General features: G+C 41.0%; 2 protein-coding genes across 2 annotated transcripts; one reads left to right on the top strand and one right to left on the bottom strand.

Annotated features, from left to right (window-relative positions):
• Nucleotides 1-4,793: 4,793 nt before the first annotated feature.
• LOC142760498 (protein FAM200C-like) lies at nucleotides 4,794-18,905 on the bottom strand. The gene is made up of 3 exons (XM_075863696.1): nucleotides 18,180-18,905; nucleotides 17,138-18,072; nucleotides 4,794-4,899 (listed from the first exon to the last, which is right to left on the bottom strand). Exons 1-3 carry the CDS (start codon nucleotides 18,903-18,905, stop codon nucleotides 4,794-4,796), a joined length of 1,767 nt encoding a protein of 588 aa, XP_075719811.1.
• A 19,619-nt stretch (nucleotides 18,906-38,524) lies between these two features.
• Nucleotides 38,525-40,444, top strand: LOC142761046 (uncharacterized). The gene is made up of 3 exons (XM_075864233.1): nucleotides 38,525-38,999; nucleotides 39,250-39,403; nucleotides 39,527-40,444. Exons 1-3 carry the CDS (start codon nucleotides 38,816-38,818, stop codon nucleotides 40,263-40,265), a joined length of 1,077 nt encoding a protein of 358 aa, XP_075720348.1. The 5' UTR covers nucleotides 38,525-38,815; the 3' UTR covers nucleotides 40,266-40,444.
• Nucleotides 40,445-72,089: the final 31,645 nt, after the last annotated feature.

Below are 72,089 nucleotides of genomic sequence, written 5' to 3'. Positions count from 1 at the left end.
ACAAAATCACTAAAATCAAACAAAGACATCATCATCCAACCAGCTGATAAAAGAGGGGCTGCAGTAAGTCTGAATACATCTGACTACATCCAGGAGGCACATAGACAACTCTCAGACAAAAAATACTACACCCTGCTTAATGAAGACCCCACCAAACAATACACATTAGAACTTTTCCATATCATCAATAGCTTCAACTCTGTTTCAGACAGTTTAATGGACCTTATACCAGACAATGCCAGAATGGGAACATTCTACACGTTACCTAAAATACATAAAGAAGGCAATACAGGGAGACCAATAATTTCAGGCGTTGGGACTTTAATGAAGAATATTTCTGGCTGGGTGGAAAAGCTTCTAAAGCCCTTGGTGAGGTGCACACCCAGTTATGTCCAGGACACAACAGACGTTGTAACGTCTATGGCCACGACCCGTCGTTCTGACTTACCCCTCGACGGCTGAGGCCATGGACATGTGAGTTCCCTGCAGCGTCGTCCCCCTGTGAGGCGCCGCCACTCACTTCCTGCTATCGAGACTGTCTCTGGAGGGCGCGCATGCCCGCGCGTGCATGGTCTTAAAGGGCCACTGCGCACATAATTGCAGGAAGCCTGCATCAAGCCCAGAATGCTAGTGGACTATTAAAAGGGCTCTGCCCTCTTGTTCTTTGCCTGAGCGTTGTTCGTTACCCAAAGTTTGTCTTGCAAATGGTCTCCTAGTGTCTTCTAGTTCCCAACTGTATCCTTTATCCTGTATCCCGTGCTGTCCTGGTCAAGTGCCGTGCTGAAGCTGTTGTCATGTTCTGCTACTCCATGCCTGATGTCTACCTGCTGCCTGGTCCCAGCCGAGCTTGCCTTGCTCCTGTCCGAGTTGCCACAGGTACCCTTTCTGGACTATAGACTCTGTACTATACCTGTTTGGCCAGCTGCCATCCCACTATGCGGTACGGCCCAGTGGGTCCACACCCCGCATCGTGACAGATGTCCTCTGCCAACTCTCAGCCTTAGGTCCACTACCAGAGGGAACAATATTGGCAACTATGGATGTGGAGTCTCTGTATTCTAACATCCCCCATGAGCATGGCATAGCCGCATGCCAACACTTTCTTCAAAAGAACAATCTAGCGACAGAGCCAGCCCTACAACTCATCAGGTTCGTACTCCATCACAATTATTTTTTATTTGACAAAGATATATATCTGCAATGTATGGGAAGCGCTATGGGTAGGAAAATGTCACCACAGTATGCTTACCTGTTCATGGCTAAACTAGAGGAAGAGTTTTTATCAACCTGCACAACTAAACCTCGAGCATATTTCCGGTACATTGATGACCTGTTGATAATCTGGACAGGCTCTGAACAGAAACTGCTTTCTTTCCATAAAAACTTCAACAAGTTCCATCCTACCATCAAACTCACTCTCAACTACTAAACATCTCAAATACATTTCCTGGACATGACCATATACATGAGAAGCAATGCCATACAAACAACTATCTACCATAAACCTACAGGCCGTCCAGCATATCTGAGATGGAAGAGCTTCCATCCGAGACACATAAAGAAATCCATCATCTACAGCCAGACTCTGCGGTACATACGGATCTGTTCCGACAGTGAAAACAGAAAACAACACCTGCTATCACTGAGGTATACATTCCTACAACAGGGATACCATCCAAGGATTATAGATGATCAGATCTATAGAGCAACAAGAATTCCAAGGAGCAATCTTCTGGTGTACAAAAAGAAGGAAGACAACAGCAGGGTGCCCCTAGTGGTCATATCCAACCGACAACCTATATTTAACAAAGACAATAAACTGAAGGAAATATTCCCGGATTTACCTCTCCTTGCATACAAGCAGCCACCAAACCTAAGGAATCTCCTGGTCAGAAGTGCCCTCTCATCACCATCAGAGACTGGCACTTTTCCTTGCAACAGTAGAAAATGCAAGACCTGTACCAACATCTTGTCATCAAACACCATCCACATACCAAACACGCAGCAGGACTATAAAATCACTGGCACGTTCTCCTGTACATTCTCCAATGTAGTTTACATGATCCTGTGTACAAGGTGCATCAAAAAAAGGAATCTACATTGGGGAAGCCATACCAAAACTACAAACCGGGATGAATCTTCACAGACATACAATAAAACAGGAGGTGGATACACCCGTGGGAAAACACTTCTCTGGACCAGATCACAGTTTGGCAGATTTAAAGGTCCTAATTCTGAAGGGTCATTTTAAAAACAACAGAGAAAGAAAAATTTGGCAATTCAAGATGATGATAAAATTCCAGTCATTGACACAAGGCCTCAATCTAACACCTGGATTTATACACGTCACATCCCCCCTCAGACTGACTCCAGATGCCTTAACTCCTAAGTCATCACCCATATCACCTCAGTTTTATTGCCCCGGCTTATCTTAATGATGTATCACCCCATGTACTAATTGTCTTTGTGGAACAACTTAAATGTTGTGTTTTTTTTTCTCAGTCATTCATTTGTAAACTTGCCTGAAGAAGGAGCCTCTGCGCTCTGAAAGCTTGCATATATAACTTTTATGGTTAGCCAATAAAGGTATCATACCTACTATACTTTTGTCTTTTTTGACACAAATGTATTTAACATTGCATATTGTTTCTGGCTAACACGGTACTACACTATTTTTTTACTGTACTACATCAAAAATGGAAAATTTGACCTGAACATAACCCTTGGTTATGAAAGGGTTAATCTGATACTCACAATAGCTTAAACACATATATAGTAACGTCTGCAGGATAGAAGAGTGGATTAAACTGCAAGAACAAACATAATTCAAAGAGAAAGTTTTTTCATTCTACCGTTTCCACTGTGCACGCTCACGATTGCTTCTGCGCAGGTGTGTAATCCAAGAGCGTCCTTACTGCCCAGAATTTGAATCACCACGTCAGCAACTATGACACCGGAGTGTTTCATAGGAGCGCCCGGTATTCAAGAAAGTGTGCAGAAGGGCATGTTTAAGCAAACTAACATCTTTCAAAGGTTATTTTTAGTAAATTCAGCAAAAATGTATGAAGAAACATCGCAACATAAATCAAAAGGCTTTTACATTTAGCTTTTAGGGTAAAAAATGGCAGCAGGCAACTAACAGAGTATTTTGAATAAATCTTGGGTATTTAACCCTATAAACAAATATAGATAATACTGATCTATACCTATATGCCCCATTATGGGTAAATATTGAAAAAAGCACTCTATTTATCTAACACAATAAATGCACAATGTCAACACTAAAAAACATATATGTATGTATACCTCTATAAGGTGATGCTATCCAAACCCTTGTAAATAAAGAATATATTTCCATAATGACAGCATTACGGTACCCCTCATGTCCCGGTACAGTAAAAAAAAGCTCCACATGTGCATTTATAGTCCATGTCTGGTCATCCCTATATCAGAGACAGACCTGCCATAAGACAAGGTTACTTGCAACATTGGCATACAGGAGACTGGTTGCTTTATAGGATGTCAACTGTGCCATTAGTTCATATTAGTCTAAACACATGAACGTTACCATATACATCCAGGGTGCACATATATCATGTACTGCCAACCTTGATTCGTTGAACAGCAACTGCTGATATATACATTTTGTGGGTATTCGATCAGCCATGATAATTACGAAGGAAATTTACCAGTACAGTTAACAATCTCCACATAGCGCGTCTGAGGAGAGGCACACAGAAAAGGAGGAATGGAATTCCAACTTCTAAGTTCACTGAAACAGGATCCTCAGATGAACCGACTAGCAGTTATTTTTTAGGTCAAAGACCTCCACCCAGGAAACCCACAGACGTAGAAGAAGAAGAGGAAGGAAACACCACAGTTGGAAAAAACATCAGATTAACACACTCCATGAAACCACCATTGGGAGAGCCAAGGAAAGAACTGAGCCTCAATAGGGACATTTAGTGGTAAATATCTCATCCATTGCTCTATCAGAAACTGAAATTAATCTGTTCATTGTCATTTTGTCCAGGGTCTAGATTTGACTGGTTTAAATGTAAAATGGATTTACATGCCTTATTTAGGAGAAATTAGATTGAAAGTAATTTTTCTACTGAGATTGATTGGGTTACAAAGGGAGCTATGGTTAGAACCAGTTGAATTTACAGGATTATAGGCTATATATGAGAAGTAACTTTCAACCTACTGCCACCAACAATGCTGTTGAAGCCTATATTTCTCTTGTAAACTAAATATTGCCAGGTTTCAAAAGAAGTACACCTGAAAATGGCTACAAACTTAATTTAGCCAAAGAGGAAATTGATGCCCTTATATGCTGTGTAATAACCATGCTTTTACTGTGAAACCGGCTAATAAAGGAGGAGCCACAGTTATTAGCGATACACATAAATTTGAGGTTGAAAGACCCAAACTTTAATATTATGAAACAAACTAGATTCACAGTTGATAATACATATGCAAAATATCTGATTGTCAGTAATTTATATGAGTATCTGATTGAAATAAACTCAGTGACACCCTTATTGTATATTTTACCCAAAATACATAAGTGCATGATAACCAATAGCATCAGGAATAGGCTCAATATTTACAGGTTGACTGAAGATCATAAATAGTTCTTACTGACTCTATTGGAACAAGTATTGGGTTATAATTACCTTACATTCAAGAACAAATTCTATATGCAATGGAGGGGTATCACAATGGGATCCAATGTAGCCCCTAAATATGGTAATATATACATAGATGCATTTGAATGTGACTTTGTATACTCATCCAGCCTCATCCAATATGTGAGAGGCTGGATGAGATACAATGATGAAGATTTTTCTGTTATGGACCAGTACTAGGGAATCCTTAAAGGGGTGGTTACATTCTCTGAACATGATATACAATGAGTTACAATTTATGTTAGTTTATCCAAGGGAGAGCATTAAATTCCACAATTGGAATTGACACAATGGTATATGTCAAAGATGACTTGTTGATGACAGACATATATATATATAAAATCAAGAGGAAAAAAACAATATATTGAGAAATGATAGTGAACACCCTAAAGTCATTCCCTTTAGCCAGATGTTGAGGGTAAGATGGATTGTGAGAGACAATGCCTAATGGGAACATAGACAAGTAGATATGGGTGGATGCTTCATCAAACGTGGGTGTCCAAAAAAATGTAGTGACCAGACACAAAGATCAGGTCCAGACACTATTTTGCAATGACATATTGCAGGATAGGAATATAGGGTGTGACAAGAATACCTTTTGTGTCTACATATAGACATTTGAGTTATCAAAAAGCAAACATTTTGAGAACTATCAGCTCCACTTTGGGACAGAGATACCCCAAAAAACACGAGTTCAAGGTTCCACCCCTGATCTTGTATCTTAGGAATAACAATTTGAGGGACCACTTACTGAGGACAGAGTCCTAAACATCTAAAAATAAGATAGTCTGGGATACTTCCCATGCTTTCGGTGTAGTAACTGCAACAACATACAGAGGGGCAATTCTTTTGTGTATCCTTTACAGGTTAACGGTATAAATTCAAACAACATTTTACCTGTAGGCCTGAGTACGTTGCCTATTTGTTAGAGTGCCCTTGTGAACTTATATATGCAAGATATACTACTCAGGAGTGTAGGAATAGAATCAATCAACATAAATACAACATTCGCAAAAAACATCAGATTTGCCGGTCTTGTAACACTTTGTGAAGTGTCGCCATAATGTCTCTCAATTGAGACTTAAAATCATTGATGGGATATCTACTTTTAAATGGGGATGTGAAAGAGTTCTTATGGCTGATCTGTCTCTGATATAGGGATGACCAAACATGGACACGTGACCATAAATGCGTATGTGGAGCTTTTTTTTTTACTTTACTGGTACATGAGGGGGCTACAGTAATCCTTCCATTATGGAAATACATTCTTTCTTTATATGGGTTTGAAAAGCATCACCTTGTAGAGGTATACATACATATATATTTTTTATGGTTGACATATTAATAAATGTGACATTTTATTTATATCATTAAATGTTTACCCCTTTAGATCTGGTCTGTGAACTAGTACACAATTTCATGATGGCATATTTTCATTTTACTGTCTAAGTGAAATCATATTTAAATAACTATACATTGCCAGGTCTTTTCAGATTCATTATCTCAGTAATTTGTTGTTTACGCTAATATCTTTATTCACTAAAACGTTTAAGTTTTCAGGTATATTACCTATTTGTATACTGGGAACCATATTTTAGGTGTCAAGGAGTATCTACTGTGCACAGAATTAGCTTTTTTATATATGTCCAAGTTATAAACAAGGCCTCTAAGGGTATGTTCACACGCACAATTACAAAACGTCTGAAAATTACATGGATGTTTTCAAGGAAATACAGCCTCTGATTTTCAGCCGTTTTTGAAGCATAAAACATTTTTTTAGGCTTTATTTTTTTAGATGTCTTTGGAGCTGTTTTTCAGTTGACCCTATGAAAAACAGCTCCAAAAACGGCTCAAGAAGTGACATGCTCCTTCCTTTTAATGTGGCATCTTTTTACACACCGTTTTTTAAAACAGCGGCGCAAAAAAAATTCCCCATCTGAACAAAACACATTTTTTCCCATTGATTATAGTGCAAAGCTGTTTATTGGCGTTTCACTAGTGTTTTTTAAGGTGTTTTTCGAGGCGTTTATGCCCTGAAATATGCCTGAAAACACTGTGTGTGAATATAGCCTTAAGGGTACGCTTAGCAATAAACGTCTGAAAATACGGAGCTTTTTTCAAGCGAAAACAGCTCCTGATTTTCAGACGTTTTTGTAGCAACTCGCGTTTTTCGCTGCGTATTTTACGGCCGTTATTGGAGCTGTTTTTCAATGGAGTCAATGAAAAACGCCTCCAAAAACGACCCAAGAAGTGACATGCACTTCTTTTTCACGGGCGTCTTTTTACGCGACGTATTTTGACAGCGACGCGTAAAATTAAGCCTCGTGGGAACAGAACACCGTAAATCCCATTGCAAGCAATAGGCAGATGTTTGGAGGCGTAACGGTGCCGTTTTTTCAGGCGTAATTCGAGGCGTAAACGGCCCGAAATACGTCTGAAACCACTGCGTGTGAACATACCCTAAGGATGCTCATATTTCGTGAACAGGCCCAAAGTATAGTTAGTTTGAGCGACATAAACAAAAATTTTCCTGTGCCATACAACAATGTGTTTATTGTATCATTAGAAGAAATCAGTAATGAGGAGACACCTAGAAAGTTGCCGCAGAACAGCAGAATAAAAGAAATAATAATTGCTTTCAGGAGTGTAGTCAGGCATGGGATGCATGCACGATATCATTTCTAAGAAACCAGCAAGGATAATAGTAGAGGTGATCAGGTCCAAGCGCTAAGGCTAGGTTCACATTAATTACTGCTATATTTTACTGTTACCTTTTTATTTGTAACAAAAATACAGTGGGCAGATGCAGCATGCTTTTTTTTGGGTGTTTTTTCTCCACATTGACTTTACATATTTTGCTACGGTATATCACAAAGAAATGTCTAAACAAGTACGTTTGCTTCCTTTTCTTGAGCAATTGCAGAGTAGTTTCAAACTTACTATTACCCATACATTAACCCAGCCTATTATTGTATGTCAGTGATAAAAACTAAATAACCTTAGGTGTCCCTGTCATAAAGGAATAATGTAAGTAGAATATAATTTTTTTTCTATATACAACTTTACGAGAGTATTTACAAATTGCCCTTGGGCAAAAAGGGTGCCTATTTTGCACCTCTCTTTAGAAATTGTAAGATATAACTTTTATTTTTTGCCTTTAAAACTCAAAATTAATCTACACCATAAAACAAATTAAAGTCTCTAACTGTCCTATATTATTTATAAATCTCTGGGTTTCGTAAATAATAAATTCCATCGTCCTCAACGTTACATTTGTTACATTTGTTATATAAGGGAAATTGGCACTGTGGTTGCATGTCTGCGGTACACACCATCACTGGGGGTTTCACCCTCTATCAGAACGGTGGGAACAGTATTTAAAATCACATCTGACAAAGCCCCCGGACATGTTTTGCCATATCTCAGCACCCTCAGTGAGGGCTTGACGACCGCTGTTACGAGCAAGTTACTAGAAAATAGTGAATAGGGAAAAACAGCCGCTTGTACCCTTCACAAGCACTTAAGCTATTGAAGCCACTGTATTGCGACCTACACCTAGTAACCTCACAGACCCTGGTCCCAGACTATAAATTGCTGTGTGTGACCTGTTATTTACATGCACCGCTTGTGTAAATGGTGAATGACTAATGTAAGATCATTTTTTATCCAGCAATAACTATTAAAAGTTACATTTTAAATTATCCTACCCTTTCGATTCTGCAGGCATTCTTGTGACAATAGTTTAGCTCTAGCTGTAGATATATTCACACTAGTGTCATGGCTTATGTTGCTTGCATCCATGACTGTAGTAACAGATCGGTTATGATCCATGATGATCTGTTATGATCCGCCATCCTTCACCATTAACTTTTATGGTTTCCATCAACTTTTCTTTTTTCAACTTTAATTTTTTATTAACATTTTTTAATGGATAATAGAATGCAGCATGCTATGCTATGCCGACGATCAAAAGGCAACGGAAATTAGAGAAAGTAGTGTGAGCAAAGCCTGACATCTACACTCCCTTAATGCACTGTGCACTGGTACCAGGAAACTTTTAGAATGAATGATCACCTATTAAAATATTAGTACAAGACAGGTAAAGCAAGGTATCTGAATAGGTATTTAATATTTTACATAGATTAAAACTGTGGAATATTGTAATTATGATGAGCAAAACTGGGACTATAGCTGAATTTGTGATTTTGTGTGATTGTGTGTGTGCTTGAAAATGTCCCACAGTGGATTATGTGAAAAAACACAGATTTCATAATCAATATGTCATCCATATTGTTGATTCTGCCAGTTAAAATGAGACCCACTGGCAACAAAAGCTTTTTTTTCTGAATATGCTTATAAAAAAAATGGTGTATATTTTACAAAGCTCTACATTTGCAATTGAGAAAATCTATTTAAGCCTAGAGGATAATAGGATTACAACATAAGTAGTAATCTACGTGCAACATATGCAAATAATTTCAGTCAGGTTATCTATTTGTTCCTAACAACATAATAGTTATGGTCTTATACATAGCAATATATTTGCTGCCTAATGTAAACAAAATGCAATATGATGTTCATATTTAAATTTGTATCATTTGTGCTTCTTGACAATCTGTGTTATTGCAGAGAATAACATTACAATGTAATATATTGAAAAAAGCAATATATATGCACTTGGGTATCAGCCATATTTCTTAGGGTAAAACATACTGCAGATTTTCGGCAATGGATTTCGTTGCTCAAAATCCGCAGCATAATACAGTAGCAGCAAAGTGGAATTTGAACAAATCTCAGCACCGATGAACGCTCAGAAATTGACCTGCATTTTGTATAATCCGCAGCATGTCAATTGTATTAGCTTAAACGCTGTGTTGCGATTTTTGTGGGCGAAAAGCTGCGATTCCACAGCAAAAATCGCAACCTAGAAAAAAAAAATCTTATACCATCCCCATCCTCTCTGGGCCCCCATGCCTGATGCATGAGGAGGCCCGTGGCACCCGGCATATCACATTTATGGGCCGAGCAGCACGGGCCCCCTCATGCCTGGTGGTGTCGCTAGTATGGGAAGGGGCCCCGCAGCTAGCAACAGCCACATTAAATTGTACCTGCGTCCTCAGTACCCAAATAAAATTGAATACTATAGGCTGCAGGCCACATTAGGCCTGCAGCCTATAAGACACTGGGAAGACTCCCTGTGAAGGCCGGCGTGATGATGTCACTGCATCACACTGGTCTGCGCAAGCATCCCGCCGGGAGTCTATGCAGCGCTCCGTCCGTCGCGGGAACGGGGCAAGGTAAGTAGAATTTTTTTGGGGGGGTCTATGTGACAATATACAGGGGGAGAGGGGTGGCACTATATACGAGGAGAAGAATCCACAAGATACTGCTTTCCCCTTGGAATTCCTCTGAAGCAAGAGTGCACCTGCACCGATGGACGAGGCATCAACCTTTAAGGATGATGAAGAACATAGTGAAGGTGCTCTTGAGGTTGGAGAATACCGACTCTGCCTCAAAGGTTCAGTCTATAGAGTTCATTCCCTTCTTGGTAAGAGCTGAAATGGGAGCAGCAAGGTACGAGAAATTTGGAATGAACTGTTGATAAAAATTTGCGAACCCAAGAAATCTCTGTATAGCTTTGATGCCTACAAGGCGTGGCCACTCCAAGACGGACTTCACCTTTCCCGGATCAATTTGAAAACCACGATCAGAAATAATATAACCCATGAAAGGCAAGAACTTTCTTTCAAATACGCACTTCTCGAGTTTCGCGTATAGGCTATTCCTCCTTAAATGCAACAAGACTTGGCGTACATGCTTCCGATGCGTCGTCAGATCAGTTGAGTAGATCAGGATGTCAACCCGATACCACAATACAGACATACATGTACATGAAGATCACGGAAGATATCGTTTATGAATTCTTGGAACACCACTGGAGCACTACGCAGGCCAAAGGGCATTTTTGCTGAAAACATCTGCGTAACTAGCATATTGTGGAGGCAGAGAAGAAATAACAGGTCAATCCTGAGGCAGGCAGCGGTGAAGACATCTGGGTCCCCATTGGAGGACCTCTCCGTAATTCCAATCAAGGACTGGAGCGTGATGGCGAAGCCATGGCAATCCCAGCAGGAGGGGGTTTATAGGTTTTGATAGGACATAGAAAGTTATAGATTCAGAATGAATGCCTCCTATCTGTGGTCTCAGCTGTTTGGTGATAGACAGGATAGGGTCCGGCAGAGGTTGTCCATCAACAGAAGCAACCGCCAGAGGTTTCTCCAGAGGAACAGTGGCCAAGTGGAGACGGTCTACTAAGTCCAGCTGGATGAAGTTTGCAGCTACTCCAGAGTCCAAGTAAGCAAGTACAGAGTGCAATCCTTCACCGGTGATGATAGACACGGGAATAGAATGTCTTTGAGAAAATTTAGTGGTTGAGGGAGATTCACCTAGGATTGCCTCTCCAATCAAGCCTAGGTGCTGGAGTCTCCCGGCTTTTGAGAGCATTGGTGCACAAAATGTCCCTTGTGGCCACAGTACAGACATAACCCAGTCGATTGGCTGTGTTGCTGTTCCTAGTCAGACAGTCGGAGTCCATTTACCTGCATAGGATCCTCCGGAGGCGCAGCAGAACAGGGTAGTAGAGGCCTTTGAAATTTTGGTGCCAGTCGACAAGACTCTTTCTCCCGATGAACTTCCAGAATGTGCTCTTGGATCCTCATATGGATCCGGGTTGCCATAAGTATTAGGGCATCCAAGGTAGCAGGAAGCTTTCGAGCTGCCAGTTCATCCTTAATATGAGAGGCAAGGCCCCGCCAGAAAGTTGCCACTAAGGCCTCATTATTCCAAGCCAGCTCCGCTGCCAGCATGCGGAAGGAGATGGCGTACTCCCCTACAGTTGACTCTCCTTGATTGAGGGTCACCAGTGAGGCAGCTGCAGAGGATGTTCGACCCGGGTCCTCGAACACTGTACGGAATGTCTGAAGAAACAGTGGCAAATCAGAGAATTCTGGACCCTCTCATTCCAAGATGGGGTTCGCCCATGCCAGGGCTTTGCCAGCAAGGAGAGAAATAATAAAAGCAACCCTGGCCTCAATAGGCTCGTAACTTGAAGTGGATCGTACACTGGTTGATGAAGCCTCTACAGGTCTTAGGATTTCCGCCATAGCGAGGAGGTAGAGGCAACGAAATTGTAGACCCATGACAGGCAGGATGAATAGCAGATGTTTGACTCAAGCAGAGGCATGGACCCGCGGGACAGGGATGTAATATTACCACTTTACAAAGCATTAGTGAGGCCTCATCTAGAATATGCAGTTCAGTTCTGGGCTCCAGTTCATAGAAAGGATGCCCTGGAGTTGGAAAAAATACAAAGAAGAGCAACAAAGCTAATTAGGGGCATGGAGAATTTAAGTTATGAGGAAAGATTGAAAGAATTAAACCTATTTAGCCTTGAAAAAAGACGACTAAGGGGGGACATGATTAACTTATATAAATATATTAATGGCACATACAAAAAATATGGTGAAATCCTGTTCCTTGTAAAACCCCCTCAAAAAACAAGGGGGCACTCCCTCCGTCTGGAGAAAAAAAGGTTCAAGCTGCAGAGGCGACAAGGCTTCTTTACAGTGAGAACTGTGAATCTATGGAATAGCCTACCGCAGGAGCTGGTCACAGCAGGGACAGTAGATGGCTTTAAAAAAGGGTTAGATAATTTCCTAGAACAAAAAAATATTAGCTCCTATGTGTAGAAATTTTTCCTTCCCTTTTCCCTTCCCTTGGTTGAACTTGATGGACATGTGTCTTTTTTCAGCCGTACTAACTATGTAACTATGTAACTATATATGTTGGAGCAGCCAGAGGAGGTACAGAAGGAGGACCAAACTTGCCATTATGGAGTTTACAGCCTGTAGGAGCTGATCCTGGCATGCCCAGAGATCACGCATGTCCGCTTGCATCATCTGGACCGCTGTTTTGGGTTGACTAGCTGGATCCATGGCCTGAGCATACTGTCACGGCTATGGGGTATGTGGACCCACTAGGCTACTCCGCCATAGCGGAGTAGCAGCTGGCCAAACAACAGTCAGTAATAGTCTTTAGGACAAGAGGTGGCAGATACTTGGCGTAGCAGACACGTGGCGTGGCAGACACTTGGCACAGATGACACTTGGCAAAAATTACACTTGGCACAGATGATATTCGACTCCGACACTAGACTTCACACTGGAACAAACACAATTACTGGATGCAGGATACGGTGACACAGGATACAGGATGCAACTAAGGGACCATTTGCAATAACGAACATGGGCAGACACAACAACGCTCGGACAAGGAGGAAGAGGGCAGAGTCCTTTTTATAGTCCAGGGTGTGTTGGGATTGGGTAGGAAACATTTTATATGTGCGCACGCTGGCTCTTTAAGGCCGGAGACGAACGCGCGTGCGCATGCTAGGGGAAACAGAAGAACAGTGCAGCTGCCGGCAAGCTCTCAGTGTCCTACGGTCGCAGCTGCCGGCGAGTATAACGCGACCATTGGCACATTACATATGAGGTTTTCCAAAATGCATTAGAACTTCAGAAAACCACTACAATCATAACATGACATGGAAAATGAATGTTTAATTCAGCTCTTTTTCATATCTAGTAATAGAGATCACAGTCTATAGAAAATGTGGGTAAATTCTTTCAATATTTTCTATCTCTTTGTTTAAAAAGACAAGGCCACAAAAGGTAACAGATTCACAAATGCCAAGATTCATCAGCTCAGATGACCTCAAGGTTTACATGCTTCATATTGATGTCACAAGATACATTCAGTGTCATAGGCGCCAAAGATTGTTACATGTTACTATATCAAGAAGCGGCTTTGTGCCAGACTGCTTCTCTTTCCTCATTATAAGCATTAGAAATCTCGTTCATAAAACAAATACTGCATGATATTTTGTGATGTGTTCTCTTCCTCTCTATCAGGTAGGTATGATGTAAATTTGTAAGAGATTTGTGAGGGTATTACTGGTTCAGTGGACTTGCCATTGACTGCCAGTGTGTCTCATTTTCAGTTGCAAGATATTTTTATTTTTTAAAATAGCTGTGCAACAGTTACCTAGAAAGTCTAACCAATGTTTTATAGTATGACTTTTATTATTATGTTATACATACAGTAAAGCAAAATCAGAAAACTGAACTACAGGTTCAAATTACAGTAGTTGTCCCTGTGCTCTCTTTTTTAAGTACAACATATTTCCGCTACATGGGTTGGTTTTCCATGAGCTGCTCCTGTAAACACTGCCTCCATCAGTGTGGCCCTTAGCAGTGGCAGAGCTGTAGCTGGTGAGACTGGCCAGGGCATGCATCCCGGGTGCTAGGGCCACACAAGCCACTTTGCTTTGGCCATGTATTTTAAAAACAGGGCTAGGGCAGAGAAACTAATCTTTGACCTGAATGAAGGAAAGACTGTTTACGACTCTACTAGGGGTCTTATAACAGGCACCCTTACATGCCCCCTAGAACTCATTGCTCATACCTACCATCAAATATTATGACGTCCTTGGGAAGGTGCCAATCTCTTGCTCCTTGGATTCTCATCATTGTGCATGTGTAGTGTGCATGTGTGGATAGGTAGTCTCTCCTGAGCCTATGAGCACCCTTAGAACCATTATACAGCATGATTTATGAATTCACTAGATAATAACTAACTTTTACACATTTGACTTGGGGAAAACAATCATTTATATGGTGGCAAAAGGATGACTACCTGGGCAGTATCCCAAAATAAAGTAATGAAGCATATTGCAAAAATTAAAATGATCTACAGTTCTATATGATATGATTAGAAAAGTTATAATTCAAGATACACTTCAATATTTATTGAGAAAGCCCTATACGATCACTGTTTTGTCACTATAACAAAATAAGTTCTGTTTTCTGTATTATTTAACCCCTTAATGACCGCCGATAAGCCTTTTCACGGCAGTCATTAGTGGCTTTATTCTGATGCAATAGCCTTTCTACGGCGCTGCATCAGAATAAATTAAACAGAGCTGTCAAATCTCCCTGCTCTCAGCTGCCAGAGGTAGCGTATATCGTAACAACCCATTGAATAAAGTTATTGTGTTATTTATACCACACGGTAAACGACGTAGATTTAGGGTGCAAAGAAAGAGTGGCAAAATTTCAGGTTTTCTTCTATCCCCCCCCAAAAAAAGTTAATAAAAGTTAATGAATAAATTATATGTACCCCAACATGGTGCTATTAAAAAGTACAAAGACCTTATACAGCTATGTCGAAACAAAAATAAAAAAGTTATAGCTCTTCGAATGTGACGATGGAAAAACGTAAAAAATGTCTTGCTCATTAGGGCCCAGAGTGCAAGCAGGGGGAAGGGGTTAAACTGTGTGAATATATTAAATAGTATTAATTGTAATAATACCAAGGCTCATTATGCCGTTTTGGCTTTGTGTTCAACTGTATCAGTGACAATTCATGGTTCTAGTATATTAATAAGCAATATAGTAACTCTGTTCCTCAACAGAGAAGGATTCCATTATATTATTACTTTCATTTCAAAAGCAGAAAGATTTTGTACTTTTCTTGGTGCTTTTTGTTTATGCCTTATAATTGTAGACACAGCATCTATTTCCCAAGTAAAATTATCATCAAATACTTTATATTATATTTTACATGAAGTAATATTATAACAAATAATGTCACTAGGTAGTAGCTTATTCTGAGATTTACTATGATAGACAGAGGCACACTTATAGAAGGTCTAGTGCAGTGGTTCTTAACCTTGTTGGAGGTACTGACCCCCACCAGTTTCATATGCGCATTCACCGAACCCTTCTTAATTGGAAAAATAAAATTCAAAACATAGGTATATATTTTACTGGTGCACAAAATGAACCGTGCATCAACATCAGTGTTCAAAGAACAAAACCATTAAAACATGATTTTCACACAAAAACAAAAACATAATAATGAATATTTACTGGAAATCAGTGTGACTTCTGCTGTTGCCTTTCAGAGACCAGTTCAGAAATGCGCGGCTTCACCTTGGCAAGTGCCACTCTCATGTCATTTTCGCAACAAAGTCTGTTCCTTTTCTTCGTTTTTATGTCCAGCATCCTCGAAAAGGATTGCTCGCAAAGATATGTTGTAACAAACGGTGGCAAAAGGATGACTACCTGGGCAGTATCCCAAAATAAAGTAATGAAGCATATTGCAAAAATTAAAATGATCTACAGTTCTATATAATATGATTAGAAAAGTTATAATTCAAGATACACTTCAATATTTATTGAGAAAGCCCTATACGATCACTGTTTTGTCACTATAACAAAATAAGTTCTGTTTTCTGTATTATTTAACCCCTTAATGACCGCCGATAAGCCTTTTCACGGCAGTCATTAGTGGCTTTATTCTGATGCAATAGCCTTTCTACGGCGCTGCATCAGAATAAATTAAACAGAGCTGTCAAATCTCCCTGCTCTCAGCTGCCAGAGGTAGCGTATATCGTAACAACCCATTGAATAAAGTTATTGTGTTATTTATACCACACGGTAAACGACGTAGATTTAGGGTGCAAAGAAAGAGTGGCAAAATTTCAGGTTTTCTTCTATCCCCCCCCAAAAAAAGTTAATAAAAGTTAATGAATAAATTATATGTACCCCAACATGGTGCTATTAAAAAGTACAAAGACCTTATACAGCTATGTCGAAACAAAAATAAAAAAGTTATAGCTCTTCGAATGTGACGATGGAAAAACGTAAAAAATGTCTTGCTCATTAGGGCCCAGAGTGCAAGCAGGAGGAAGGGGTTAAACTGTGTGAATATATTAAATAGTATTAATTGTAATAATACCAAGGCTCATTATGCCGTTTTGGCTTTGTGTTCAACTGTATCAGTGACAATTCATGGTTCTAGTATATTAATAAGCAATATAGTAACTCTGTTCCTCAACAGAGAAGGATTCCATTATATTATTACTTTCATTTCAAAAGCAGAAAGATTTTGTACTTTTCTTGGTGCTTTTTGTTTATGCCTTATAATTGTAGACACAGCATCTATTTCCCAAGTAAAATTATCATCAAATACTTTATATTATATTTTACATGAAGTAATATTATAACAAATAATGTCACTAGGTAGTAGCTTATTCTGAGATTTACTATGATAGACAGAGGCACACTTATAGAAGGTCTAGTGCAGTGGTTCTTAACCTTGTTGGAGGTACTGACCCCCACCAGTTTCATATGCGCATTCACCGAACCCTTCTTAATTGGAAAAATAAAATTCAAAACATAGGTATATATTTTACTGGTGCACAAAATGAACCGTGCATCAACATCAGTGTTCAAAGAACAAAACCATTAAAACATGATTTTCACACAAAAACAAAAACATAATAATGAATATTTACTGGAAATCAGTGTGACTTCTGCTGTTGCCTTTCAGAGACCAGTTCAGAAATGCGCGGCTTCACCTTGGCAAGTGCCACTCTCATGTCATTTTCGCAACAAAGTCTGTTCCTTTTCTTCGTTTTTATGTCCAGCATCCTCGAAAAGGATTGCTCGCAAAGATATGTTGTAACAAACGGTATGAAAATCTCCAGAGCTTTCTTAGCAATAACAGGGTACGTTACCATTTGTTGACACCAAAACGTTGAGAGCGTTGTTGTTCTGAAGAGTTGCTGTTGAACCTGGCTCTGCTGAATTTCAATGATTTCATCGAGGTATTTATCATTGACATCTGTTGTCTCAACACTAAACGTGAACGGCTGTCTCACCCATGCTGGATATGACTCTCTTGTAGGGAAGTATCCGTCGAGAGACTTTGCAAGCTCATCTAAGTGCGTGGCAATTGCTTGCTTCAGTTCCGCGGGTACAGAAATGTCTCCGATTCCAGATACATCTTCGATCTTACTTACACAGTCGTCCAGCAGGGGAAAGTTTGCGAAGTTAACGTTCTCTGTTCGTCGTTTCCATAACGATAGCTTTTTTTGAAAAGCCTTCAGGTTTTCTTCCGCTTCGACTCCACCGCCCTGCATCTGTTGATTGAGATGATTGAGAGCTGCGAAGATATCAGCCATGTACGCTAAAATGAGAATGAACTCAGAATTTTTTAAGAAATCTGCATGACGATGTTGGTGCTCTTGCAAAAACAGGGCTAATTCCACACGCACGGCAAAAACACGATTCAGCACCAGTCCCCGGGATAACCACCGAACGTTAGAATGGTACAGAAGTACCTCGAATTCAGAGCCCATTTCTTTACACAGCTCACTGAAGATGCGGTGCCTCAGAGCACTATTTCGCACATAGTTCACGCATTCCACTACAATTTCTAATACTTCGGCCAGTTTTGGAGGCAAGGTTTTTGTTGCCTGTGCAGAATACAATGCGTAACAATGATGTGTGGTGCATCGGCTTTCACTAGCGCACCAAAACCAGACTTTCTTCCCAGCATGACTGGAGCTCCGTCCGAACAAACTGCAGAAACCATATCCCACGAAAGATTGTTGTCTTTGAAGAAGTCATCCACAAGTTTCTTCACATCGGCTGCCTTAGTTGTTGTCGTAAGAGGTTTACAAAATAAAAAATCTTCCTTTATCACGTCGTCTTTCACATAGCGCACAAATACAGCAAGCTGGCTTAGATTGGAAACGTCTGTGGTCTCGTCGAGTTGAAAGCTGAATTTTGCCGGGCTTGAAATCAGATCTGCAACTACTTGAGCCAAGATGTCTTTGCTCATGTCCTCTATTCTGTCGCTAACGGTGTCATTTGAAAGAGGAATTTGGGATAGCTTAACTTCAGCCGCTTTTCCCAGCATGATATTCGCCATCTTCAACACAGCTGGTTTTATGAGTGTTTCACCAATGGTGTGTGGTTTGCTCTGCTTTGCGATCAGGTAAGCAACTTCGTACGATGCTGGGAGGATCGGTTTGTTGATGGGTACAAAGCCGAGAACAGGCAGAGTAGCCTTTTCATAGAATCTGGCTCTCTTCACCTTGAATTCAGCGAGCGTTGTGTTCTTGTATTGTCCATCTCCATGCAGCTTAAGGAAGTGTTCTCTTAGTTTTGCCGGTGCTAGACTAGAATTGCTCAACCTAGCATTGCAAATCATGCAGTTAGGACGCTGACTCCCATCACGTTCCATTATACATGTGAATCCATATTGTACATATTCGTCCGACCACTTTCTTTTTTTGCTCGACATAGTTAGTATGAAGGGATTAAAATATTAAGAAAGAAATCACACGACGTACCATCACGACAGTCACAATTCGACTACTAGGCCAAGCGATGTTGCGTGATCACCTGCAGCCAATGATGGCTAAGCGGGGCATGTCATCACGAATCATATGAGTCGGGTGTCTGTCTTGACCTCCGCCGAACCCCTGAGACTGACTCACCGAACCCCTGGGGTTCGATCGAACCCAGGTTAAGAGCCACTGGTCTAGTGGTTGCGGTCACTTGGGGGCTGTGGTGTATAAGAGAATCCAATGTCCCCTCTGCCTCATTGGGTAGGAGAACTATTGGGCTTGACTATAGTACCGATTTTGGCAATTGATTAATCTATATTACTCTAGCTTATAACAGCGTGTGAAATTCAAAAACCAATGGAATTCTGGGGCACATACATATATTAAAAACAGATGAGTTATGTTTACAAAAAAAAAACAAAAAACCCTCAATTTCAGATTTCCCGACTGGTCATACATGTGCAATAAGTTAAAGAAAAAAAAAAAAGTTGTTATCGTTAAAATGTGGAAGTCACATCCAATAAGGGCTCTGTCCTAAATTAGAAAAAGCTTAAACGTTACATATTTGGCACTGACATATCCTACTGTCTATTCTCGAGCAGCACAGACACTTCACAGGACTGACCCGTTTATACATGTGCCCTTATATGTTTTTTTCCTGTCCCATCTGTTTCTCATTACAAAATGGGATGTTATAAAGGAGTTTCCTGCCATCAAAAACTACAGCTTTGTATTTGTGTTTCACAGTGGAACTGTTCTCATTAAAAGCTGAGCAGTTCAGTACTTAGAAGACCACACAGGCAATTGTCAACATTATATTGTAAGTATTTTAATGACACAAATAAATCAACAATGGGTGTGGGCCGTACAAAAAAAGATTTTATAATGTGATTATGCTAGCAATACTTAAGCAAACAAACAATGCAAAACAAATAGGCTTATTTGCTTTAAAGACGAATCTTTCTATTTCACATCTATCTATCTATCTATCTATCTATCTATCTATCTATCTATCTATCTATCTATCTATCTATCATCTATCTATCTATCTATCTATCTATCTATCTATCTATCTATCTATCTATCTATCTATCTATCTATCATCTATCTATCTATCTATCTATCTATCTATCTATCTATCTATCTATCTATCTATCTATCTATCTATCTATCTATCTATCTATCATGACGGGGTAGGGAGACAGACAGGTGAACCCTAATCTACCCGCCACTCAGTCCCCTGCCTACTTGCATGGCCCGTCCTAGGCGACGGCGTACAACTGGGCGACGGTCCCTACGCTCAATATGTGCACGACAGACAAACAGACAAGGGTACACAGAAGCTAAGGGAAATGGGGCAGTTGCCCACGGCAACACCGTGAGCAACAAGAGTAGTGAACAAGCCGAGTCAAACCAGGAGTGTACGAAGTACCAAACGCAGAGCAGGAGAGTAGTCAGTAAAGCCAGGGACAATATGAAGCAGAGGTCAATAGTACAAGCAGCAGCAGCAGAGCCAGGAAACAGGCAGAATCACAGGCAAAGGGGGAGCAGGAAATGAAGGTATAAATAGACAGAGGGCGGGAGCTAGCTCCGTCTGGCCAGGCTGTGATAGGCTCTCCCACTTCTCAGCCTCCCAGCCCGAGTGGTAGATGATCGAGTCACTCTATCAGACTTAGGAGCAGGTGCAGACTGATTAACCACGGGCGTCGACACAGAAGCTGTGTCTGGCAGATCCTTTACAGTACCCCCCTTTTATGAGGGGCCACTGGACCCTTTCTAGGTGGACCTGGCTTATTGGGGAACCGAAGATGGAACCTCCTGAGCAATACCCCAGCATGAACATCCCGGGCGGGTACCCAAGTCCTCTCCTCAGGCCCGTATCCTCTCCAATGGACCAGGTACTGGAGGGAGCCTTGGACCATCCTGTTGTCCACAATCTTGGCCACCTCGAATTCTACCCCTTCAGGGGTGAGAATAGGGACAATATGAAGCAGAGGTCAATTGTACAAGCAGCAGCAGAGCCAGGAAACAGGCAGAATCACAGGCAAAAGGAGGAGCAGGAAATGAAGGTATAAATAGACAGAGGGCGGGAGCTAGCTCCGTCGGGCCAGGCTGTGATAGGCTCTCCCACTTCTCAGCCTCCCAGCCCGAGTGGTAGATGATCGAGTCACTCTATCAGACTTAGGAGCAGGTGCAGACTGATTAACCACGGGCGTCGACACAGAAGCTGTGTCTGGCAGATCCTTTACACTATCTATCTATCTATCTATCTATCTATCTATCTATCTATCTATCTATCTATCTATCTATCTATCTATCTATCTATCTATCCTGATCTATCCATCTGTCTATTTATCTACCAATCTTGCCGATGAATTGCAAGGAACAACTACCTTAATGGATACTCATGGCTACTAAAACCATGAGGATCTGCATTTATGGACAAAAAGTGGCTCGGTGGTAGGGCATATTATATGCAAAATGATAGCACTTACCAGAACCACTCCGTAATCGATGATCCTTCCAGTTGTAAGGGGGATCCTCTATACTTTTTCAGGGCATGGTTAACAGGTAAAGAGATTTTATGGTTATTTTTAAATAAATTTAGGAATATTTACATCCAGCCTGAATGTGTTGCACAAACAAGTGCACTGTAAAGGATCTGCCAGGCACAACTTCTGTGTATACGCCCATAGGTAATCAGTCTGCACCTGAGTCTATGTCTCTGAGACTGACTCCATCTTCCACCACTCAGGGTGGCAGGCTTAGGAGTGGGAGAGCCTATCGCAGCCTGGCCAGATGGAGCTAGCTCCCGCCCTCTGTCTATTTATACCTGCCTTTCCTGTTCCTCCTTTGCTTGTGATTCTTCTCGTGTGGTTTCCTGGCCCAGCTACAGCTTCTGACTATTTGATCCTGCTCCATACTGACCCTGGCTTTCTGACTACTCTTCTGCTCTGCGTTTGGTACCTTGTTCTCTCCTGGTTTGACTCGGCTCGTTCATCACTCTTGTTGTTCACGGTGTTGCCGTGGGCAACTGCCCCTTTTCCCTTAGCTTTGTGTACCCTTGTCTGTTTGTCTCGTGCACTTACTGAGCGTAGGGACCGCCGCCCAGATGTACCCCGTCGCCTAGGGCGGGTCGTTGCAAGTAGGCAGGGACAGAGTGGCGGGTAGATTAGGGCTCACTTGTCCGTTTCCCTACCCCGATCATTACATGCACAGCTCATTACAAGACAGAGTTCTGAAACACTTGTGCCGGTGTCAGGTGGACAAGATCAGAACAGATTTTCATCCTCTGAATGTAAACAATTAATGTTTCTATTCAATGACTGCATGAAGACATCTTATATTCTTCAAGGGTTAATTTTCCGCCTATGGAACTAAATGTTCGTATTCTGTATTCTGCCCCCTCTATTAGTGGCTGTTAGAGTTCTGATGTGAAAGCAGGAAGAAGTAGAATTATTTTTAAAAGCAAAAAAAGTTGTTCAACTTTAAGCTTTATGTACACGAATCTGGAAAACCCCTTTAACGTAAATGTCTATGCTGTAAAGTTCTCTTTAACTAGTGAAAAGTTACAATTCGGTGGCACTATGCTGCATATTGTACAGATCATAGAAAGTGATTTCCCTTGATGTTAAATAACCCTTCTCCCTCGCAGAGATAATTTGGTTAGTAAGGCAAGACCTCGCCTTTGTGAAGTCACTCTGAAAATTACTTATAATTATATTCTCTAAGAAGTGTTTTAAGACCAAGGGCTTTGATCACGATTCAAGTAATATTCTTCAGCCTATCTCAAGCTTTTCCCAATTTAGTGAGGATTAAACTAAAGGTGCAAATTTAGCCTGGAGTCAGGATGTTTAGTTTAAACCCTTAAAAATGCAGATATATTGAATTTCTTAATTATTTACAATGTATTTAAAATATATATTTAAGGAAAACTCTGGTCAAAGAAAATGTAATTAAAGGCATTATGCTCCTTATATTAAATGTAACAGTATGGTTTCTACAGTGTAGCAGCTTATAGCTGTTTTATCAATAACACATTAAGGCTACATGCACACGTTGCGGAATTTGATGCGCATAATCCGCATCAAGGACCTGGATAAACGCAGGTGATACCACAGATAAATTCCACACTTCATATTGTGCTTTGTTAATGCATTTATAGGCGTGAATTTCGCACTTTGATGTGGAAACAAGTGCAGATTATATGCTGCGAATTTTGGTGCATTTTATTTTTATAAATTTGTCAGATATAATTCTGAGACGGAAACGCAAGATAAATTGACATGCTGCAGATTTTAATATCTGCACAACAGGTCAATTTACATGTGGAAATATTCTGCAATGTGTAGATGTGATTACTTGAATTCTCCCTTAATTTGCTGGTACTGTATTACCCTGCGGATTTGCGGTGGGAAAATCTGTGCTGCAAATCTGCACGTAATGCGCATTGTGTGTATTTTCTAACTTTTTTTTTCATAGACAGTATGCCATATGGTAGTGTGCATTTGCCCTTAGGCTGTGAACTTTACCAGTAAGCAGGACCGTTGTGAATTATTACAATCTGTGCGCAGTGCTGTTAACTATGTTGTTGCTATATAAATAACAGCAAATAAGACATTAGTAAGCAAAAGGTCATCTATGTATTATATATTAACAGGTCATACAGTGATATAAAGAGAACATTCTAATTGTTTTGTCTATAAAATAATGAGCAGACTTTATATCGTGAATATAATTCAAATACTTATATAGAAAATTACAGAATTTTTGAGAATTATTTCAGGGAATGTTACATGCAAACCATGTTCATATCATGGTACCCTCAGCAATCTAAGCCTGCATATCTCTATTCTAATCATTGTTCTACTTTATTATTTTGTCTTTATTTAATTCACCATTCAGCTGTTGAATCTCATATCAAATATGCAGTCTGGGGAAAAAGCTTAGTTTAATTTAATCAACCGACTAAAACATTTGTTTTATATAATAAGACAATATTTACTGTATAATTCTCCATCAGTTAAAATGCAAGCAAACATGCAGATATATCAATACATTGGTTCACTTTATAATTAAAGGCTACGTAAACCTTTGAAAGGAATTTTTTTTCTTTTTTAATAAAAAGGTCAATCAGTGTGATTGGTGAAACTTTATAATTCGTTTTTATTAAAAATAATTGTAACTTTTTGAGATACAGCTGCTCTGTATTCTGTATACAGAGCAGCTGTATCATTCGCTAAGACCTGAATCCGTCAGTCCCGGGGACCTGAAGGATTCTGTATCAGTGGGTCCTGCGTGTGTCTGACATGCAGGATCCACCTGTAATCGATCACGATTATGAACTTAGATGTGATGGAAAACAGGTGGATCATGCGTGTCAGAGACGCAAGACCTGCTGACACTAAACTTGACAGTCCCGCGGACCTGACGGGAACAGGATTTAGTGAACGATACAGCTGCTCTGTGTACAGAATACAGAGCAGCTGTTTCTCAAAAAGTAAAAATAATTTTTAATAAAAAATAATTATAATGTTGCACCAATCACACTAATAGACCTTTATATTTTAAAAAAAATTCCTTTCAAAGGTGTACAAAGCCTTTAATATCTTAGAGGACTATGAAAAACTCATCAGCCAAAAAACGTGGCAACAATGTTGTGTGTGAACATAGCCTAAGAGGTTGAACTAACAGACTAATCGATGAAAACAGATTTCAAAGTGCAGGCAACCATATCACATAAACTGTATAGTTTCAGGGACAATAACTTTTTGTGGGCAATGTTAGTATTAAAGGAGTTGTCTCATAAAGATAAACTCTGCTCATATGCCCTATTACAGCATGCGAATGTCATATGATCCAGGACGGAGAGCTGCTCCGCTCTGACAGACATGATGTAACATATGTAATCCAACATTTACTCTTAAGAGGTCGCTGCAGGGGAAAGGTCTGGCTGACCGAGGCTTTCCCTGGAAAAATCAGCTATTTTCCAGGGGTGTTGGGACACGGACCTTGGGCTCGCCACACTGGCTACCATATGGAAGGAGTTGTCTGTAATTTTACATTTTTATTTGTTTTTTGTTTTTTATTAAATAGCATTTTTATTAATTAAAGTGCTTTCAATAAACATTAATTATTTATGCATTTTCTACATACACTATCTGGCCAAAAGTATGTGGACACTTGACCATCTACATCTGAGAGTGAGACAACAGACTCTGAAAGAGTGGGTCCTTTCTTTGGGACGGGTGGTGGTAGACAGAGATTCAGGGGTGGTGCTAGAGGCAGGAGTAGAGGTAGGGCCAGAGCCTCTTCCAATAGTGGCAATAATTTTTTAGCCAACAATCCCCCCATTTCCCGCTACATGCTGAGGGGACAAAAGGATTAGTGAGGGAATAGATACAGATATAGATAAGTTACAAATCATCAATTTATCTGAGTATAATCTTAGCGCATCCGAGACTATGTTATTAGAGAAGGGGCTTTCATTCGTCCCCACAGTGAGGTTTGATTCATTCACCTGGATAAAGGACTTAAATTTGTTTGCTCGTAAACTCAAATGGATAAAAAATTTGAAACATCATAATAGAAAAAATGTATAGAGATGGGTTTAGAAATATCCGACCTGGAAGGCCTTGAGGCCTTGGAGGGGCTATTGGAGGAGTCAAGTAGAGCCCCAGGACAAGGCCCGTTTACTAATTTAAAGACTAAGAGTAGGAAGCTGCCACCAATAGGAGATTTCACTAATGTAGACTTATTTGTTGACATGGTGGGAGAGGAGATTAAACTATTAAGTCAGGATATGAGGGGTATTGACAACAATTTGTCTAGGTCTGAACGGCTAGCCCTAACCACATTGGAGAAAAAACAAAATATTGTTCTGAAAGCATCCGATAAGGGTGGGAACATCGTGGTTATGAGCAGGGAAGACTATAAAAAAATGTGTGAGGACATTTTGCTCAATCCTGACTGTTATACCATTTTAAAGGATAATCCCACAGCACTGTTCAAAAAGGAGCTTTTGGGCATTTTGGGTGATGCAAAAAGCAGGTCCTTGATCAGTGCTAGTGAATTTAATTTCCTATTTCCACAATTTCCCATCATGGCATGTTTTTATAGCCTGCCCAAAATCCACAAAGGGTACCCCCCCTTACGTGGTAGACCCATTGTTTCAGGCATAAACAATCTAACTCAAAATGTAAGCACTTATATTGATCAGGTGCTGCGTCCGTTTGTACTGGGTTTAACATCATATGTACGTGATACCATGGATGTTTTGAAACAAATTGAAGGTATCACTTTTGAACGCAGTACTTTTCTGGCTAGCCTGGATGTAGAGGCATTGTATTCCTCCATTCCACACAAACTTGGCTGTGAAGCAGTAGAGTACTTCTTGAGATCTAGAGGTACTCAATTTGTGGCTCATAACCAGCTAGTTCTGCAGTTATTACATTTTGTGCTGGAGAAAAATGTATTTATCTTTGAAGACAGGATTTTTCACCAGCAATGTGGTACTGCAATGGGGAGTCCAACTGCTCCCACCTATGCAAATTTATTTCTTGGCTGGTGGGAGGAGACAATTGTTTTTGGGGAGAATTTCTCCAAGTGGACTTCGTCAATAGGGATCTGGATCAGATATATTGATGACGTGCTGCTGTTCTGGAATTCAACAGTGGAAGAATTCAATAGTTTTGTGGCTGCCCTTAACCAGAACGATCTAGGGCTAAGGTTCACATGTGAAATCAGCAATCAGGAACTGTCTTTCTTAGACCTTAAAATTACAAAAACATCAGAGGGTACAATCCGTACTCAAGTACATCGTAAAGAAACAGCAACCAACAGTTTCCTGCAATGGAACAGTTGTCATCCTTATCCCCTTATCCTTATCCTTATCCCCTTAAACGCGGTATTCCCAAGGGTCAGTTCATGAGAGTACGCCGGAATTGCAGCTCCATGGACGACTTCGAGAGACAGGCTCAGGAACTTACAACCAGATTGAAGGATAGAGGTTTCCCTAAGGGAGTAATCAGAAAGGCCTATGTGGGAGCGAGAGATGCGTACAGGCAGAGTCTTCTTGTTCCTAGACAACGAAGGGAAGAGAGAGTTACGAGACTTATAGGCAGCAATTGTAGAGAAGAATTGATCCAGCGCTGATAATGAATTAAAAGGGAAAACGAGGTCCCATGTTTATTAGAAAAAGAGTAAAACAGAAGGGAGACGCAGTCCCAAGGTGTAAGTAGTCAGGGCTTGAACCTGGGCTGAACTAAATATCGCTGGCATCCCTGGCCAGAGTGACCAAGCTACAGACCCCTGATGATGAGTATTGAAACGCGTAGGGTCGGTTGTGAATAGGAATTTTTTAGCATTGGGAACACTAGCATTGTTTGTATACCTTAACACTAGGAGCTTCCGGTGCGGTTATCACGGACTCTAGTGTGAATTAGGGTCAAGACTATTGTTATGCCCATTTTTCAAATGCTGATTCCGTATTGATATTCTTGTTGAACACTGAGCTATAGGAGGTTCACAATTGAATTAGAACTCAGTGTTTATTATTTAATACGTTTTTATACACACGGTGGGGCTTTTTCACAGTGGTGATTGTACCCCTGTTTTTAGAGAGTTATAAATAAATGTTATATTTTACTCATATATCACACCAGTGAATCCTTTAAAATTGTTATGTTGTGGGAGCACAATTGAATATATCTTTGAAATACAGTGAATTAGACACTTGACCATCATACCTATATGAGCTTTTTGAATATTCTATTTAAAATCATGGGCGTCAATATGGAGTTGAGCCCCCTTTGGCAGCTATAACAGCCTCCATTCTTCTGGAAACACTTTCCACAAGATATTAGAGCATGTCTGTGGGAATTAGTGTTTATTTACCCAAAAGACCATTTGTGGACCTCGGGCTGGAACAGGAAAGGGCTTTCCTCAAATTGTTACCACAAAGTTGGAAACATACAATTATCTAAAATGTCTTTGTATGCTGTAGCATTAACATTAACCTTCACTGAAAATAAGGGGCCTAGTCCAAACTCTGAAAAGCAGCCCCAGACTATTATCCTTCCTACACAATATTTAACAGTAGGCACTATGCATTCCGATAAATAGCATTCAACTGGCATCCGCCAAGTCGAGATTAGCCAAGCCTAGATAGTCCAGTTGCTTTAAACGACTCCAGCAGACACTTGGCATTGAGCATTGTGATCTTACGCTTGTGTACAGCTGCTCAATCATGGACACCATTTAATGAAGCTCCTGACGCACAGTTCTTGTGCTGATGTAATTTCCAGAGACTTTTTAGAATTCTGTAATGAGTGATGCAACAAAGGATGAGCACTTACTCTGTGAGTTTATGTGGTTTACCACTTCGTAGCTGAATTGTTGTTACACCTAGACGCTTCTATTTCACAATAATGGCACTTACAGTTGACCAGGGCTGATCTAGCAGATCAAAAATGTCAGAAACTGACTTGTGGCAAAAGTGTCATCCTATGACAATGCCACATTTAAAGTCACTGAGCTCTATAGACTCTTACTACTGCCAATATTTGTCTATAGGGACGCCATGGCTGTGTGCTTGATGAACCTGTTTGCAATGGGCGTAGTTGAATCACTCACAGTTAATCATTAGGAGGGGTGTCCACATACTTTTGGCCGCTAGTGTTTACAAGCGTTTATATCAGTGGTCTGCAACTAGAGGCCCTTCAGCTATTGCGGAAGCCACTTGGTAAAGAAGGTAGAGAAAGAGGCTATTTCGAGAGGGGCGTAAGATCAGCTGGAAAAAAAAAAGAAGCAATATGGCTGATCTGATTGTCCCCCAAGAGCAAGACAACCAATGATGTTTGGCACTTTAATGTTAGCGGATTCTAGATAAGAAATCGAATGTGTATGGGCGACTATAGAGCACAAACTACCATCTTACACATTAGAATAGATATATATATATAAACCTCTGAGGTAGATATCCTAGAGATAATCTTATATTATATCCAGTTTATTATGCTTGTATAGGATCCAAACCTAAGTACACAGTTTAAGCAGCTGAATGATGTAATACACGGTCTTAAGATGGAAGCATAGGACCACGTTTCACCGCTAAGTGCAAATATGCTAAATAGTAATCCTTAGAGCAGGACATGAATCCAAGCACTGGTTACGGTGAATAATAGTCACATTCCTGGTGTCTAAACTCTGCAAACTAAGGGCTAACTGAAAATATATCATGGGTTTAATGTAATTGTATATTGCTATTTTTGTCATTAAAACATCATGTGGTAATCTGGAAATAGTTTATAAAATACTTACTTTGCTGTTCCAGTTTCATGTGCATTAAGTTTTGAAGTGTTCAACATTATTGAGCTATTTGCAGTACGCACATTGAATGCACTGACTAGTTCTGGCCACTGGTGGAATATATTTTCTGTAAAGATAATACGGTGTATGTATTTATATGCATGTTTGGGTATTAGTGGTGTGCTGCTATAGAAACAAGGCTAAGATATGCTCCCTATAAAATAGAGGTCAATCTGCCACAATATGGAGGATCAAATGCAGCTCCATCAGGGGGACGCATATAATATTGAGCCAGGGCCTGCTTTGTGGTCTCTTCATATATTATTACCAAAATAGAATTGAATCCAAGTAGAGGTAAAAAAAAAGTTATGTTTTTGTGATTGGTACAGTTATGGGGACACTGTGGTTGGCATTGTTAGGGAGAGCAAAGTGTCTGACACTGTACTGGCAGCACTGTGACTGGCTCTGTAGGGACATTGGGGATGGCACCATTATTATTTATGTTTCTGGTGAGCATCGTGACTAACACTGATTGGAGACTGTGGATGGCACTGCGAAGCGGAGTTGCTGCGTATATTCCGTCCGGAATTGCCGACGGAAAATACGCAGCAGAATACAGTAGCAGCAAAGTGGGTGAGATTTAACAAATCTCATCCACACACTGCGTAAATATTCAGAGCAGAAATTGACCTGCAGTGCATATTTTTTGGACTGCAGCATGTCAATTCCTGCTGCGGAAAGTGGCCAGAATTGCTGCGGTGTCACCATCTCCCATCATAGTTAAAAATGCAGGAAATGGTGCGTTTTTGCCGCAGAGGAAAGTCTGCTACTTTCAACGGAATTGCTGCAGAAATTTTCTGCAGCAATTCCGTTACGTGTGGACAGGCCCTAAGGGTATACTCAGAGAAGTGTGGTCAAATCGTCTTATTTGCCATGATCTCCCCAAAATCCTAGCAAAATTGCAACGGTTTTGTTATGGTTTGCAAAATCGTGACAAGAAAGGCAATTTGACTGCACTGTTGGTATAATCCCTAATAGACACACAATCTTTTCAAACATATTGATAGCAATGCATATTTTTCTATCAGTGATTGATATGAAACTCCTGTCTTCTTTTCAAAAAGAGGTTTTACACCAGTTGTCTCTTAAATAAGGAAAAATATAAACCCTATTATAAATTAAGAATATTAAAAGATTACTTCGATAGCCCTGACCTGCATAAAAAACACTCAGCTTGCAGCCATGTCATTTTATATCATCACTTCAAATGTAAACAGACAAACACATAACATTTTCAGATACCACGGTGCCTCTATAAGTCTATGATCACACAGGCTGGATACGCTGCATAAAAGCACATAGCGTATCTGCACAGTGCAGGCGCAGGGAATTCCGGCCGAGAAAACGCACTAAATTGTAATACATAAAAAAAGAACGCAATTATACTTATCTTTCCTGGGTCCAGCACTGGAGCCGCAATGTCAGCAAGCTGGTCCCTATAATAAAGCCTACCATATGTGATAAAGTCTGTGCCATTGTTGTGCCACTGTATCTAATCCTATCTATTGCTATAGGGAGCAGTGCTATAGATATGTCTCATATATATATTTATATATATATATATATATATATATATATATATATATATATATATATACTACCGTTCAAAAGTTTAGGGTCACTTACAAATTTCCTTATTTTTGCAAGAAAAGCAAAGTTTTTTCAATGAAGATAACATTAAATTAATCAGAAATACACTCTATACATTGTTAATGTGCTAAATGACTATTCTAGCTGCAAACGTCTGGTTTTTAATGCAATATCTGCATAGGTGTATAGAGGCCTATTTCCAGCAACCATCACTCCAGTGTTCTAATGGTACATTGTGTTTGCTAACTGTGTTATAAGGCTAATAGATTATTAGAAAACACTTGAAAACCCTTGTGCAATTATGTTAGCACCGCTGTAAACAGTTTTGCTGTTTAGAGGAGCTATAAAACTGACCTTCCTTTGAGCTAGTTGAGAATCTGGAGCATTACATTTGTGGGTTCGATTAAACTCTCAAAATGGCTAGAAAAAGAGAGTTTTCATGTGAAACTCGACAGTCTATTCTTGTTCTTAGAAATGAAGGCTATTCCATGCGAGAAATTGCCAAGAAACTGAAGATTTCCTACAACGGTGTGTACTAGTCCCTTCAGAGGACAGCACAAACAGGCTCTAACCAGAGTAGAAAGAGAAGTGGGAGGCCCGCTGCACAACTGAGCAACAAGACAAGTGCATTAGAGTCTCTAGTTTGAGAAATAGACGCCTCACAGGTCCTCAACTGGCAGCTTCATTAAATAGTACCCGCAAAACGCCAGTGTCAACGTCTACAGTGAAGAGGCGACTCCGGGATGCTGGCCTTCAGGGCAGAGTGGCAAAGAAAAAGCTATATCTGAGACTGGCTAATAAAAGGAAAAGATTAATATGGGCAAAAGCACACAGACATTGGACAGAGGAAGATTGGGAAAAAGTGTTATGGACAGACTAATCAAAGTTTGAGGTGTTTGGATCACACAGAAAAACATTTGTGAGACACAGAACAACTGAAAAGATGCTGGAAGAGTGCCTAACGCCATCTGTCAAGCATGGTGGAGGTAATGTGATGGTCTGGGGTTGCTTTGGTGCTGGTAAAGTGGGAGATTTGTACAAGGTAAAAGGGATTTTGAATAAGGAAGGCTATCACTCAATTTTTCAACGCCATGCCATACCCTGTGGACAGCGCTTGATTGGAGCCAATTTCATCCTACAACAGGACAATCACCCAAAGCACACCTCCAAATTATGCAAGAACTATTTAGGGAAGAAGGAGGCTGCTAGTATTCTATCTGTAATGGAGTGGCCAGCGCAGTCACCAGATCTCAACCCCATAGAGCTGTTGTGGGAGCAGCTTGACCGTATGGTATGCAAGAAGTGCCCATCAAGCCAATCCAACTTGTGGGAGGGGCTTCTGGAAGCATGGGGTGAAATTTCTCCCGTTTACCTCAGCAAATTAACAGCTAGAATGCCAAAGTTCTGCATTGCTGTAATTGCTGCAAATAGAGCATTCTTTGACGAAAGCAAAGTTTGAAGGAGAAAATTATTATTTCAAATAAAAATCATTATTCCTAACATTGTCAATGTCTTGACTATATTTTCTAGTCATTTTGCAACTTATTTGATAAATATAAGTGTGAGTTTTCATGGAAAACACAAAATTGTCTGGGTGACCCCGAACTTTTGAACGGTAGTATATATATATATATATATATATATATATATATAGACACATATATTTTTGGGGACGGGACATACATATTGGGGCTGTTGGCCCTGACATTTTAAGACCCCTGGCTTCTAGTTCTGCATTGTTGGGTCACTTAGGAGACCCAGCGATGCAGCTGAAAGCTGCGGGCCATCAGCCATGAGAAGTTTGGGGGAAGGGGGCACAAGAAGGACTTTTGCAACGTGGCCTATGAGCCTTAAGCTACGCCCCCAATTACAGCCTTCGCCCATTCACTTTGACCCCGCCGATAGAGTATTGATGGCCTATTATGAGGGTAGGTCATCAATTTCTTATGACTGGACAACCCCTTTAACTTCTTCTTCCACACACCCTCCCATCTCTGTCCCAGCAGTTAATTGTAGACTTATTCCAAATTGAATGTCTGGAACATTCCAATTGTATTTATTCTGGGTAAATCACTACAGCTTTTTTTTTTTTACAGATTACATATACATATAATAGTTTTTGTAACGGTTGAAATAAAAAAATCCCTACTCATTCTCTGCCTCATTTATCAACGCGAAAATTCCTGTATTAAATGGCTGGTTGCAAAATAAACTCATATAATATACTTACGTACTTAAACTACTAAATAGATATTGTGTTTTTCTATTCAGAAAGGGGCATGCTTTCTCAGATGTATCATATTTAATCATAATTTTAATAGGTGCACCTATACCCTGTCAGGAATGATTATTAGATCTAAAGCATACTCCTTAAAGAGGCTCTGTCACCAGATTTTGCAACCCCTATCTGCTATTGCAGCAGATAGGCGCTGCAATGTAGATTACAGTAACGTTTTTATTTTAAAAAAACGAGCATTTTTGGCCAAGTTATGACCATTTTCGTATTTATGCAAATGAGGCTTGCAAAAGTACAACTGGGCGTGTTGAAAAGTAAAAGTACAACTGGGCGTGTATTATGTGCGTACATCGGGGCGTGTTTACTACTTTTACTAGCTGGGCGTTGTGTATAGAAGTGTCATCCACTTCTCTTCACAACGCCCAGCTTCTGGCAGTGTAGCACTGTGACGTCACTCACAGGTCCTGCATCGTGCCGGCACCAGAGGCTACAGATGATTCTGCAGCAGCATCGGCGTTTGCAGGTAAGTCGATGTAGCTACTTACCTGCAAATGCTGATGCTGCTGCAGAATCAAGTGTAGCCTCTGGTGCCGACACGATGCAGGACCTGTGAGTGACGTCACAGTGCTGCACTGCCAGAAGCTGGGCGTTGTGAAGAGAAGTGGATGATACTTCTATACACAACGCCCAGCTAGTAATAGTAGTAAACACGCCCCGATGTACGCACATAATACACGCCCAGTTGTACTTTTACTTTTCAACACGCCCAGTTGTACTTTTGCAAGCCTCATTTGCATAAATACAAAAATGGTCATAACTTGGCCAAAAATGCTCGTTTTTTAAAAATAAAAACGTTACTGTAATCAACATTGCAGCGCCTATCTGCTGCAATAGCAGATAGGGGCTGCAAAATCTGGTGACAGAGCCTCTTTAAGGCTAAGAAGCACTTAATAAAAAACGGATATTAAATTACTTTCTCTATAAGATGTGTTCATTTCTTCCAGAATGCAATACAGACAGATAATCAAATCAAGTTCCCTGCTTGATGTTGTCCAAGGAAGAAAATATAGAGTAATTAGAATTCAACAATGTTGTATAGCATAATGTTTGAAATGCCCGTCTGCCCAGCAAGAATTGTCAGTTTAACTAAACTATTATTTAATCATATGAGGATGGCTGTAAATCCTTTCTAATGAAATGTTAATAAAGCCTCATACAATTGTATGTATTATACATAGCAGGGCTAGAACTAAAAGGGGTTCAGCAGTTGCAATCACACCTTGGCCCTGGTGCAATACCATAAATAGAATATAGTGGATGTGGGGCACCGTTACATAATTTGTATCAGGGTCCAGAGCAATAAATTACGCCTCGGCATATAGGTTAAAATTATATCTCCGTTTCAAAGTGCATGGATGCCTTCCACAAAGTATTTTTGTGATAATTCACTTTGTCATGTGGGTTTAAAGTCCTATAGAAATCCACTGATTGTGATATCATGGAGCATCGTAATATCATGGCACATCAAAGCAAATGACAACTATAGTTCTGTTCGATCTGTACATAATGGCATGTGTTTGAATCCAGAGATTAGAGAAAATAAATATCAGTTGAACAATCCCAAAAGCATCTAGTGGACTCTCTGAGAGAGAATAGGAGTATACATTTTGCTTCTATATTAAGGAATGTTACTGTTTGTGTTTAAATTCCACAGAGCGAGGCCTGTGCTATTGTGAGCTTTAATAAAAAGATGACCTATAGAAGCAAAAGTGATGATTTCTATAAAGGCTAATTTCACCAGAGATTGCCTTTTTATCAACATCCACAAATACGTTATCTGTTCTTGAATGTTATTGTTTGGGGGATAAAAGAAAATGCGTAATAATGTGCTCAACCGTGAGGAAACCTCCACATATCCCATAGCTTTTCCATATGGGACAAATACACTAGATGTGATATAGAAGGTGCTTGCTTTATAGAAGTTCAGGGTGAAGGAAATGTTTGAAGTGTCAACGAAATATCAGTTTGCAAGTTTTAACCCTACCTAATGCCATTTATTAGGTACATACTGTATATGTTAATGATGGAATACAGTTGGGAGTCAATAGCACCCAAGTAGGTCACTAAGGAATTGGGATGCCCTAAAAGCTACAGAATTGTAACTCATTAAACTCCTGTCTTCTTCCTAATGCCAGACTCAAAAGAAATATAAGGAAACTATCTATGATTTTCAAATAGAACTATATGCCTAAAAAAAATAAAAATGGTTTCTTGGACACATGAGATGTCTTCTGAAGAGTTGGTCCACAATGAGGATTAATAATTTTAGGGAAAGGATTTTAGTGCTCATAGCATAGGTGGGTGGTGGACTTTATACATGGCTTAATAAGTGTGTGTCAGTTTTTTACTGCCAGGCAATAATGCTTTAATATACATAGATATTCCAATGCATTATTTATTTAAAGTCAAATGAATAAGTTAAAGTCCCCTTGTAGGACAACAAAAAAGTTAAACAAAGTTTAATAAAGTGGTAAAAAAAAAAAAGACAAAGAAAAAACACTTTTTTTCCCATGAAATAATATTCGATTTCGAGTTATTCCTTAAACAATTTCACTGGTGCAACTGGAGAATTTTTGGTTGATTACATCTCTGCACTACTGGCAGAAGCAGAATAGAGAAATATGATCATGGACAGGGTACATAGAATCCCAAAACCTAAGCAATTACCCCAGTCTGTACCAAGAGACGAGCTAGCTAGACTACATGTCTATAATTTTAAAGAAGAAAAGCTAAATTACGGGAACACGGACTCTATTCCCGAGTGCTTCTCCAACATCTCTATATTTGCAGACCTACATTAAACTGAAAATGGGAATTCACATCAGCCACTAAACTCCTAAGAGATTAAGAAATAACAAATGAGGATACCCTGTTAAATTAATAATTTTCAGCAACGGAATAATCCACGTACTCAGGCAGAAAAGACAGACAGAGCAACCTCAGAGTTAAAAAGTATACTGATTATACCACTTTGAATATGTAGTGGACTCACCAGTGCAACTCGAGTTTAGTACACAGTGACTTCTAATTCAGACATCTTAATTGCTCTATATAGATGTTCTCTTTCGCTCCCTGCTTTCCCGCTTTAATCCCATATAACCCTTCTTTTCCCTCCCAATCCCTTTACCACCTTATCAGAAATATATCTGTTTCAGCACAGAAACATACAACCTCGAAGTTCAAGAACAACGGCAAGCCAAGGTTATCCCTACGACTAATGACCAATATCAATATCAATAACCAATATCAAAACAACTCAACTCCTGAAAAGATCTCGTAGGGAATTACAAGTTAAATTATCAACTGTTTGCGTTATAAGACCTTATCACTAAATGCGTAGCCTTTTTTTCTAAAATACTAAGGCTAGATAGGCAAGCATTTTTTTATTCTCTCCTCTAAAGAGCTTACAGTGTTTTCTAACCCTCCTCCTAATGCCAGAACCCTCCAAAATGATCTGGCAAGTTCATTTTAAGCAAAGGGCATGTTCAGACGTGGCAGAATTTTTCCGCAAAAAATGTTACTGCAAATTCGCAACGAATCTGCAGCAAAATATTCATATTTGACAGGTAATTCAGACATTGCGGATATCACAGCAGACTTGCTGCAGATTTCAGCATTTGCATTGCAAATGCTGAAATCCGCAGTGAAATTCCGCTGCTCCTCCGCAACAGAATGTGCAGAAAATTCTGCATTGCGGCCTAAATAATTTTCCTCGTCTGACCTAAGTTACCTAAAAATGTATAGAAACCAATTAAAAAAACGGCTATTGCAGATTTCCACTGTGGACTGTCTGCAGTGGAATTCAACAGCAATACCGCCACGTCTGAATGTGCCCTAATAAGGAGAAACACGGTGTCCTTAAACTCTGTGAAGACTTCAACAAGTATTATATCCCATATCTAGATTTAAAAAAAGCCACATAAACGTAATGAAAAAAACTCAGATATTCATAACATTATTTTTACGAAGATTTCTACAACTCATGGAGAACTCTCCTTGCATCAGAAAAAGATTGTTCTTTTTTTATTTTTTTTATTTTTTTTTAAATCCTCATAAAGTATACTCTAGAATAGATTTTATAACTGTAGCGAAGTGGATACTCCAAAGAATTATTAGCTCCTCAATTGGTGTTATCACTTGGTCATATCTATCATAGAACAATATAATAAAGACCCTAATTTACCATAAAGATTAAATAACTCCCTATTAAATAATGATGAATACTGAGAAAAAAGAGAAAAAGAACTAAAAGAATTCTTCAATGTCAGCAACCCTAATGATACCTCCATCTTTAATACATGGTACTCGAACAAGGCAGTCCTTAGAGGATATTTTATGAAACTAGATTCAATTACTAAAATAATAATACAAGAGCTTTTATTCTACATTAAACAGAAGACTCTAATAAACGTAACTTCTCCACCCAAACCCTCAAAAAACTAAAAAATGTAATACATCAACAATTATTACCTCACAAATGTGATTACATACTTAGAAGAAACAGAATGCTTTACTACTGGCCACTACTGGGTAATAAAGTGAGGAAGATGCTTGCTTATACATTTAAAAACAAAATTACAAAAGGCAAAGTCTCATTTACGTTTTAATATAAATGGTGATAAAATACTTAATTCCCAAAATATTGCAAACTCTTTAGCTGATTATTATGAAGAGCTTTGCAACCTTAAAAATTATCCACATACCACTCAACCATCATGAGCAGACATTGAAATTTATTCCGCTATTAGCCTGATGCCTTTACTAACTAGTACTACAAAAAATTCATCCATATTATCGCCTCACAATTATCGCTTATGTTTTATCAGATCGCTTATACTGGTGAACTCCCCCAGGAAATGTTACAAGCACTGATAATAACCTTGCCAAAACCCGGTAAGACACCTGACAAGCCAGAACATTTTAGGCTAATCTCCCTTCTTAATGTTGACCTAAAAATACATTCCAGGTTTATTGCTAATAGATTAATTAACCTCTTACCCAACCTTGTTAAAAACGACCAAGTACAGTTTATGAAAGATAGACTAATAGCGGATGGGACAAGAAGAATTATTGACCTTATTCACTTTGCAGAATGTAAGCGAATGTCTTCTCTGCTCCTTTTTCCTGGTTTCATAGAAGGTATTTAATAGATTGCACTGAGGATACTTTTGCCTCCAATCTGTTTTACCCAAATTTGGTTCGAAGGATTCTATACTAAGGGGGGATTCAGACGAGCGCGATTTGCGCGCGTGCAGGCCGCGTATTTTCTGCGCATCACGCACAGCACTATAGAAGTCAATGAGGCAGTTCAAACGGTGCGTGATTCTTGCGCAGCGTTTGTTCGCTGCGTACTATACGCGACAGGTTCAAAAACTCTGCGTATTTCACGCATCACGCACCCATTGAAGTCAATGGGTGCGTGAAAATCACGCATGTCATACGCTGGCAGCAGCTGCGAACGCGCGTTTTTCACGCAGGACACGTTGTCTCAATGCAAATGAGTTTGAACTAACTAGTTGAAACCAGCAGAAAAGCAGGAAGTTGGTTAGACAGCAGGTTTTGCAAAAGAGGCCACACCGTTTGCAAAAGCACCACAAGCACTTTGCAGGCATGCCTCGGCAGATGGATGTTGGGAAGCTCATTCGGTTAGTTCAGGAGCGGCCGGAGGTCTGGAACACCCATGCGGAGTCGTACCATGACCGCACATTGAAGGAGGCAGCATGGGAGCAGATAGCAGAGGCGCTATTTGAGCAGGAGTGGGCCGACAGCCGCACCCGTGACCGGCTACAAATTGGTGAGTGGATATCTGTGTGTCGCCATTGATGTGTATAATGACATCCATATTGGATATTGCGTCCCTGCTGAATAATTGCCTGTCATTGCCAACGTTTCGGTTCAGTGCCATCTTTATATATAGTATCATCAACTTAGGCTTGTTCTTGTGTAGACGTGTGTTTAATAACACCAGTTTATACATGCACTGTCTGTGTGCGCACTCACATCTGCTGAGTTTAATCAATGATGTGTTCTTATTCATCATACAGTGGACGATGTAAAGAGACGGTGGCGCAGCTCGAGGGACCAGTTCCGTCGAGAACATGGATCCGGCGCCCGTAGCGGAGATGGTGGTCCCCAAAAACGGCGCTACATGTACTACGACCAGCTGTTGTTCCTGCGGGAAATAATGGACATGCGACCGTAAGTACTCGTTGTTGTCCCTTTGTGGCCACGTCACCCTCCAAACATGTTACATACCCCAAAACGCCTTGGTGTTTGCACATGACATTTGTTTCCTCAACTGACGTGTCCCCTATATTATAGAACTAGCGACACTCTGGATGCTTCAGAAGAGGAGGCACGGCCCCAGTGTAGCCAGGCGTCCGAAGCCGCTGCTCCCCTGGTCGCCCTCACCCCGGAGGCCACTAGAGAGGATCCTGGTCCAGTCGCCTCAGCGCCTGAAGCAGGACAACCGGACCAAGTGGCACCTAGACAAGCAGCACCCCGCCGCAGACGTCCTGGTAACCCACCCGCAGCTGCACAGGTGGACGCCCGTGTTCTGGAGTACCTGCGCCGTGCAGCCGATGAGGACCAGCACGATTTTTTTTGCCGGAGCATGGCACCTTTGATGCGGCGGGTACCAGAGGATAGGTTGGTGCGGCTGCAAATAAATATGCTGTCTTTAATCGACTGTGCGACACCCCCGCTAAGTCCAGGCCGGTGCTTTACTTCTCTGGAGCACTGGCGTAGTGTATATATGCCCTCAGCGCGTGCCCATGTGCCAAGGCCCTCCCAACCTGCCCCCGTCTTCTCGCAGATGGCGCAATACCCTCCTGCCCCAAGATACCTCTCCCCTGCCCCAATGCCTGGGCCAGTCCATCACTTTCCTCAATACTCCATACCTGGGCCAAGTTTACAGGCTCACATGCAGCCTCAGGGTTACCACCCGCAGTATCAACCCCAATATGCTGTGCAGGAACAGGCTCCTCAGGGCCGGGGACAGCAGAGTGGTGCGGAACGGTCGGGTTACAGCTCGCCGACCCATGCCTATCAGAATCTTTAGGGGCTCTTTTTTTCTACCGACACATGTTAGAAATCGATGACATGCTAGGAATTTGTTGTATATGCATCATGTTGGTGCACTTTTTTGTTCGGGTATGTTTTCCCGCCTCTGTATTTATTTGGCTGATATGGCGAGTATGTGCCACAAACATGACTACTACTAAAGTTCGATATTTTGAAGTTCTGTGTGGACAATCCTTTTGTTACCTTGCACACCTTTTCTACTGCCTCTACCGCTAGGAGGTGCTGTTGCCTTAGAGGTTGTGACGGTATTAGATTTCTCCACCACATCTTTGAGGTCTTCGTTGTTCGGAAGGGGTTTGGAATACCAGGAACTCAGCTGTAATTAGTATAGTTAGTGTTTGGCCAGAACTAACTTTACTCCCCCCGAAACGCTCACATACATATAGGCCAGGAAATACATAGTTTCCACAAGAGGATGTGATGTCCATGCATTCCTGCCGTCTAAAAAGGGTATTCCAAGCGCCTACCGAGCTTTAAGCTCGCAACCCACGTCAAGGGGCCTCAAGTTTTGCGAGTCCCTAACCCTCCCCCACACCCCCCCCACCAAAAAAGGCCTTGAGGGATAAACAGACGTTCTCTCAAATAAGATTAACTTCACCACAACTCAAATGGCAGCGTTCTGGCAGGTCACTTCTCAAGCCTGCCTGGCAAAATACTCGGCAAATTGGTGGCGCACTCGCTGCCCACATGTCGGTGGCCGGCCAGGCCGAGCAGCCTGGCTCAGGCTGGTGGTGGGTGCAGATGTTCCCATATATTCCACATCATGAGCGGCATCATTGATGCGGGTAAAGTTGTGCAGCACAACACAGGCTTTGATCACGCATGTGACATTTGACGGCGACAATTGCATTGATGTCATCAGGACCCTCCACTTGCTGGTCATGATGCCAAAGGCACATTCCACGACTTTCCGTGCTCTGCATAGTCGCTGATTGAAAATGCGCCTACGGTTATCCATGCCCCTCCGCGCAAATGGCCGCATTACGTGTTTGCTGAGGGCAAAACCTTCATCTGCAACCATAACATAAGGAAGGGGTGGCCCGCTGGTGCCAGGGAGGATGCTAGGCTCGGGGACATCAAGTTGGTTGGACATTAGACGCTGTGCCATTCTAGATGAGCGAAAAATGCGTGCATCCGCCGAGCTGCCATAGGACCCGATGTCCACGATGGTAAAGCAGAAATTACAGTCCGACAACGCAAGCAAAACTATTGAAAAATACTGCTTGTAATTGAAGTAGCGAGAGCCAGAGTGGGGCGGTTTCTGCACACGGATGTGCTTCCCATCGAGTGCACCAATACAGTTAGGAAATTGGGTGTCGCGTTCAAACTGCTGCGCTATGCGAAGCCAGTGTTGGGCCGTAGGCTGAGGGATCACGCTGCTCTTCAATCTCTGCCACAGGACCACACAGGTTGCTGGGACAATGCCGCAAATAGTGGAGACTCCAATTAGGAATTCAAAATGAAGGGCATGGTAGCTAATGCCGGTCGCCAAAAAACTACAGAAATTCATACAAGCAAAGCACAAAGAAAACATGTTAGTTTAGGACATTAAGGACATTAAAAAAGGTGTAACCTGGCTAACAAAACTGCACATACCGTAACGTCAGAAGGAGACGCTCCTCGGGGGAAATACAGCGTCGCATGTTTGTGTTCTGATAGGTTATTCCAGGCCGAACCAGCTCCAGCAGCATATCAAAGGCATGCACAGACAGGCGGCAAAAGGCCCGAAATTTCTCAGGGTGACGACGGAGGTCAGCAAAGAGGATATGAAAATGCCCTTTAGAGGTGCGTTGGGCCACTATTGGGTGAACCCACATCCTACCTGATCTCCGCCGGTGTGGCCGTAGAGGGCTACCTCGTTGCCCAAACCTACGGGATATCATCCATGCTAATAGCACACGGGCCAGAGAGCTAGGTGGCATCAATGCAGTCTGGCAGACAAACTTCACTAAAATACTGGTAGAAACAGTGGGTTGCATCCAAAGCACACAAATGAATTAACACAGGTGCACAGATGAAGCAGGGGTATTGCATTAATGGCCCTTTTGAAGCCTGGCGTAAACAGAACAGCTGAGTGCGTTTTTTCCACGCGCGGGAAAAACGCATGTCTTACGCGCGTATTACACGCATACATCGTTCAAAAACGCATTGGCCACGCTGCTGACACGCTCGCAAAACGCTGCGTTGTTTGCGCGCGCAAAAACGCAACGTTCGTGTGAATCTCCCCTAACAGCAATATCCGCTCTTTATACCAACCCAATCAGGTCAGTGTATTCATCTCAGTTTCTTTCACCCTGGTTTTCCATATCAAATGGCACCATGGACCATGGCATCTGATGGGTTAAATGGCCGGGAACAGAGTTATCTCCAATTCAGGCTATTGCAGGCGGGTGTCAGTTGTATAAAACAGTTGGCACCTGCCAGGTTTATTACAGGCTCAGCTCCTAAGTGACCCCCATTCTGACAGACCGCCCATGTACGGTGGACATCGCTAAGGAGTTAAAAATCGCTTGTTTTTTTCAACGTCTCTAGCCATTGCTGGAGACGTAACAATATACAGATATAGCCGTCTTTACCTTGACTTTTAATGCATTAAATAAATAAACAATGGCTAGATCTCTTATCTTGACTTTTTCAGACTTTTCAATATCTTTTGTTGTGTGATATCACGCTGCAGCAAGTTATCAGAATCAAGATAAAGATGGCTACATCTGTAGGTACGTTTAAATATATTTAGTGAGATTGTGCAGCTATAAAGACATTTTAGTCCTTTAAATGTGGATTAGCGCCTGTTCACACCTGCTTCGGTGTTTCCGTTGCTCTGCTTCATTAGAAGAGCATAACAACGAAAATACCGGAAGCCCTGATTAAATTGTAAAACGGAAACAATTGGCACCCCAACGGAATCCAATAGACTTTAATGGATTCTGTCGGGTTTCCATCAGGGTATACATGGTTTTACTGGAAATAATGGCGCAGCATGCTGGACTATTGTTTCCGGTATTTTCGGCCGGATCTTCGACAGAAGCTCCTAATGGAGCCTCCAACGCAGATGTGAACAGGCCCTTACCGATTATCTTGGATGCCTCCTTAGAACTTTTAAATATAAACATGGACACATTTTCTCATTCTCACCAAACAATAATTTTACATACCTTAACAGTAATGAAAATGAAATAGCAGAATACTGGAAGTCCAATATCCAATATAATAACAACAACGAGAGAAATTATACATAACATCAACAACATCTGTTGGTATGAGTTCATGACTGCATCGTCCCTAACCAAAGGATCGGTGTTCAGAAACAGATGGGAAGCGTGACTTTTAAGCAAATACAACACAGTTCATTAGTAAGATAACATTTTCTGTTAAGCGCCTCAACTCATCTCCTCTCAAGTCATTCGATTTAAAGTGCCATACTGTAAAATATTGATCTCAAGCGTAAATATGAAAAATAACTATATTACATGTTTCTATTGTATTTCCTCTCCTTTACTCTTCCGCATTGTAAAATGTGAACAGTTTTTTTTTTCATCTCAAGAAAAACCTTAAAAAAAGAAATGGAGAAAAAAAAACTATAGCAGTCGGAAAATTGGCAGTGTCCTTGAGGGGTTAAAGGCACAAATATAGTCTGAGAGACTTTAGGTAGAAGGTCACTTGGAGCTTCCGGGACTTCAGCTAAAGACGCAATTTATAGACTTCGCTGTCTCCTAACCACTTCGCCTGGATGTCAAATCTGCATGATGGGCAATATTGGTCTGAGAAACAACTGGAAGGTAACGGGCAGAGGAAGGGTGTACCAAACGGCAGTCGATTAGGAGAAATCTCTCAAAGTTCAGGTGCCAAGCATTCTTCTCATTCAGTGACTCACCCCGCACTTCATAATAAAATTATTTATATGTTATACAAAGGCTTTCCAATATAACCCTCAACTATGGCATGAATCAGAACCGTAGGATAGCAGATATTTTCAAAGGCTTCTTGTGATGTGGTCTTCTATTTTGGTGACCTTTAATTAGAAGTAAAGCTGAGTCAGGTATTTCAAGGAGCTTTCTAATTTAGTCTCTATTCCTTGCCCCAGGAGAATGAAGTCATATACCGCTGTGAGTCACATCTTCAGCTAAGCGGTGGATATAAAAGTTTCTGGATTTATCTTGGTGTTCAGTTTGTTGTTATGAAGTCAGTCCTCTAATGGACAAGGCATCTGTTGTGTAAGTATATGCATTTCTGGCTGAGATTTATTTTCTGCTATTCTTTATTTTATTCTTCAGTCTTATAATAAAACTGTCTGAGGGTCACTTTAATTCTTACCTACTGCTCTAAAGCTTGTTTATTACATTTTGTCACAAAACAAAGTGTGACCTTTAGGTGTCATTTACAACAGCAGTTTTCTGCTTTCAGAGCCAACTTGCTCTCGTAATATTCCTGATGAAACATGAGCTGAGAATGGAATATCACTTAAGCGCTGGGATCATTGATCCCAATACAGGAAGGCTATTGCTGTTCAACCAAACAATATGGAGTTAGTATTGCTCCTGATATAGCAATGCTGGCTATAAGGCTGCAGGTATATCAGTTATTTTGGGAGGATAAGTTTTGGCTCTATACAAAAACTTCTTAATTTGAGTGCTAATGTCACATGGCTTATGACAAATTTCACGACCAAAGACAGGTAAAAGTTATCTGACCTCTGCTACGTGTCTTTTTTACTTAGGTAACACAAATTTGAGCCTTTAGACATTGATAAATCTAAAGTATAGCTCAACGTAACCATCCATGCCACACCGCACTCTTGCAGCACCTGCTTTGAAAGCCAACATTTGGAAGGCCAGCAGCCTAAATGTTTTGTCTCAGGACAACAACCTCTGTTCAGTCCCCCGGGGGTCTCAGTTGTTAAATAAAGTCACCTGCTCCAATATTCGCAAACCCATTTACATCAGTTTTATAGTTCTCAGGGCTTATTCAGACGAGCATGTCCATTTTGCATCCGTAAATAATGGACAATATTTCATCTGTGTGAAGGTCTGTGTCGTGTCCATCTGCTTTTTGTTTGTTAGTTTTTTACTTCCGTAGTCTTCTAGGAGGACTACATTCATTTTTTTTAAGTGTCCCCTAGCGACGAAACGGACTGCACAAGAACTTTTCTCTCCTAATTAGCATATGATACTAGAAGAGTTTGGATTAAAAATGTAGAGTAAAAGGGGAGGTTTAAAGACAAAATAGGGATCAGGTCAACATGATGTTTAAAACAGTACCGGACCATATACTATGTTTAAGGGTCGAATGTTGATGACAGGTTCCCTTTAAAAGAAGTCTGGGTATTGACAGTAGATACAACTCAATACTTAATTTAGTGTTGGACTTGTATTTTTGTTTTCATTGCAAATAAAGTACAGTTTGGTATCAATCCATAGCTTAGTGTGGAATTTCCAAAAGTTATTCCAATAGTCATTATAACTGAAGGATTACAGTGCAGTGGAAAATCATGCTTCATTTTCTGTTTCACGGGGACAAAGTAGAGTTGAATCTTGAGAGATTTATGTTTTCCATGCCTTCATGCTTCAGCATAGAGAATCTGTAGGGCATTATAGACATGGGAGAAATTTCACGTAGAGATTGTTTAAACATGTGTGTATCTGTTTTACAGTTGTGCATGCTAAATCTTCACAAGCTTGTACGGCACAGTGGTGTCATTTTTGGCCCTGCATTTCATGTGGTCATTTATCAACAGACATTTATCAAAATGAATTGGAAAGAATGTGAAGCAGTTGTGTCCAAGCTTAGCTATGGAATAATATAATATCCTTGGGGCTCAAAATTATATTAAAATATTATCCTTTTTGGATGTGCTTTTATTGACAAAATAAAATGTACATTAGTCTCCAGCCTTTATAAGTTAATTTTAATGGGTTTGGTTATAAGAAGATTCAGTGCGTAGGTCAGTGAATTATTTGTGTCTGGCTGGTTTTAAAGAAACAAATGGTACTTTTGTATCATTCTAATATATTATTTTGAAGAAGATCTTTGCAGATTCAGAACAGACATTATCTATTAGGTTCGGTTGAGATTGGTGTTTTTAATCTGCAGCGCTATTCTTGCCATCAAACTTCCAGACCCCATTAAAAGTCAAAGAGGTGTATCAGAATTAGTGGTGATCTGTTTAGAAAGCCATGACTCTAATGTGAACAGAACCTAAGAAAACATTTGTAGAATGATAAACCACAAAATATTAGCAATAACAATTATAATTTTATTATACTTCATAAACAAATTAAGACTTCCTGAACAAACGCTAAAAACACTAAAGCAAGCATTTTGCCAATGTAAATAGTAGGTTATCAATAAATATTCCTTTGTTGCGTATTCTTTCAGTAGCATTCCTATCATGGAGCAGGGGTACCAGTCCCACCCCAAATGCCACTTTGCCACATAAGAAGACACCATTATTTTAAATGGCACATGGTAGACTAGAGCACGTTACAGATTTTGCCGTGGAGCCCAGGAGTTTTGAGTTTCGCCTCTATCATGGAGCATATACAACAAAGCCCAAGGCACCACCAAAGTGAAGTTTTTAAGACTTTATTTCCGAGCACAGGAGGAAAAAAAAAAGCAAAGTTTGGCATGCAGCTCTTTTTCAAGCTGGTATAGAGGAAGGGTATGGCACTGAACTGCTTCTCTTGTGTGCCGATTTAAGACATGGGTACTAGGGGTGAGAGGTGTTTTGGTGCTGGCCCTCTTTCCTAACAGGATCCGGAGAACTGTGTAGGCTATGGGACACCACACACATGCACTGCTGATCTCACCTGGGGCAGGGTGGTGTGTGGCCAGCACGATGATGGAGGGGAGGTTACACTTCAGTCCACGACATGCCTGTGGGGTGGTTTGTGGTGACTGTTGTGGCAGCAATTTACAGGGGCTCTAATTTTATTTTAGGACTTTCCCACAGTAGTGTATACCCCTGCTCACTTTTTTGGCTTTTGTCTAAAATGAAATGTAATAATGTAAGATTTAGGTTAATGTCTTTTTGGTAATAAATTGTCCATGTGCATTTAAAAACAGTAACATAGTTCACATATGTAACAGAGATGGGATTCATTATAAGGAAAACATAAAATTGATCACATTGTGAACAGTGGGGGAATAAGACAAGAAACACTCACAGGACAGGATACATTCATTTATTTACTGAACAAATACCAGTTCACTTCAAACGTAGATAACTCTGTATTTGTATAACACACTTTAGCAATGAACCATATCTTAGGGCCAAAGGTTTAGTTATGGTTGAAGATAAATCATGAATTTTTGTCTTGATCCCATTCCTGCGTGTGCATTGATTGAGAGGGTCTGTGGGAGACAGGAAATTAGAACATTGTTTCCTAACGTCCCAGTATAAACTTCATCTGCAGTTGATATTTTTTTCCTCCTTTGTAATATGTAGTAATTTTTTAAAGGCAAGCAATCAAGATATTTTCTTCCTCAATATTGTTTTTTATGCCACCTTGCTTTTTTGACTTTGTGTGAGATTTCACTGATAAGAGCAAATGATGATAAAAAAAAACAACCTATTACCATAGTCACAAATGTTAATTCAATAGGGACTCAACATATTCAGCACAATCATAATATAAACAATGCATTTTTACTACATGTAAAACGTGTCATCAGCAAATTCAGGAATATACTGTAGCTACTTTCTTTTTATTATGAAACACACAATATAATAAATCACTTAAAGAAGTTGCCTTTAATCTTAGAGCCACTGAAGCAATCAGCTGATTGACACAGGTCCGGCTCACAAGACCCCCAGCAAAAGCTGACTTATTAGGGGAATTTACCGTTGGTGACTCATTTCGGTTACAGGGAAAATGTAGTATTACATACGGTCATTCACTTGTTTATTGCATATATAAACTGCAAAATTTTGACAAAGTGGGAGCCGCTGGATTATAGAATGGGGTCCCAAGTGGTTGAACTCCCCTCTTTGATGCTGATATGCCCTATGGGACAACGCCTTAATTAACAATTAGCAAACACCAAAAATCCTATATGCATTTTGGGACCATCAGGAAACTATATGATCATATTAAAGGCAAGCCATTAGGATACACTATATAGCCAAAAGTAAGTGGACACGCCACCTAATTGTTGAGTTTAGGTGTTTCAGTCACACCCATTGCAAACAGGTACGTACAATTAAGGACACAGCCATGACATCTCCATAGGCAAACATTGTTAGTAGTATGGATTGTATGGCAGAGCTTAGTGACTTTAAACATGATAGTTAGAATGCCATTTTTACCACAAGTCAGTTTGTAAAATTTCTGTTCTGCTATATCTCACCTGTAAGTGCTATTATTTGAAGTTGAAGCATCTAGGAGCAATAGCAGCTCAGCTATGAAGCTTTAGGCAAATATACCCAAAAATCAGATTTGTGTGTAAAAATTGACTATCCTCTTTTGCATCACTCACTACATAGTTCCAAATAGCCTCTGGAAGGGACATCAGCAATAGAACTGTGCGTTGGGAACTTCATGAAATGGGTTTCCGTCATCGAGCAGCTGCACACAAGCTTAACATATCAGGTACAATTCTAAGCAACGGCTGAAATAGTGTAAAGTACACCGCCACTGGACTCTGGAGCAGTGGAAATATGTTCTCTGGAGGGATGAATCACGTTTCACTATCTGTCAGCCTGATAGATGAATCTGGGTTTAGTGAATGCCAGGGAAACGCTACCTACTGGAATGCAAAGTGCCTACTGTAATATTTGGTGTAGTAGGGATAATGGTCTGGGGCTTGCACTTGGCCCCTTATTTCCAGAAAAGGGTAGTGTTATACTATAGCATACAAATAAATTTCAGACAATTGTATGCTTTCAACTTGTGTGGCAACAGTTTGGGGAAGGTCTTTTCCCTGTGCACAAATCAAGGTCCATAAAGTCATGGTTTGTCGAGTTTGGCCTAGAATAACTTCAGTGGTCTGCACAGAGCCCTGACCTTAACATCATCAGACACCTTTGGGATAATTTGGAAAGCACCAAAGCATTTTGTCCAACCTCAGTGTCTGACCTCACTAATGTTTTTTTCACTGAATTGGCACACTGTCCAAAATGTTGTGGGAAAACCTTCCCAGAAGAGTGGAAAGCGCTGTGTAGCACTATACACAAGGGGGGTGCTGTGTAGCACTATATACAAGGGAGGGGGGCTGTGTAGCACTATATACAAGGGGGGCTGTGTAGCACTATATACAAGGGGGGAAGCGCTGTGTAACACTATAGACAAGGGGGAAAGCGTTGTATGACCCTATATACAAGGGGGGCTGTGTAGCACTATGTACAAGGGGGGAAGCGCTGTGTAGCACTGTATGCAAGGGGGGAGAAGCACAGTGTGACACTATACACAAGGGGGGAAAGCACTATATACAAAGGGGGAAAGCGCTGTGTTGCATTATATACAAGGGGGGAGTGCTGTGTAGCACTATATACAAGGGAGAGGGGCTGTGTAGCACTATATACAAGGGGGAGGAAGCGCTGTTTAGCACTATATACAAGTGGGGCGCTTTGTAGCACTATATACAATGGGGGAGCGCTGTGTAGCACTATATACAAGAGGGGGGAAACACTGTGTGACACTATATACAAGGGGGGAAGCGCTGTGTAGAATTGCATACAAGGGGGAGGAAGCGCTGTGTAGCATTATATACAAGGGGGTGCTGTGTAGCACTATATACAAGGGGGAAGCGCTGTGTAGCACTATATGCAAGAGGGGGGAATCACTGTGTGACACTATATACAAGGGGGAAGTGCTGTGTAGCACTACATACAAGGGGGATGAAGCGTTGTTTAGCACTATATACAAAGGGGGCGCTGTGCAGCACTATACACAAGGGAGGGGGCTGTGTAGCACTATATACAAGGGGGGGCTGTGTAGCACTATATACAAGGGGAAGCGCTGTGTAGCACTATAAACAAGGGGGCTGTATAGCAATATATACAAGGGGGAATCGCTGTGTAGCACTATATACAACGGAGGAGGCTGCGTAGCACTATATACAAGGGGGCGCTGTGTAGTACTATATACAAAGGCGGGGGGCTGTGTAGCACTATATACAAGGGGGGCTGTGTAGCTCTATATACAAGGGGGAAGCGCTGTGTAACACTATGTACAAGGAGGAAAATTCTGTGTGACCCTATATACAAGGGGGAAGCGCTGTGTAGCAATATATACAAGGGAGGAGCGCAGTGTGACACTATACACAAGGGGGAAAGCACTGTGTAGCACTATATACAAGAGGGGGAATGCGCTGTGTAGGATTATATACAAAGGGGGAGCGCTATATACATGGGAGAGGGGCTGTGTAGCACTATATACAAGGGGGGAAGCACTGTGTAGAACTATGTACAAGAGGGGGAAGCACTGTGTGACAGTATATACAAGGAAGGGAAGCACTGTGTAGCACTATATACAAGAGGGAGCGCTGTGTGGCACTATGTACAAGGGGGGAAGGGCTGTGTAGCACTATATACAAGGGAGGAAGCGCTGTGTAGCACTATGTACAAGGGTGGCACTGTGTAGCACTATATACAAGGGGGGAGCGCTGTGTGGCACTATGTACAAGGGGGAAGGGCTGTGTAGCACTATATACAAGGGAGGAAGCGCTGTGTAGCACTATGTACAAGGGTGGCACTGTGTAGCACTATATACAAGGGGGGGAGCGCTGTGTAGCACTATATACAAGAGGGGGGAAGCACTGTGTGACACTATATACAAGGGGGAAGCGCTGTTTAGTACTATATACAAGGGGGGCGCTGTGCAGCACTATATACAAGGGAGGGGGCTGTGTAGCACTATATACAAGGGGGGGCTGTGTAGCACTATAAACAAGGGGGTTGCATAGAACAATATACAAAGGGGAATCGCTGTGTAGCACTATATACAACGGAGGAGGAAGCGCTGAGTAGCACTATATACAAGGGGGTGCTGTGTAGTACTATATACAAGGGAGGGAGGCTGTGAAGCACTATATACAAGGGTGGGGCTGTGTAGCTCTATATACAAGTGGGGAAGCGCTGTGTAACACTATCTACTAGGGGGAAGTACTGTGTGACCCTATATACAAGGGGGAAGCTCTGTGTAGCACTTAATACAAGGGGGGAAGCGCAGTGTGACACTATACACAAGGGGAAAGCACTATGTAGCACTATATACAAGAGGGGGAATGTGTTGTGTAGCATTATATACAATGGTGGGAGCGCTATATACATGGGAGAGGGGCTGTGTAGCACTATATACAAGGGGGGAAGCTCTGTGTAGAACTATATACAAGAGGGGGAAGCACTGTGTGACAGTATATACAAGGAAGGGAAGCACTGTGTAGCACTATATGCAAGGGAGGAAGCGCTGTGTTACACTATATACAAGGGTGGCACTGTGTAGCACTATATACAAGGGGGGAAGCGCTGTGTAGCACTATATACAAGGGGAGGAAGTGCTGTGAAGCACTATATATAAGGGGAAAGCGCTGTGTAGCACTACTTACAAAGGGGGGGAAATGCTGTGTAGCAAAACATACAAGGGGGGGCTGTGTAGCACTATATAAATGGTGGTGGAAGTGCTGTGTATCACTATATACAAGGGGGCAGCACTATGTGAGACACTATATACAAGGGGGGCACTGTGTAGCACTATAAAGTGAGGAAGTGCTGTGTAGGACTATATACAAGCGAGGAAGCAGTGTGTAGCACTATATAGAAGGGGGAGCGCTGTGTAGCACTATATACAAGGGGGAAGCGCTGTCTAGCACTATATACAATGGGGGAAGCGCTGTGTAGAACTATATACAAGGGGGAGCTCTGTGTAGCACTATATACAATGGGGGTAAGCGCTGTGTAGAACTATATACAAGGGGGAGCTCTGTGTTGCTCTATATATAAGGGGGAAGCGCTGTGTAGCACTATATAAAATAGGAGAGTGCTGTGTTGCACTATGTACAGTGGGGGAGCGCTGTGTAGCACTATATACAATGGGGGGTAGTGCTGTGTTGCACTATATGCAATGGGGGAGCGCTGTATAGCACTATATACAAGGGCGGAAGAGCTCTGTAGTACTATATACAATGGGGGAAGCACTGTGTAGCACTATATACAAGGGGGGAAACACTGTGTAGCACTATATACAATGGGGAGGAAGGGCAGGTTAGCACTATATACAAGGGGGCGAAGCGCTGTGTGAAACTATTTACAAGGGGGGTGCACTGTGTGGCACTATATACAAGGGGGAAGCGCTATGTAGTACTATATACAAGGGGGAGCAATGTGTGACACTATATACAAGGGGGAGTGCTTTGTGACACTATATACAAGGGGGAGTGCTTTGTGACACTATATACAAGGGGGGAAGCGCTTTGTGGCACTATATACAAGGGGAGGGGGCGGCACTGTGTAGCACTATATACAAGGGGGAGCGCTGTGTAGCACTATATACAATGGGGGAGCGCTGTGTAGCACTATATACAAGGGGGGAAATGCTGTGTAGCACTATATACAATGGGGAAGCGCTGTATAGCACTATATACAATGGGGAGGAAGCGCTGTGTAGCACTATATACAAAGAGGTGAAGCTCTGTGTGACACTATACAAGGGGGAAGCGCTTTGTGGCACTATATACAAGGGGAGGGGGGCGGCACTGTGTAGCACTATATACAAGGGGGAGCACTGTGTAGCACTATATACAATGGGGGAGCGCGCTGTGTAGCACTATATCACTATATACAAGGGGGGAAATGCTGTGTAGCACTATATACAATGGGGGAAGCGCTGTATAGCACTATATACAATGGGGGAGGAAGCGCTGTGTAGCACTATATACAAAGGAGCGAAGCTCTGTGTGACACTATATACAAAGGGGGAGCGCCGTGTGCACTATATACAAGGGGGAAGTGCTGCGTAGCACTATATACAAGGGGGAGCGCTGTGTTAAACTATATACAAGAGGGGAAGTGCTGTGTAGCACTATATACAAGGGGGGAAGCGCTGTGTTAAACTACACTACCGTTCAAAAGTTTAGGGTCACTTAGAAATTTTCTTATTTTTGAAAGAAAAGCACAGTTTTTTTTGAAGATAACGTTAAATTAATCAGAAATACACTCTATACATTGTTAATGTGCTAAATGACTATTCTAACTGCAAACGTCTGGTTTTTAATGCAATATCTACATAGGTGTATAGAGGCCCATTTCCAGCAACCATCACTCCAGTGTTCTAATGGTACATTGTGTTTGCTAACTGTGTTAGAAGGCTAATGGATGATTAGAAAACACTTGAAAACCCTTGTGCAATAATGTTAGCACCGCTGTAAACAGTTTTGCTGTTTAGAGGAGCTATAAAACTGACCTTCCTTTGAGCTAGTTGAGAATCTGGAGCATTACATTTGTGGGTTCGATTAAACTTTCAAAATGCCTAGAAAAAGAGAGCTTTCATGTGAAACTCGACAGTCTATTCTTGTTCTTAGAAATGAAGGCTATTCCATGCGAGAAATTGCCAAGAAACTGAAGATTTCCTACAATGGTGTGTACTACTCCCTTCAGAGGACAGCACACACAGGCTCTAACCAGAGTAGAAAGAGAAGTGGGAGGCCCCGCTGCACAACTGAGCAACAAGACAAGTACATTAGAGTCTCTAGTTTGAGAAATAGACGCCTCACAGGTCCTCAACTGGCAGCTTCATTAAATAGTACCCGCAAAATGCCAGTGTCAACGTCTACAGTGAAGAGGCGACTCCGGGATGCTGGCCTTCAGGGCAGAGTGGCAAAGAAAAAGCCATATCTGAGACTGGCTAATAAAAGGAAAAGATTAATATGGGCAAAAGCACACAGACATTGGACAGAGGAAGATTGGAAAAAAGTGTTATGGACAGATGAATCTAAGTTTGAGGTGTTTGGATCACACAGAAGAACATTTGTGAGACGCAGAACAACTGAAAAGATGCTGGAAGAGTGCCTGACACCATCTGTCAAGCATGGTGGAGGTAATGTGATGGTCTGGGGTTGCTTTGGTGCTGGTAAAGTGGGAGATTTGTACAAGGTAAAAGGGATTTTGAATAAGGAAGGCTATCACTCCATTTTTCAACGCCATGCCATACCCTGTGGACAGCGCTTGATTGGAGCCAATTTCATCCTACAACAGGACAATCACCCAAAGCACACCTCCAAATTATGCAAGAACTATTTAGGGAAGAAGCAGGCAGCTGGTATTCTATCTGTAATGGAGTGGCCAGCGCAGTCACCAGATCTCAACCCCATAGAGCTGTTGTGGGAGCAGCTTGACCGTATGGTACGCAAGAAGTGCCCATCAAGCCAATCCAACTTGTGGAAGGGGCTTCTGGAAGCATGGGGTGAAATTTCTCCCGATTACCTCAGCAAATGAACAGCTAGAATGCCAAAGGTCTGCAATGCTGTAATTGCTGCAAATGGAGCATTCTTTGACAAAAGCAAAGTTTGAAGGAGAAAATTATTATTTCAAATAAAAATCATTATTCCTAACATTGTCAATGTCTTGACTATATTTTCTAGTCATTTTGCAACTCATTTGATAAATATAAGTGTGAGTTTTCATGGAAAACACAAAATTGTCTGGGTGACCCCAAACTTTTGAACGGTAGTGTATATACAAAGGGGGGTGAGCTGTGTAGCACTATATGCAAAGGGAAGCGCTGTGTCACACGATATACAAGGGGGAAGCGCTGTGCGGCACTTAATACAAGGGGAGGGGGCGGCGCTGTGCAGCACTATATGCAAGGGTAGGGGGTCTGTGTAGCACTATATACAAGGGGGGAAGCGCTGTGTGGCACTAGATACAAGAGGGGAGCACTGAGTGGCACTATCTATAGGGGGCTGTGTGGCGCTGCGAACAGGGGGATGTGTGTGATGCTATGTATTGGGGGTCCGTGTGGCGCTATTTACAGGTGGTCTGTGTGGCGCTATCTACAGGTTCTGTGTGGCGCTATCTACATGGGGGGATGGCGCTATCTACATGGGTATGTGTTGCGCTTTCTACATGTAGGGGTATTGCTATCTACATAGGGGTGTGTGGCACTACCTACAGGTGGCACTGTGTATGTGTTGCTTTTCGTCACAATGTGTGACACAATTATATTTAGGGGCGTAGTGTATAGTACTATTATATTCAGGGGCACAGTGCATGGTGCTATTATATTTAGTGGCACAGTGTGTGTCACCATGATAATTTTATCTTTGTTTATAGGTTTGGAAATGTTGGAAAAGTGAAGAGCCGAAGGCATTTAAAGTGAAAATCCTACAGAAATGGGTCATGGCCGAGAGAAGTCGTCATGAAGTCTGGACCGGATGGAGAAGAAAAGAGGAAAAAAAATACTAGAATCTGACACGTCGTCACCTGTGAGTCACTAGATTTATAAAGAATCTGTCACCTCCCCTGACATGTTTATTATAGGAAATACTTGTATTTCACAAAAAGTCTTTGTGCAGTCCAGGACTGAAAGATAAATGCGTGTTACCATTCCCCTTGTCAGGAGGATGTGTCCCTGCACAGTGTGATACTGTCAGCGATGGTTGGAGACTTACAGTATGTAGGGACACAGCTCTGTGACAAGGGGAATCGTAACACCTATTTGATAATGCTTGCCCAAAAAGGTAGTGCTAACAATAGTTACAGCGCGGCTGGTTGGCAGTGGACAAGGGGGGCCCAGGTTTGGGTAACAGCCCAGGGCCTATGGTCTACTTAATCCGCCACTGCACTCATGTCACACATGATCTCCCTTGTGACTGACTTTGCCCACAACTTAAGTAACATGTTGCTAACTGCTTCTACAGCTCTACTGCACATGTATGGCCAGGAGTATGGGCTTGCCCCCGTTTTGCCTCCACCCACTCCTGTTTCAGTGTTTGGCTTGTTGTTTCCTTATACATGTGTTCTAGCCTCTTCCACTTATTGCCACATGAGCAGCTGCGCTACAGGGATGCCAAATACATGGCAGTGAATTTGTATACGGGAATATAAATCCTATTATGTGATTATATTATGCACATGTGTACTTTGTCACTTCATTAACCCCTTCCCGACATTTGTCGTATGGATACATCATGGAAAACTAGTGCTTCCCGCATTATGCCGTATCCATACGACAAATGGTGGACACCGGCTCAGAAGCTGAGTTTGTGCCACCATCGCTGGATGTCAGCAGTATCTTACAGCTAACATCAGGCTGTAATGGCGGGGACCGAAATTAGCTTAGATACCCGCCATTAACCCCTTAAATGCAGCGCTCAAATGCGATCGCTGCATTTAAAGAGGCTCTGTCACCACATTATAAGTGCCCTATCTCCTATATTAGAAGATCGGTTGATTGGTCAGCGTCATACACTTCTCTGCACAACACCCACTTGGTCTAACGTAAAAGCATGGCCACTTGGGCATTAAGAAACTCATTAGCATAAATCTAAAAATCTTTCATAAAGTGGTTTAAAATAGATTGTTTTTCTAAATAAAAAGCATTACTGTCACCTACATTACAGCGCCGATCTCCTTATATAGGAGATAGGGCACTTATAATGTGGTCACAGAGCCTCTTTAACCTGTTTGTAGCTCATCGGAACCCCAGCAATGAAATTATACTGAATAATATTAGGAATAATACTAGCCTCCTGATCTGCCTAGTACGAAAGCTTTCTAGCACCCGCCCGGCGGCAGAGCCTGAAAGGCTTCTGTAGCCGACGGCAAGATGGCACCGGCTCAGGAGCTGAGCCAGCGTCATCAGCAGTGGATGTTTGCTGTATGTTACAGCTGACATCCACCTGTAATGGCAGGAACTAGTGCTAGCTCCGATCCCTGCCATTAACCCTTTTGATGCAGCGATCACAAGCGATCGCCGCATCTTCGAGGTTCCTAGCAGATTGCCACCCCTGCCATGCAATCAGGCTTGGCGACTGCTGCTTTGGCAACAGGAGACCTAACCATGGTCTCCTGCTCTGCCATTATGGAAGCCGATTAGGTCAGTGAATGACTGACAGATCTAATATATTGCACTACATAGTTAGTGCAATGTATTAGAAAAAAAAAATCTGACAGTTGGACCTTCAAGTCCCCTAGTGGGACTTGAAAAAAAATTGTAAAAAAAAGTGTAAAAAAAAAAAGTTTTTAAACATATAATAAAAGTTTTAAGTAATAAAATAAAACAAAATCGCCTTGTTCCCTTATCCTTTATTATTGAAAAAAATAAAAAATAAACCATATATATTTGGTATCACCATGTCCGTAACCGCCTGAACTATAAAAATCTTATATTATTTATTTCACGCGGTGAGCAGCGTAAAAAAAAAAAACATAAAAAAACTATACCAGAATTTTTGGTCACTTTGCCCTACAAGTATTGGAATAAAAAGTGATCAAAAAGTCGCACATATCCAAAAATGGTACCTATAAAAACTATAGCTCGTCTCGCAAAAAAGAAACAAGCCCTCATACAGCACCGTCGACTAAAAAATTAAAACGTTATGGTTCTCACAACTTGGCGACAGAAAAAATATATTCTTGTTACAAAAGTAATTTTATTGTCCAAAAAGATGTAAAACATATAAAAGTGCTATAAATTAGGTATCGCCTGAATGGAACTGACCCGCAGAATAAAGATAACATGTAGCTTATAACGCATGGTGAACGCTGTATAAAAAAAACCTAATAAACGATGCCTGAATTGCAGTTTTTTGGTCCCTTGCCTCCCAAAAAATAGGATAAAAAGTGATCAAAAAGTCCCATGTACCCCAAAATTGTACCAATAATAACTACAGCTGATCCCGCAAAAAAAACAGCCCTCATAGCACTACGTCTAAAAAATAGCACTACGTCTGAAAACATAAAATTAGTTAAGGATTCCATAAGTCAGGAAATAAAAAATATGCAGTTGTGCCAGCCCGAGGGGAACATTTCTTCTGTTTCAAGAGGCGAATTATCAAGGCTCTAAAATGAGGGAACCAGGAAGGGGAGGACCCAAACATATCTGCTGGAAGCGAGGGTGCCCGTATTATACCAGGACAACACTTTCCCAGCAAAATTCCCCAAACTGCAAAGGTGCGAAGTGTGGACCAGAAGGGGGATAAGGAAGGACATTTATCAGAGCAACACCGGCCTGTGCAGAAAGGATTGCTTCACAGCGTGACACACATCTATGGATTATTTTACTGGGTTATTTGCCACTGAAATAGCATATCTAGGAAAACATTTTCATTTTTACTGTGCACCATCCGCAGCACAATCTTTTATGGAAATGACCTGTGGAGTGAAGATGCTCACTACACCTCTTAATAAATGCCTTGATGGGTGCAGTTTCCAAAATGGGGTCACTTCTCAGGGGTTTATTTTATTATTTCACATCAGAGCTCTGAAATTGTGAACCAATACTTTATAAATCGCCAAATTAGGCCTCAATTTTACATGGTACTCTTTCACTCCCGAGCCCTGTCAAATGTCCAGGCAAAAGATTACGGCCAGATGTAGGGTGTTTCTAAAATCGGGAAACACAGCATAATAATTAGAGAGCTGTCCTGTTATGGTGGCACAAGCTGGGCACCAAATATTGGCATATTTATGTAAAAAAAATCCCATTTTCACTCTGCAACATCGAGTACACACTAATTTCTGCAAAACACCTGCAGAGTTAACATGCCCACTACACCCCTAGGTGAATAACTTGAGGGGTGTAGTTTCACTTCTGGGGGTTTTCCACTGCTTTGGTCCCACAGGGGCTTTGCAAATACGACATAGCGCCCAGAAACAAATCTAGTAAAATCTGCACTCCAAAAGCCAAACGGCACTCCTTCCCTTCTGAGCCATACTGTGTACCCAAAAAGCAGTTTATTACCACATAGGGGGTATTGCCATACTCGGGAGAAATTGCTTTACAAATGTTGGGGTTCTTTTTTTCCTTTATTTGTTGAGAAAATGAAAAATTTGGCGCTAAAACTACATCTTATTGAAGAAAAAGCATTGTTTTTATTTTCACTGCCCAATTCTAATAAATTCTATGAACCACCTGTGGGGTCAAAATGCTCACTACACCCCTAGATGAATTACTCAAGGGGTGTAGTTTTCTAAATGGAGTCACTTTTTGGGCGTTTTCATTGTTTTTGCCCCCTCAGGGGCTTTTTCCCTTCTAAGCCCTGCCGTGTGTCCAAACAGCTGTTTATGACCACATGTGGGGTAATGTTTTAGTCCTTGTGGAAATGAAAATAAATTAGCTAAACCTACATTTTCTTTGAAAAAATTTAGATTTGAATTTTTACGGCCTAATTCAAATAATTTCAGAAAAAAAAAAGGCTCACTATACCACTAGATAATTTCCTCAAGGGGTATAGTTTCCAAAATGGGGTCACTTGGGGGTTTCCACTGTTTTGTCCCCTCAGGGGCTTTGCAAATGCGACATAGCCCCCGCAAACGATTACTGCTAAATTTGAGCACCAACAGCCAAATAGTGCTCTTTCTCTTCTGAGCCCTGTCGTTTGTCCAAACAGCCGCTTATGACCACATGAGGGGTATTGTTTTACTCTGGAGAAATTGCTTTACAGATTTTGCAGTGCTATTTTTCCTTTATTCCTTGTGGAAATAAAAAAAAAATCACTAAACCTACATTTTCTTTGAAAAAATGTAGATTTTAATTTTTACGGCCTAATTCCAATGATTTCTGCAATGAACCTGTGGGGTCAAAATGCTCACTATACCCCTAGATATATTCTTTGAGATGAGTAGTTTCCCAAATAGGGTCACTTTTGGGTGATTTCCACTGTTTTGCCACCGCACCCTTCAAACTTGACATGGTGCTTAAAATATATTCGAATAAAAAGAAGGCCCCAAAATCCTCTTTGCTTCTGAGGCTGGTGCTTACTATTACCACACTAGGGCCACATATGGGATATTTCCTAAATCTGCAGAACCTCGGCAATAAATATTGAGTTGCATTTCTCTGGTAAAAAATTTTGTGTAACAAAAAACATGGATTAAACATGAATTTCTACTAAAAAAAAATGAAATTTGTACATTTCACCTCTACTGTGCTTTAATTCCTGTGAAACATCTTAAGGGTATGTTAACACGATAGCAGGCATTTACGTCTGAAAAGACAGACTGTTTTCAGGAGAAAACAGCTGCCTCGTTTCAGACGTAAATGCTCCTCCTCGCATTTTGCGAGGCTTCTCTGACAGCCGTAAATTTTGAGCTGTGCTTCATTGAGTTCAATGAAGAACGGCTCAAATTACGTCTGAAAGAAGTGTCCTGCACTTCTTTTGCCGAGGCTGTATTTTTAAGCTTCGTCGCTTGACAGCTGTCAAACGACGACGCGTAAATGACAGGTTGTCTGCACAGTACGTCGGCAAACCCAGTCAAATGAATGGGCAGATGTTTGCCGACGTATTGTAGCCTTATTTTCAGACGTAAAACGAGGCATAATACGCCTCGTTTACGTATGAAAATAGGTCGTCTTGTCAGGTCCGTATTTCACACCGAATAACCACCTCTGTAAATTGAAAGCTGAAGGCATGCCAGGAAGAAGTAAACCAGCCAAATATGTTTGGTACACAGCTTCACTCTCTCAGCCAGGAGGAAGACTGAAAACTTTTTATTCAGAACAAAGAAACACAGAAAGAGACACATGCCTCCTCCCCAGAGATGTGGGAGTGCCCAAGCCCCCACCAGTTTCTCAGACTCACTCTTCTTGCATTCCAGGGGGCGGTGTCTTCCATCGGTGTGTCCAACATGAACAAAGAACTTGTTATATATATCAGTATATTACACAAAGAACTGAAATGTATATACATATGTGTGAGGATAATATTTTTCAAACAATATACATAGTAATGATCCCTGACAGTCCCCCCTAAAAATATTATTACTCTATCCCTGAGTCTTGCTTAGCAACCCACCACTGACCATTCGAACCAGGCGGGTAGGGGTTTTGGATTTCTTCACCAACTTGAGACGAGATACTCCTGATGAGTAACCCCCCTTTGTACCTGGACTTCCAAGGTGTCGGAGTGGTCCTAACTTTCCCTATTCTCCTCTGGATACAGGATGGTTGTCTTGATATAATCTACAAACCGCTGCTGGTTGTAATATATATATATATATATATATAATTAATCCGGTCTACATTTTATTAATGGTAACAACTGTCACACTGTCACTTACTGTCCTAATGGGACTTTTACCCCTGCAGATATGACAGGTCATGGGCAGCACAGTGACCTTCACCTCACACCTCCACATAAAACTCCTCAGATTGTAATTTGCAGCACCGTGGCATATTTACACACATTATAATTATAAACCTCAGACATTATAAACAATAGGGCCTCAACTAATAATCATAATGCTATCACCCTCAGGTTTCGGGTCCCATCAGTTCATTGCCAGTCCTGTACACCATCATCTTCTTCTTCTCCTGTCTTCTGCTCTTCACTGACTGTCACCCTCAGGGTAACCCACACAATTGTGGAGTCAGACTACGTTGGTGTCCAGTGGGGGAGTTATTATTACCCCCTCCTAGTCACTTACTTATCAAAACACTTGATCCTGCTGACGGATTCACTCAGGTCTTTGGTCTTTACTTTGATCTTTGCTGATGTCATCAGGACTTGGTTTGGTCCTTCTCATCTGTCCGACACTGTCTCCTTTAGTTTACGTCATCAGGCTGTACATAGCACCTCATGCTGTGAGCCTGGGGTGAGATCCCACGTAGGCGGATTAGTGGAGTTGTATTTTGTATCAAACCCTCCGCATCTGTACTCTTCCTCTGGTAAGTTACTTGTCTGGGCGGCCGCTTAGAATTGTGACACTGCCATCAGTTCATGATAAACGCGTTGTAGTGGCTCAGGCTGCGCCTGCCGCATCTCAGTGATGGAGTTCATCATGTTAAAAGTCTTTTAGTTCATATTTACTGCCACTTGCTGGGGACCCCCAACTCTTGTCAATTGTTAAAATAAATACTAATCTGGTGATAACATCATCCGCATACACTATAAACGTTGTTCTAAGTACATACAATAATGTCAGGCCCTTAAATGACATCAAACACCTTTGGACAGGGCACCTAGAAGATGTGTAATTATTGGGTACATTTCATTTGCACTTGGTGATACTCTTTCAGCAGGATTTGTACCTTGATCTCAGCTGATTGCCTAGAACATCTCCACCTCACAGAAACATACACAGATTCCACATGTTTATCTGACAAGTGTCTCAAACCAATTTTTTCTTACCCTAATCTGGTTCGTTCTACCTGGGAAGGCCTCTCAAGGTCGGTTCTCTTTGTGGGAGGCGGGTATGATAAGGTTGGCACCGGTCTGCCAGGACTGTTCTGTAGGCAAATCAAACAGCTCTAACAGAATTTAGCAGCATCAGATGTAAAACCTGGGGCATACCAATTAGATCTTACCAAATCGATCCTTGCAGTCCTGGGGCATATGTGAGGTCATACACCATCAATGCAAGGGCCATCAAGAGTGCCTTGGGTGTTACCGGTTCACCTTCCCTTATCCGTCCAAATTCTGTTAGAATCTGGTTCTCACACCTTCCGCTCCCAGTTGGACTCTTCCTGTGGAGAACAAGCTTTTTCATTGTATAAACATTAATTGATCTTAATCAAATAATTAATTTGAAGAAAAACATTAACAAATAGCATCTTTACATCAAACGTTCACACTGGTCAGTAACTAAAACTTACAAACTGATTCTTCTTCTTTATATACATATCTATACATACACATATATACACTGCACAGAATTCTCTGCTCTAAAATTTCCCTTTCACAACAAAAATAAAAATAAACAAATAAAAATGTTTTCGAATGGGAATATTCCGCTTCTGTACCTTTTATCTGACGCATGACTCTAATAGTCCAAAGCTAAGGCTGGTCTAGAACTTTACATAAAACTTAACCTCAGTATTTAATATTCCCACAACACTTCTTAAATACAGTTATTAAACAAACTAACTTTGGGACAACATCTGGAGAACTGCTGACATCTTATCTTTGTACAAACATCAGGTCAATACTTGGGATAACATTGTTCCCCTGTCACTTACACACAACGTCTGCAGTGGGGAAGATACAGGCCGGGCTTCAGGCCCCCCCTGAGAACAGGTCTACACACACGAGCACATTGTCATACACTTCTACCTCGGGTAGTTGTATATTCTGCAGTTGCTGGGACTGGTAATCTGGCCGGGCTGCACTTTTCACAGGTACCTTTGCTGTTTTACCTATGTCATGCCGTACGCACATCATGCCGGCTGCTACAAACCTAGTGGTGGCATTATTGTATCCAGGGACAAGCCAATTTACTGACACCTGGCTGCACATACCCTTGTTGTCAGGTCTGTCTTCTCTCGCTCTCTCAATTGGCTTACCCGATGATCCAATAAAGTTCCTACTACCAATGGGCCCATAATTGTGGGCGATGCCAAAAGCGTACCTAGAGTCAGTGTAAATGTCGGCCGTCTTACCTTTCGCCAGGTTACAGCCTCAGCAAGCACCTCCAGCTCCGCTCCTTGAGATGAACCAGAAGGTGAGAGTGGTTTCTGGATAATTTACCTGGTGCCTCGTATCCTGTCTTGTACATACTGTATAATAAAATCTCTTTATTACAAATTTACATTAAAAACCCATGTCACATATTGATAGAACATCTCAAAGGGGTGGCGTCTTCATCCTCTAAAATAAAAACAAATATTATACACTTCTCCACACTCATCTGATAATCCAGAATACTTTGAGAATCTCACTTTTATCAGGTCCTGCAAATACTTGATTAATACAAAGACAAATAAAAAATAAAATAAATTCCTAAAAACTTTACATCAAATTAACAATGTCCAGACAATTTTTGTTTTGCCTTCTCCCCCATCTAAATCCATAAAGACTCGTGTGGGTGATGTCACCTCTGCCTCCTGTGTAAATTTGCTGGAGGGGGATGGTCTTTTACACAATACCTCATATTGGGTGGAGACTACAGCACAGCTTACCCAGTGCCATATTTACTGTTCTGGAAAGATCTGGAACCATCTACACAGAAAAACCTCAAAATGTAGGTTACTCTCATACACATTTAATCTGGATTACTCATTGGGGTCTCTTACACATTTATAGATCTCCTGAAACCAAATTAATTAACTCAAAACAAACCAAAATTGTACCTGATCAGTTCCTTAACCATTCCCCCCTTTGTGGACTCTGCGAAAGTAATGTAGCAGTGTTCAAAACTACATCTCAAAATAACAAAGTCTGGCACTCTATCTGTGCGGCACTAGTTTAACCCCCTGTAATACACAACAGCCTGGAACAAAAAAAAAACAAAAAAAAAAATGACTTTTTTTCCTGACGAAAATACATTTTATCTTTACAATGACATAACTCATGTGTGAAATCAAAAAAAAAACAATTGTAGTTAGTAATTCAATAAAACAGAAAATATTATATCTGATAACATTAATTACTGCAAACCAATAAACTATACATAAAAATAGGGAACGGTGGGGGGCACATACATTTTCAAAACCCCGTGTCTCACAGTATCTATAGTTTAATACATCTGAATTAACATCATAACACATAAATATCGTAACTTTTATAAACAACAGCGCATGCGCAAAGAGAAGAAATGTATTTAGGTTTGTAGACATTACTGATATATATATATCAAAGCAGTGCATATTGAAATCCCTTTGTCTCATCTGCCCTGCAGACTGCACCCAGTCAGCCCCCCCTCCTCCTCCCAAACACAGCATACTACAGGGGGGAGGGAGGGGGGTCACACACTCATTTATCACAGCTTCTAGTCTCACAATATTAACACTTTCAATGCCGGCAAAACAACATACGTATCTGCAATCATTCATCACACCATTGTATAGGAATTATCTACGTTCAAAACATCAAACATATAATCTGTAACACTCCAAGCTGTCGGCCACCATCTCTATATTATGATGACGTGTTGCTTCATCAGTGAACAGCGTCCTGTACACTAGCATGGAACTTCTGTAAATATAAAAGACACTACAAATGACAAAATTAACAAGGCGATTATTTCACACTGATTTGGGTGGGCCGGGCGTGGCCACATCAGGGGTGGGTGGTGGGGGGCAGCCTCTCCCATTGGAAACACATTGCGCAGCTGTGAAGGGGGGGGGGGTTTCCCACCCACAATGAGGACACACTCAACATGAGCTACGGACACCATTACCGGGTGTCGGCTGGTCCTGTGTTTTCTAATACATATAACATACAATACCTTTCTTATTCCTAACTTCCATTCACTTCACCAAATCATGAATAGGATCGGGTGATCCTGATGATTTGAATATGGACCGTAAACCATCCATTCTAACAGTCTATATTATACACGTAATTTATATAACAATCTTCGGTCTACAACTCTCTGGTCTGGCCACTATATTACTTACAAATCTATTACACGTCTTATCAGTGCATTGCATTGCACCCCGCGTGCACCTGTCTCACGTCTTATCACACGTCTTCTCAGTGCATTGCATTGCACCCCGCGTGCCCACGTATACGACAGGTTATAATACTATCCACGACTTATCAGTGTTTAGACACCCCGCGTGCACCTGTATAAGACAGGTTCTAATACTATCCACGACTTATCACACATCTATATTGTGTCCGCGTATTTTCTATCTAGTCCCTAATTACCCAGAGGATGGTTAGTCGGGCGCGACTAAGGTCTCACAGGTTTTTGACCTCACAGTGGAAAATATCACCTCTGTCACCTGAGATAATCCAGGAAATCAACCAAAAGGGTTCTACAGATCGCCACAAGACTGTCCACTAACACAGATAAGTCGAAGATTCATAAAATCAACTCGCTTACCGTGTTGCGGAGGTGATCAAATTCCTTCAGTGGGCAACTTTGAGTTATCTGTTTCACCCTGTGATTGTCGATTGTCCGGATTTTGATATTTCCTCGAGTGAGGCCCCACGTTCGGGCGCCAAATGTCAGGTCCGTATTTCACACCGAATAACCACCTCTGTAAATTGAAAGCTGAAGGCATGCCTGGAAGAAGTAAACCAGCCAAATATGTTTGGTACACAGCTACCCTCTCTCAGCCAGGAGGAAGACTGAAAACTTTTTATTCAGAACAAAGAAACACAGAAAGAGACACATGCCTCCTCCCCAGAGATGTGGGAGTGCCCAAGCCCCCACCAGTTTCTCAGACTCACTCTTCTTGCATTCCAGGGGGCGGTGTCTTCCATCGGTGTGTCCAACATGAACAAAGAACTTGTTATATATATCAGTATATTACACAAAGAACTGAAATGTATATACATATGTGTGAGGATAATATTTTTCAAACAATATACATAGTAATGATCCCTGACAGTGTGAACCCAGCTTAAGGGTTAAGAAACTTTCTAAATGCTGTTTTGAATACTTTGAGGGGTGAAGTTTATAAAATGGGGTGACTTATCGGGGGTTTCTAATATATAAGGCCCTCAAAGCCACTTCACAACTGAACTGGCCCCTGTAAAAATAGCATTTTGAATTTTTCTTGAAAATATGAGAAATTGCTGCTAAAGTTCTAAGCCTTGTAATGTCCTAGAAAAATAAAAGGATGTTCAAAAAACTAGGCCAAAAACTATGTTAATTAGCAACAATTGTGTGTGGTATGACTGCCTGTCTTACAAGTAGATACATTTAAATTTAGAAAAATGCAAATTTTTGCAATTTTTCGCAAAATGTTGGTGTTTTTCACAATTAAATACTGAATGTATTGAGCAAATTTTGCCAGTAACATAAAGTCCAATGTGTCATGAGAAAACAATCTCAGAATCGCTTGGATAGGTAAAAGTATTCCGAAGTTATTACCACATAAAGTGAAACATGTCAGATTTGAAAAATGAGGCTCTGTCAGGAAGGTCAAAAGTGGCCAAAGGGTTAAGCTTTTTTCGCGAAAATATTTATCATGTTACTGTGAAAGGAGTTTGTATGTATATGAATTGATAGAGTAACTTATTTATTAATGTAATTTTGCACAGAGCACTTTATATTACTACGGAACATGTATTATATACTGTTGTCATTTTATGTGGTAATAACTCTGGAATGCCTTTACCTATCCAAGCGATTCTGAGATTGTTTTCTCGTGACACATTGTACTTTATGTTAGTGATACAATTTGGTCGATATATTCAGTGTTCATTTGTGAAAAATAGCAGAATTTTTAAAAATTCTTAAAAATTTGTATTTAATTCCACACAAAATAGTCACTAGTTCACATTTCCCATTTGTCTACTATATGTTGGCATCATTTTTTGAACTTTCTTTTATTTTACTAGGACGTTACAAGGCTTAGAACATAAGCAGCAATTTCTCATATTTTGAAGAAAATTTCAAAAGCCTTTGTTTTTTTTAGGTACCAGTTCAGTTCTGAAGCGGCTTTGAGGTGCCTATATATTAGAAACCCCCTATAAATCACCCTATTTTAAAAACTAGACCCCCTCAAAGTATTCAAAACATCATTTATAATGTTTCTTAACCCTTTAGGTCTTTCATAGGAATTCAAAGCAAAGTAGAGGTGAAATTTACATATTTAATTTTTTATGCAGAATAAACTTTTTATTAAGGTTTTACCAAAGAAACGAAACACAATATTTATTGCCCAGATTCTTCAGTTTTTAGAAATATCCCACATGAAGGTCTTGTGTTGCAAAAACAGTAGAAACCCCCCAAAAGTTACCCCATTTGGCAAACTACACCTAGATTTTGCTAGATTGGTTTCTGGGCGCCATGTCGCATTTGCAGAGCTTCTGAGGTACCAGCACAGGGGAAACCCCTTAAAAGAGACCCCATAATGGTTTATTATTATTTTCTTTTACGGCGTTCACCGCACGGGATAAATAACATAATAATAATGTTCAGGGTGTTACGGACTCGGCAATACCAATTATGTATAGTTTGATTTATTATTATTTTTAATAATAAAGGACTGATAAGGCAAAAAGGGGAATTTGTACTTTTATTACTTTTAAAATGTTATTTTTGTTGTTTTCATACAACTTTTTTTTAACATTTTTTTTTGTCCCACTAGGGGACATGAGGGCAAGAGGCCCTGATCGCAATTCTAATACACTGCACTACATGCGATGTTGCGGGACATCGATGGTGTTTTAACTCCTAAGAAGCTGCGTTCGCTATTAAACGCGGCTTCTAAGAGGTTAATCAGCGGGGACCACCGCGATTGATCTTGGATGAAAGAGCTGCGGCAGCTGCTGTATGAGAAAGCAGTTGTCACAGCTCCTGTATGTGCCGAGAGGGGTGCCATAATAGCCGTCCCTCCCGTGATGTATTATTCCGTCACTGAGCGTGAATGATGTGCTCATCATGACGGAATAGTAAGTCATGGAGTGGGAAGTGGTTAATGCATTGCATGATTGTTGTTTCTCTATATATACTCAACTTTTGCACCTTAAACTTGCTTGAGAAAGGTTCCAGATTAGGAACCGAAATGTAGCACATGGAATAAACCCACCAAATTTACTCAAAAAAATGTAAAAAGCGCGCGGAGTAAACCCATCAAATTTATTTTATTTCTTTTGAGTGCTGTCTCTTATTTGGACACATATACTGTATACATGTATATATAGATTTATATATATATATATATATATATATATATATATATATATATATACCAGCAGAAAAGACAGCAGCACTCAAGCACAATCAAGGAAAAGCTTTTACTTGTAAACGGGTGCCAAGCAAGTAGTCCAGATCCAAAGACTATATCGATATCAAAAAATAAATCTTGCAGCACTCCAATGATGTAGATGAAAAAAGTGTGGTTACTCAAGCCAACATATCAAGGTGCAACGTTTCAGTCCAACATTAGGACCTTTTTCAAGCATAGTGATACGCACAAAAGTCATGGTTTATAGAGTGTGTATCAAATGCAAACAATCAATCTCATTAGAATAATTAATGACACCACCTCCGGGGTCACTGTTGGTATCTTTTGACGTCGTGTCCCTCTATACTTCCATTGGACATGATGAGGGTATAGGGGCAATTAGACGAAAACTGACTGGTTCACATTATGATGCCCCCGAGTCGTGAGTTTATCATTTCTCTACTTGACCTTGTATTGACATCCAATTACTTTATCTTTGATGATAAGTATTACATTCAGCTCAAAGGCACGGTGATGGGGTCTAATATGGCCCCTACCTACGCTAACATTTTTATGGACATGATCGAGGAGATGTTCGTCTATGTGTCCCACCACTTCACTCACGTTTTGGGGTGGTGGCGATACATAGATGACTTCTTCCTCATTTGGACACATACGGAGGCATCCTTGAAGTCGTTTCATCACTTCCTTAATCTGATTGATAGGAATATACAGTTTACCATGACTTACTCAACAGATAAAATCCAATTCCTTGATGTTAGTGTGAAGTTGGTTGGAAATACACTGATTACTGGGTTGTACAATAAAGATACTGACCGGAACACACTCTTAAGATTCGAGAGTAGCCATCCTAAGAATATGATACGATCCCTACCATATAGCCAGATGGTGAGAATTAAACGTATTGTGGATGACCCCATTGAATTGGATTCACGACTTGATCTTATGATTTCTAATTTTTTGCAGAGAGGATACCCTAAACAGTTGTTGCTAACTCATAAGACAAAGATTGATAGTATCCCTAGGGAAAAATTGGTGAAAGAATCTAAACATGTAGGTAAACAATAGCTCCCCTTTATCTCCACCTATAATGACCTTAGTGGCGATATCTCAAAAATTTTGAACAAACATTGGGCAATTATCAGAAACAGTTATGAACAGATTGGTGAACTTAATAGTCCACCACTTATGTCATATAGACGACCTCGCAGTTTACGTGATAAACTGGTGAAAACAAGAATAGGCAAGACATAAATTAGCGGTAAACAAACCCTGCTTAGATCACTAAAACCAGCAAATTTTCCTTGCTACAAATGCATTTATTGTCCACTTATGTGTAGGGGCAATTTATTTAAACAGCCTCTTACACATAGACAATACAATATTAGGCATCATTTTACCTGTGACTCAGATTGGGTAATCTACATTCTATGGTGTCCTTGTCATCTATTATATGTGGGTGAAACCAACTACGATTAAAAAAAAAAAAAAAAGATAAAATAATCATCGATGTTCCATCAGAAAAAAGAAACGTGATTTGCCTGTAGCAAAACATTTTCTAGAACAGGGCCAGACTGAAAAGGATTTAAAATTTATGATTTTGGAAAATGGCCCATTATCCCACAAGTGTGGGGATAGACACATGCTGCTACATAAATGCAAATTTAAGTGGATTTTTTTTATTGGATACATTGAGACCAAAGGGTCTCAATGTTGAATTTAATGTGGTTAGGGCTGTTTTCTGATTTCGTTCCTCAATTACTGTATTCACTCTTCTAGCAATGTCCTGCTCCTATAGATAAATGTTATGTGATACGTTTATATTTGTTTATAACTCACAATGAACTTCCTCTTTTTTAGATCATAATGTGACTGCAGGACCACACATTACAAATTTGACCTTTATGAATTAGAAGATGGAAGCTGTATTTTCATTCATCATGTCCTGTGACTAGTATTTATGTTTGAATTATTTTTTTCTATTGATAGCGACAGGGTTGCAGTAAAATTCAAACACTACTGTATGGACTTTAGGTTTATAAGCTGCTGCGGAGTTGACCATATGGGTTCGATACACGATCGTTGGTTTTAGTGGCCTGACCGTACACACGGGAGGGTGATGCGGTCGTTTCGCGAACCTTGGTGTAGGATATCAACGATCACATAACTGTGATCTTGAATCCTCCCCCCTCGTGTGAACCCTATCTTTACATCTATATATACATACTGATACTTACTTAACCCCTAGGCGCACCACGACGCAACTGTATGTCCGGGTGGCCAGTGTCTTAGCGCACGGAGACGTACAGTTACTGCGCAGTTCCCGGTGCACACTGTCAGCGATAGTGTGCACCGGGAACCGGGAGGCCAGCTGTCCCTGACAGCTGACACTCCACTGTATGCCGATCAGCGGCTTATTTTATGCTGATTTCGGCAATAAACCCCTTAATTGCGGTGATCGATTGCAATCGCCGCATATTAGTGGTTTCTAGCACATCGGCAGACCTCACAATGAAATCGTGAGGTTTGCAGGTGACTAGCATGGTCTGCCATTTACGGAAGTCTATCAGGACCAGCCTCCTGATAGACTTCCTGTCAGAGTGATAGGATGTCACTGCCGTTCGCGATGCACACTGTCGGTGACAGTGTTTGTGACAGTGTACATCGGGAACCGTAACGTCAGCTGTCCCTGACAGCTGACACTCCACTGTTGCCGATCAGCGGCTCATTGCCGCTGATTTAATCAATTAACCCATTAAATGCGGAGCTCGATTGCGATCTCCACATGTAGGGGATTTATAGCACATCAGCAGCCCCCATGCAATTGTGGGGGCTGCTGATGCTTGTGATGGCACCCGTGGGCCAGACAACGGCCTCCGGGTCTGCCATGTATGGAAGCCTATGAGGACCAGCCTCTGCTGGTCCTCGGACTAACTGTGAGGGCATGACCAGACGTGGCGGAATTGCTCTGGAATTCCGCTGCGGAAATCCGCAGCGTACACGTTTCTCCATTGCTTTCCACAGCTTTTTAGTGAGGTTTGTTTACACGTTGCGGAAAACTC

Source organism: Rhinoderma darwinii, chromosome 4 (assembly GCF_050947455.1).
Source record: "Rhinoderma darwinii isolate aRhiDar2 chromosome 4, aRhiDar2.hap1, whole genome shotgun sequence".
Classification (NCBI taxonomy): Eukaryota; Metazoa; Chordata; class Amphibia; order Anura; family Rhinodermatidae; genus Rhinoderma; species Rhinoderma darwinii.
Note: the sequence above shows the minus strand (reverse complement) of the source record. Positions and strands in the feature narration are given on the sequence as shown.

Coding starts and splice junctions, on each gene's coding strand:
- LOC142760498 (XM_075863696.1), bottom strand. CDS start 18,905: ATGTCGAGCAAAAAAAGAAAGTGGTCGGACGAATATGTACAATATGGA. Junction 18,073..18,179: donor CGTGGGATATGGTTTCTGCA/GTTTGTTCGGAC, acceptor TATTCTGCACAG/GCAACAAAAACCTTGCCTCC. Junction 4,900..17,137: donor TCTGAACTGGTCTCTGAAAG/GCAACAGCAGAA, acceptor TATCATGTTCAG/AGAATGTAACCACCCCTTTA.
- LOC142761046 (XM_075864233.1), top strand. CDS start 38,816: ATGCCTCGGCAGATGGATGTTGGGAAGCTCATTCGGTTAGTTCAGGAG. Junction 39,000..39,249: donor CCGTGACCGGCTACAAATTG/GTGAGTGGATAT, acceptor TTCATCATACAG/TGGACGATGTAAAGAGACGG. Junction 39,404..39,526: donor GAAATAATGGACATGCGACC/GTAAGTACTCGT, acceptor CCTATATTATAG/AACTAGCGACACTCTGGATG.